The sequence below is a fragment of the Hordeum vulgare genome, chromosome 5H (genome assembly GCF_904849725.1).
Source record: "Hordeum vulgare subsp. vulgare chromosome 5H, MorexV3_pseudomolecules_assembly, whole genome shotgun sequence".
Taxonomy (NCBI): domain Eukaryota; kingdom Viridiplantae; phylum Streptophyta; class Magnoliopsida; order Poales; family Poaceae; genus Hordeum; species Hordeum vulgare.
Window position 1 is genome coordinate 532850107 of NC_058522.1, and position 71260 is coordinate 532921366.

Below are 71260 nucleotides of genomic sequence, written 5' to 3' on the forward strand. Positions count from 1 at the left end.
ATCTAGATAAATGCGTTTCTACAACACGTAATTTCAGGTAGAAGGACTACAAGATTAACATTTTTTGAAACATAGTGTTTTTTGTCTAGTTTCTTTTAAATATACTTTATATTTTTTTGCACACACCAGAAACAAATTTTATATACGTGTTCAACATTTTTTTTAAACGTGATTAACAATTTTGAAAATATTTTTATGCGTACTCTTTTCCATACTCATTGTACGTGTTTTCTATACATGGCAAACATTTTGTATACACACATTTGACATTTTTGAACTACATTATTAAAAAAAATTCTGAAAATTTGATGAAACATGTTTTTTGTAATATACTCCCTATGTTTCTAATTATAAAATATTTTACATTATTGCAATGTGGACTACATACGAATTAAAATGAGTAAGCATACACACTAAAACGTGTCTAGATGCATATGAATATGAGAAAGTAGAGCAAAATTAAAAATATATTTAGACAGAGGGAGTACTAATTATTAAAAATATTTGAAAGTTTTGAAACTAAACAAAAAAAGAACATGAAAAATAAATAGTGAAAAAGAGAGCTTTTCATGCCTGTGGCCTTCCGCGCGCTGTGTCGGCCCAGTCTGGTGCTTGCTCCAGGAGAGTCAACCATATATCTCGGTGGCGCGAGGTAATGTGCATTTTTGTTAACTGGCGGCTGTGGCGTTTGAATTGGACTGGCCATCTACGCGTTTGTGACATTTTTTAAAATTATACGAACTTATTTGAATATCTATGAACTTTTTTAAATGTCAATGAATACTTTCGATGAACTTTTTTGAATATTGATTAACTTTTTTGAAATTTGATGAACGTCTTTTTGAAAATGGATGAACTTTTTCAGTTCAATGATTTTTTTATAAAAAAAACATGAACTTTTTGAATTTTGATGGAATTTTTTCAAATTTATTGAACTTTTAAAAAATTTAATGACTTTTTCCTAAATTGGATGAACTTTGTTTCATTTTCAATGAACTTTTTTTCAAATTGATGAATGTTTTTCAAAATTGATGAACCTTTTTTAAAGATATGATTTTTTTTCCAATGGATGAACCTTATATAATTAAATCTGTAAACCTTTCTAAATTATATATTTTTTCGTAACAACAAAATCAAAAAATAAGCTGGACAGCACTCTAGTGGACTGGCCAATGCTAGCAGGGTTGCAGGCGCCGGATTGTTAACTGGGGACTGCAGCGCTGCATAGAAACTCCCATATATCTCGGGAGCTAGGAACTCCCATATATCTGGTGAGCTACTATGCAGCCCTGCTGGCGGTCGGTAATGGTCTGGTGCCTGTTGCGTTACTAGCATGGGCCGACCCATTAAAGTGATGTCTAGTTTTATTACTTTCCTTATTACGAAAATTTAAAAATATGAAATCAAAAAATATTTAAATATTTCAAGAAAAAATGTTCATACATTTGAAAAGAAATTCATATCTTTATAAAAAATCGTCAATTTTGGAAAAAGTTCATCATTTTTTTAAAAAGTTCACTGAAAATAAAAAAAAGTTCATCCAATTTAGGAACAGTTTATTAAATTTTGAAAAAGTTCAATTAATTTAATAAACAATTATAAATATTCACAAATAATCATGTATTTTAGAAAAACATTGAACTTAAGAAAAAGTTCATAAATCTCCAAAAGGTTCATCCATTTTCAAAAAGATGTTTATCAATATTAAAAAAATATATATTCAAAAAAGTTCATCGATCTTAGAAAATATTTGCTGAATTTAAAAAATGTTCATCAATATTAAAATATATACATACGATTTTCAAAAGAAAAGTCAAACCGACGGCCCATTTATGAACGCTACAGGCGTCAGTTAACAAAAATGCACGTTAACTGACGCCTGTGGCGCCAAATAGGAAATGCCATATATCTCGCTGTAAGCGAGACATAAGAGCATCTCCAACAGACGCCCAATATTAGCGTGGTGTCCAAAAAATCACAAGTTTAGCGTGCGCGGAGTTAAAAATTGCGCTCCAACAGACGTTGTATAATAGAGCACGCCGTAAAAAATGTTCAGCGTGCTGGGGAAAACTGAACCGGACGCAGTATATTTCGTGCGCGAGCTCGTGCGCGGTGAACTTTTCGTGCGCGCTCAAACTCCTCCTGCTGCCCGTCCCGTCCCGCGCCACCGCCCAGGACCTCGCCGTCCTCACCCGGCGCACCAACCCGGCGGCCACCAAGGCCTCAATCCCGTCGGCGTTGTCCGCTGCCACTCCACCCGGCGGCCACCAAGGCCCAGGACGCGCGAGGTCGCCCTGCTCCTCGAGCTGGTCGACGGCGGGTCGCGGCGGCGGGGAGGAGCAGGCCGCGGCGGCGGGGCAGGCCGCGACCATGGCGGGGCGGGAGGAGCAGGCCGCGGCGGCGGGGCAGGCCACGGCTATGGCGGGGCGGGGAGGAGCAGGTCACGGCCATGGCGGGGCAGGTTAATTTTTGGGCGTGTGCTGGAGATGATACGCGTGTTATATTTTTGAGCGTCTGTTGGAGATGTTCGGTCATCCGGCGCGGTAAAACGCTATTTTGACGCTGTAATTTTTTTTAGCGCGCGGCTTCGTAGCGCGTCTGTTGGAGATGCTCTAAGCGCGCCCGGATTTGGTGGTATTCAGTGTGGCTGGTCTAAATAGCTCCTATTGGGCCTTTTTAAAAGAAAGGGTGGGGATCGGGCCTAGTTTAGTGGAGGCCCATTCTACGCACCCCTTCGATTTGCTCTTCCTCTTACTGCTACTCTCTCCGTTTCATAATATAATTCTTTTTAGAGATTCCACACTATATACGGATGTATATAAACATACTTTAAAGTGTAGATTCATTCATTTTGCTCCGTATGTAATCCCTAGTGAAATCGCTTAAAAGAATTATACTCCCTCCGTTCCTAAATATAAGTCTTTATAGAGATTCCACTAGTAGACTACATACGGATTTATATAAACATATTTTAAAATGTAGATTCACTTATTTTGTTTTGTATGTAGACTTCTAATGAAATCTCTTAAAAGAACGGAGGGAGTACTTTCGAACACACGAGCTCGTCTCCACACGCTCGATTTCGAAATTCTATCGTCTCTCCGCCGGCAACCACCAGCGTCTCCGTCCTCCGATGGAGCGGCCGGGGTGGAGCCTCTCCGACTTCCAAATCGGCAAGTTCATCGGCGAGGGCAAGTTTGGCAAGGTCTATCTCGCCCGCGAGAAGCAGGTACGTCCCCGAAACCCTAGCCCCCCAAATGTTTCAACTCCGATGAGGCTGACGCGCCGGAAAACTGCGGCGATCCAGAGCGGCTACGTGGTGGCGCTCAAGGTGATATACAAGACGAAGCTGCAGAAGTACCGGTTCCACGCGCACCTGCGGCGGGAGATCGAGATCCAGCACGGCCTCGACCACCCCAACGTGCTCCGCCTCTTCGCCTGGTTCCACGACGACCAGCGGGTCGTCCTCGTCCTCGAGTACGCCGCCCGTGGAGAGCTCTACAAGCTCCTCCGCAGCGTCGGCCACTTCTCGGAGCGGACCGCCGCCACCGTGAGCCCTCCCCACCCTGTCACTTTGCTGCCGTGTTACTTTTCCCCAGCCGTGTGGCGTTTATTGATTGGATCACCCAGTTGTTATTCACTATCGTTTGTGGAATTAACTATCTGAAATCTCAAAATCTGCATTCCGAGCTCTGACTGTCCCATAGAAAAGGCCGCAAAATTCAATAGGGGGCATTTCCTAGCATTTCACTAATGAAGTATTACTTCTGACTGAGGTGGTGAGAGGGAGAAAGATAAGTTAAAAGACTACTGGATCCTAGTATCTTAGTATATTTATTAGTAGGCTTTCTGAAACAATATGTGTTTAGTCATGTTGGTTTGTCATGCATTGCTGAAAGTAGTGAACTGTCTGATTGTTAAGAATTTTGGTAGGAGCTATTCATTTCCATTGGGCTTAATGGATCTCCGTATCACACTGCAAGATGAAGAACTTCAGAACTCCAGAACATCTTTAGAAACACAAGGAAAAGCGTCACCCCTCTTTCATGAATGGGAGTGAAAACAAATCTAGCATTTTCAGTACGGGAAACCCATCTCAGGAGTGACACTTCCAGCTCAGCCTGAGATCTTGACCATCCAACCCAAAGATCCAAACACAATAACCAGATTTATATTTTCTGAACAATAATGGGTCAAACTGCACTCTGCTTAGCATGACATGTACACATTTTTTTATGTACAGCACATCAGGCTGTCAAACATGGTGGACCTACATTGCTTTTCTACCGACTTACCATTTCTGTGCTCGATTTTCTGTTAATCTAATTCATTTTATTTGGCTTTAGTATGTAGCAAGCCTTGCTGGTGCACTGGCATATTGTCACAAGAAGCAGGTAATTCACAGGGACATCAAGCCGGAAAATTTGCTCCTTGATATCGAGGTTGGTTCTTCTGCATGCAGTTGCTGCCTCTCTGTCGCTGTTATGTGTTATCATACCAAACTGCGTATTTTAAGAATTTATATGGGGCAATATTTTGATAAGTCAGTGAGTTAAATGCATTATTTTTTTTGGCCATCCATGTTTGCCAACAACATAAAATCCGAATACATCATTGTTGTAAATTATGCCTGCCCACAGATGGATTAAACAATAGCTGGACCTATGCATTGCTGCGGTAATTTTAGTAGCATTTTGTGCTCTAATGAAGCAATATATATGTTTCCGGGAAATGCATGTTGTGCGTTGTGATCGGTTACGCAACCTCTTTTTATAGATATGGCCGATATGTGAAAAATACTTGAGATAAAATAAAACAAACAATATATCCCATTTGCCTTTGTCTTGCTGAAGCATAATCTATCCAGATATCCTTGTAGCCTGAGCTTTTGTTAGGATACATGTGGAAAATTTCAGCAGCTATACATTGTGAATTGAAGCACTATGCATCTCAACTTATGACCGTTGGTGATCAATCCAACTGTACAGAAATTTTAGGTTATGCCGCACATAGCTTTTATGTTTAAATCGGTTTTATAGAGGGACGAAATACTAGTAGATAAGCAGTAGCTCACTCTATAATTATTTGTAAGTAAAATAGTGCAGTATAAATTTGACATCCCAAGGTTTATGATTTGAATGCAATGTTCAGCAATGTACATGGGCGTCCCATTTCTTTTCGAGTAATAGTACACGTTTTGCTGGTAAATACTGCTGGTCATACAGATTATGCCGACTTGCACTTGTGTACTATATATGGCTGTGAACACCTTGTTACTTTGTAGATGCATGTCCTGTATAACTTTCTCGAGATTCGTAAAGCAACACTTTTGTCACTATAGGGACTATCAAATACTGTCAGAGGCCTTATTAGTTGTGTTGTCCATATCCATATGAGTAAGAAACCAGTAAAGAACATCATTTGTTGTGCTGTCCACATTGTCAGAGCTGATTGCTGTCCACATTTTTAACTCTGTCTGTGCATAAGTTGCTGAGCCTTTTTTTATAGAACTATAGAAGTCACTCAACTTCCACTTTACAGGGCCGACTCAAAATTGCAGATTTTGGATGGGCGGTTCGATCAAATGCTAAACGTCACACACTTTGTGGCACAATAGATTACCTGGCACCAGAGATGGTCGAGAAAAAGGCTCATGATTACGCTGTTGACAACTGGACTTTAGGAATCCTGTGCTACGAGTTTTTGTATGGATCACCACCCTTTGAAGCTGAAGAACAGCAAGATACCCTGATGAGGTAAGAGGTACAATGTTTGTGTAGCTACAGTGTTTGTGTTTTGCACACTCTTCCTTTGATACACATTCTCTGCAACATGAATTTTGAGCAGGATAGTCAAAGTGGACTTGCTGTTTCCTAAAACTCGTGTCATATCTGCAGATGCCAAGGATCTCATTTGCAAGGTAAAATCTCAAAACATTATATATATCATTTATTTTTTAGATGAATGGGTTATATATCCTTTAAGGTGGTGAAGTTCAAAGTATGAATTTTGTATGCAGCTGCTAGTGAAGGATTCAAGCAAGAGGATTTCTCTGGACGATATTTTGAAGCATCCATGGATTGTTAAGAATGCAGAACCTTCAGGGAGTTGCATTGAGCAAAAATCTATTGCCTAATCTCCTTAGGAAGTCCATGTATGTGTTTGACTAAAAGGCTAACTGAACATGCATGTTATTTTACAATTGAAATACTAGTCAACCTGTTGTACTGAGAAATCTTAGCACAGTCCAATTGCTAATTGAGATAACTATGAGTTATAAATTTAACGTCTGGGATTTCTAGACAAATTTTCTTGTAGTGTTTTTAATTTTGATAGCGTAGAATATGTTTCGCTGTACAAGAATAATCACCTGGAAATGCAAACTCAAGAGTGTATTAGCAATTATGTCGCAATAAATTTCATATCCAGCTAGGTTATCCTGTCTGAATAACAGTTCAAACATGATTTTATCAATTTATATAACCTTCTTCAATGCCACCTTAAATTCATACTACTCCCTCCGTAAACTAATATAAGAGCATTTAGATCACTACTTTAGTAATCTAAACGCTCTTATATTAGTTTACAGAGGCAGTACTAGGGATTTCCTGATAACGGCTTGGAGCTGCATTGCTCCTGGGTAGTGGGTAGAATATGTCAATTAGTGTTACTTTGTGATCTTTTGCAGCTTCCTGTTATTTGTTGTTTGGATTCGAAAATCCAGTTAAACTACTGAGGAAATTGCAAGAAATGTGATTCTGTCCCTAGTTGGGCATGATTTTATCAATTTATATAACCTTCTTCAATGCCACCTTAAATTCATAGTAGGGATTTCCTGATAACGGCTTGGAGCTGCATTGCTCCTGGGTAGTGGGTAGAATATGTCAATTAGTGTTACTTTGTGATCTTTTGCAGCTTCCTGTTATTTGTTGTTTGGATTCGAAAATCCAGTTAAATTACTGAGGAAATTGCAAGAAATGTGATTCTGTCCCTAGTTGGGCAGGTAACCAACTCCCCAACAGTTTTCAAAATGGCAGTATTGTTTGTTGCACCAGCGGGAATTTAGCAGGGCCAAGGCGTATAATAAGCAGCAAAAAATTCCTTCATGATAAGCATGCTGCATACTCCCTCCGTTCCATAATATAAGTCTTTTTAGAGATTCCACTAAAGGACTACATACGGATGTATATAGACATACTTTAGAGTGTAGATTCACTCATTTTGCTTTGTATGTAGTCCCTTAGTGAAATCGCTTAAAAGACTTATATTTAGGAACGGAGGGAGTACTATCTTATGTAGTCAGGTTAGCAGCGTTGTGGGCATTTGTAGTCCTTCCTGTGTGCCAAAGGAGAGTCTTGGATTGGATTCTAAGAATCTAAGATTAACTCTATTTTGATTGTGAAGAATCAAACGGCATTTCTATTTTGCTAATCATTCCCAAATAATGTCTGAGAATTGAACTCCCAGATGCAATGTGTGACCATGAATGCTTAGCGAGTACTGTTATTACTAATGGTTTTGCCCCACTGTTGTTGATTGTCCTAATGAGGTGTAGTTGTTTTCTCCGCAGGGTATTTGCTGCCGTTGCGAGCCGGACCGCATTTTGGGCGAAGTGCTTGTTTGCCAACATGCCAAACATGCAAGTAAACAGTTAGCATCATCTGTACTACTACCTCTGTAAACTAATTAGTGATATAAAATGTCTTATATTAATTTACAGAGGGAGTATATTATAACCCGGCCTTTCTCTAGAGAGGTTTCTTAAGTTAACCTACGAGGCTACTACTAATACCCACTTGGGGGTGAACCGGTGCTCAGAGATTACTGTAAAAAAAAAAAAAACCGGTGTTCAGACATACTTCGGTGTATCTGTAGTGTGCCATCCAGTGCATCTGCTGCTACCACTCTTTCTGAGCTGCCAGATACGGAGTACCACTATATTTTGTTCTTTCAGTTCAAATATATTGCAAAATCGCAATCAAATTAGTAGTCGATCACCATCCCCGGTGCAAAACTGCCGACCCGAGTGGATTCATATTCAAAACCGACATGGTTTCCTCACCCTACCTAAAACAACAAAGGACGCCGATATACATCCCATGTTTCCTCGGCGGATAACCAGAGCGACGCTTTAGGATTCGTGTGTGAGATCTGGTGTTTGGATGAGAGCGTTCACTCGGAAGGGCAATAATTCTGTGAAAATCATATCCAACTGACGTTCGCTGAGAGGGGGATGACAAACAGACCCCTTTTAACGGTTATTTTAGTTTTCAGGCGAGATCAAACGGCGACAATTTTGAACGAGAATTCGCCTTCTCTAACAGAAACTGACATATCGCTGTGAAGAAACTGATATCCCTTGCAACTAAGAGCATCTCCAGCCCCCCCCCCCTCCCCCCAAACAGGCCCCTCGCCTAGCCATTGATTCCGTCCAGCCAAAGTAGAGGAAGATGACGGCGCTGATGGCAAGGCGTCCGGGCTTGACGAACGTCGAGTGGAAGGCCGGCGTTGATCGCCGGGCGGCGGTCACCACCGATCGTCAGAACAGGCTCAACATGAAGAGGGCCCGGGACGCGGCGGCAGAGCGGGAGGAGACGTCTTGCACGGGGATGGCGAACCTTTTGCCTCATTAATAGGCCGACTAGTACCCACAAGGCACATGGGGGGAGCCAACAGAGCGTCGCGTCATCGACCAACTTTTCGCCTCCATTGTGGGGGTACGCACCCTCGCCTGAGTACATCAACGACAACTCTCTTGGTGGCTTCAACCCAACACCACCTCCCCGCACGACCCCCCCCCCCCCGGTCTTCACCCTCGACCCGCGCGTGCACTCCCCCGCATTCACCGCCGACCTCAGTACCCAGTACAACTATTCGCTACCGACGTACTCAGTCTTTCATGCGCCCACTCTACGCTGTGGGGCCCTACCCTTCGCACATGGGTCAGCGCCACGGTTCAGCAGCACCGACGCTGACATGGACGAGATCATCATGAACGGCTCAATCACTGTCGCTTCGTGCTCCGGGTTCCGCACGCAAGTCGAAATGCTGGACACATCCGTGGACATGGAGGACGTCGAGCACGACGGTGTCGAGGAGGAGGTGGAGGAGGAAGAACCGACGGAGGTGGAGCCACAGACCAAAGGGAGAAAGAAGAAGAAGCGGTCGTCCAACGCCAGACCGAGCGAGCCTCGTGTCAAGTGGACGCCAAAGGAAGACGAGTGCCTCGCCGTCCCAACTCTTCGCCGTGTACTTCGCCGACACTTGTTCTTTGACTGTGCATATGGTTCGGATGTTCGACTTGTTTTGTGAGGACAACATCGACCAAGAGTTCAAGTTCCTTCATGTGTTCACGAGGATCGAGTCATGCGAGAAATGGACAGAGTGTCGGCTCGCTCTCGCCAGGCCAATGTGACATCCTCGACTTTTGCTAAAGTAATTATTGTAATTAAGCTACAATGACCACCCGCTAATGATGCCACGTCATCGAATTTCCATCTCAGACCCGCGTTGATTCGAGTCTGTCCGGATCCAAAAATTTGAAAACAAAAGAAAAGTATTTTATAAATTCATGTTAAGTATCAAAAGAATATATATGTAAAAAAGAAAGTATTAAAAAAATAATAATGATAAAAGAAAGAAAAGAAAATTGAAAGAAAGAAATAATAATAAAAAAAAAAGGGAAAACCAACCGGCCCAACTGGGCCAATAGGCCCAGCCGGCCACCCCCCATCCCGCAAACCCTAGCCCCCCTGGCGAGGGAGCCGCCGCCTCCTCCCACTCGCCTCCCACGCGCCGCCAGCCTCCCCCTCGTGGGGGGCCCCACCCCCACGACAGCGCCTCCCACACCCCCTCTCGGTCTCCCTTCCTCCCCCCACCGAGACTCCCCCACGCCAGATCCCCACGACCCTCCCCTCCCCTCCCGTCGCCCCTCTCCCCCACGCCAGATCCCCCACCGAGCCCCTCTCCCATCCCGCCGGCGGCCTCTCCTCCTCCCGCCGGCAGCCCTCCCCACGGCCTCCTCCTCCCCCGGCGGCCCCCCTCCCCACGGCCTCCTCCTCCCCCGGCGGCCTCCCCCCCTCACGGCCTCATCCTCCCGGCCGGCGAGCCCCTCCTCCTTCCCGCCGGCGAGCCGCCCCCCCTCAGCCTCCACCCCGCCGGCAGGGGCCCCGGCCTCCCCGAGGTCCCTCTTGCCGGCCTCATCCACTCCGGCCGGCTCCATCTCCGGGGGGCCCTCCTCACCGGGGCCCCTCTCGGCGAACCTCCTGTTGGAAATATGCCCTAGAGGCAATAATAAATTAGTTATTATTATATTTCTTAGTTCATGATAATCGTTTATTATCCATGCTATAATTGTATTGATTGGAAACACAATACTTGTGTGGATACATAGACAAAACACTGTCCCTAGTAAGCCTCTAGTTGACTAGTTCGTTGATCAAAGATGGTCAAGGTTTCCTGGCCATAGGAAAGTGTTGTCACTTGATAACGGGATCACATCATTAGGAGAATCATGTGATGGACTAGACCCAAACTAATAGACGTAGCATGTTGATCGTGTCATTTTGTTGCTACTATTTTCTGCGTGTCAAGTATTTGTTCCTATGACCATGAGATCATATAACTCACGGATACCGGAGGAATGCTTTGTGTGTATCAAACGTCGCAACGTAACTGGGTGACTATAAAGATGCTCTACAGGTATCTCCGAAGGTGTTCGTTGAGTTAGTATGGATCAAGACTGGGATTTGTCACTCCGTGTGACGGAGAGGTATCTCGGGGCCCACTCGGTAATACAACATCACACACAAGCCTTGCAAGCAATGTAACTTAGTGTAAGTTGCGGGATCTTGTATTACGGAACGAGTAAAGAGACTTGCCGGTAAACGAGATTGAAATAGGTATACGGATACTGACGATCGAATCTCGGGCAAGTAACATACCGAAGGACAAAGGGAATGACATACGGGATTATATGAATCCTTGGCACTGAGGTTCAAACGATAAGATCTTCGTAGAATATGTAGGATCCAATATGGGCATCCAGGTCCCGCTATTGGATATTGACCGAGGAGTCTCTCGGGTCATGTCTACATAGTTCTCGAACCCGCAGGGTCTGCACACTTAAGGTTCGACGTTGTTTTATGCGTATTTGAGTTATATGGTTGGTTACCGAATGTTGTTCGGAGTCCCGGATGAGATCACGGACGTCACGAGGGTTTCCGGAATGGTCCGGAAACGAAGATTGATATATAGGATGACCTCATTTGATTACCGAAAGGTTTTCAGAGTTACCGGGAATATACCGGGAATGACAAATGGGTTCCAGGAGTTCACCGGGGGGGCAACCCACCCCGGGGAAGCCCATAGGCCTTGGGGGAGACACACCAGCCCTTAGTGGGCTGGTGGGACAGCCCACAAGCGCCCTATGCTCCAAGGAGAAGAAAATCAAGAGAGAAAGAAAAAAAAAGGAGGAGGTGGAAGGAAGGGGGACTCCCTCCCACCAAACCTAGTCCAACTCGGTTTGGGGGGGGGGGGGAGAGCCCTCCCCCTTGGACTCGGCCGACCCCCTTGGGGCTCCTTGAGCCCCAAGGCAAGGCCCCCTCCCTCCCACCTATATATACGGAGGTTTTAGGGCTGATTTGAGACGACTTTTCCACGGCAGCCCGACCACATACCTCCACGGTTTTTCCTCTAGATCGCGTTTCTGCGGAACTCGGGCGGAGCCCTGCTGAGACAAGGTCATCACCAACCTCCGGAGCGCCGTCACGCTGCCGGAGAACTCTTCTACCTCTCCGTCTCTCTTGCTGGATCAAGAAGGCCGAGATCATCGTCGAGCTGTACGTGTGCTGAACGCGGAGGTGCCGTCCGTTCGGTACTAGATCGTGGGACTTATCGCGGGATTGTTCGCGGGGCGGATCGAGGGACGTGAGGACGTTCCACTACATCAACCGCGTTCTCTAACGCTTCTGCTGTACGATCTACAAGGGTACGTAGATCATTCATCCCCTCTCGTAGATGGACATCACCATGATAGGTCTTCGTGCGCGTAGGAAAATTTTTGTTTCCCATGCGACGTTCTCCTTCAGTGGCATCATGAGCTAGGTTCATGCGTAGATGTCTTCTCGAGTAGAACACAAAAGTTTTTATGGGCGGTGATGTGCGTTTTGCTGCCCTCCTTAGTCTTTTCTTGATTCCGCGGTATTGTTGGATTGAAGCGGCTTGGACCGACATTACTCGTACGCTTACGAGAGACTGGTTTCATCGTTACGAGTAACCCCCTTTGCTCAAAGATGACTGGCAAGTGACGGTTTCTCCAACTTTAGTTGAATCGGATTTGACCGAGGAGGTCCTTGGATGAGGTTAAATAGCAACTCATATATCTCCGTTGTGGTGTTTGCGTAAGTAAGATGCGATCCTACTAGATGCCCTTGGTCACCACGTAAAACATGCAACAACAAAATTAGAGGACGTCTAACTTGTTTTTGCAGGGTATGCTTGTGATGTGATATGGCCAACGATGTGATGTGATATATTGGATGTATGAGATGATCATGTTGTAATAGAAATATCGACTTGCACGTCGATGGTACGGCAACCGGCAGGAGCCATAGGGTTGTCTTTATACTAACGTTTGTGCTTGCAGATGCGTTTACTATTTTGCTAGGATGTAGCTTTAGTAGTAATAGCATAAGTAGCACGACAACCCCGATGGCAACACGTTGATGGATGATCATGGTGTGGCGCCGGTGACAAGAAGATCGTGCCGGTGCTTTGGTGATGGAGATCAAGAAGCACGTGATGATGGCCATATCATGTCACTTATGAATTGCATGTGATGTTAATCCTTTTATGCACCTTATTTTGCTTAGAACGACGGTAGCATTATGAGGTGATCTCTCACTAAAATTTCAAGACGAAATTGTGTTCTCCCCGACTGTGCACCGTTGCTACAGTTCGTCGTTTCGAGACACCACGTGATGATCGGGTGTGATAGACTCAACGTTCACATACAACGGGTGCAAAACAGTTGCGCACGCGGAACACTCGGGTTAAGCTTGACGAGCCTAGCATGTGCAGACATGGCCTCAGAACACATGAGACCGAAAGGTCGAGCATGAATCGTATAGTTGATATGATTAGCATAGAGATGCTTACCACTAAAACTATTCTCGACTCACGTGATGATCGGACTTGAGATAGTGGATTTGGATTATGTACCACTCAAATGACTAGAGAGATGTACTTTTTGAGTGGGAGTTCTTAAGTAATATGATTAATTGAACTAATTGTCATGAACATAGTCTAAATGGTCTTTGCGAATTACGATGTAGCTTGCGCTATAGCTCTACTGTTTTTATATGTTCCTAGAGAAAATTTAGTTGAAAGTTGATAGTAGCAAACTTTGCAGACTGAGTCTGTAAAACCGAGGATTGTCCTCGTTGCTGCACAGAAGGCTTATGTCCTTAATGCACCACTCGGTGTGCTGCACCTTGAGCGTCGTCTGTGGATGCTGTGAACATCCGACATACACGTTTCTGATGACTACACGATAGTTCAGTACAAAAATACTTAATGGCTTAGAAGCAAGGCGCCGAAAACGTTGTAAAACGTCACGGAACATAAATGATGTTCTAAAGAGATGAAATTGTGATTTCATGCTTGTGCCCTTGTTAAGAGGTACGAGACCTCCGACAAGATTCTTTGTCCACAAAGTAAAGGAGAAAGGCTCAATCGTTGAGCATGTGCTCAGATTGTCTGAGTACGACAATCGCTTGAATCAAGTGGGAGTTAATCTTCCAGATGAGATAGTGATAGTTCTCCAAAGTCACTGCCACCAAGCTGTGAGAGCTTCATGATGAACTATAACATATCAAGGATACGTACAATGATCCTTGAGCGATTCGCGATGTTTGACACTGCGAAAGTAGAAATCAAGAAGGAGCATCAATAGTTGATGGTTTGTAAAACCACTAAGTTTCAAGAAGGGCAAGGGCTAGAAGGGATACTTCGTGAAACGGCAAAACAGTTGCTGCACTAATGAAGAGACCCAAGATTAAACCCAAACCCGAGACTAAGTGCTTCTGTGATGAGGGGAACAGTCACTGAGGCGGAGCAACTCTAGATACTTGGTAGATAAGAAGGTTGGCAAAAGTCGAAAGAAGTGTATTTGATATACATGATGTTGATGTGTACTTTACTAGTACTCCTAATAGCACGAGGGTATTGGATACCGGTTCGGTTGCTAAGTGATTAGTAACACGAAATGTAAGCTACGGCATAAACGGAGACTAGCTAAAGGCGAGGTGACGATACGTGTTGGAAGTGTTTCCAAGGTTGATATGATCAAACGTCGCACGCTCCCTCTACCATCGGGATTGGTGTTAAACCTAAATAATTTTTATTTGGTGCTTGCGTTAAGCATGAACATGATTGGATCGAGTTTATTGCAATACGATTATTCATTTAAAGAGAATAATGGTTACTCTATTTTCTTGAATAATCACCTTCAATGGTTTATTGAATCTCGATCGTAGTGTTACACATGTTCATGATATTGGTGCCAAAAGATACGAGTTGATGATGATAGTACCACTTACTTGTGGCACTGCCGCTTGAGTCATGTTAGTATAAATTGCATGAAGAGGCTCCATGCTGATGGATCTTTGTACTCACCTGATTTCGAATCACTAGTGACATGCAAACCATACCACATGAGCAAGGCCTTGTTTTCATTGAGATGAAATAAGATAGTAACTTGTTGGAAGTGATACATTTTGATGTATGCAGTCCAATGGGTGCTGAGGCACGCAGTGGATATCATTATGTTCTTATTTCACTGACGATTTGAGTAGATACATGAGTATTTACTTAATGAATCACAAGTCTGAAATGTTGAAAAGTTCAATTCCGTTTCAGATTGAAGTTCGTCGTGACAAGAGGATAAACTGTCTACGATATGATCATGGAAATGAATATCTGAGTTACGAGTTTTGGTACACAGTTAAGACAATGTGGAAATTGTTTCGCAGTTCATGCCACCTGGAACATCATAGTGTGATGATGTGTCTGAACATCATAGCCACGCACTATTTGGTATGGTGCATACTATGATGTCTCTTATCGAATTACCACTATCATTTATGGGTTATGCATTAGAGACAACCGCACTCACTTTAAATAGGGCACCACGTATTTCCGTTGAGATGACACAGTATAGACTGAGGTTTAGAGAAATCTAAACTGTCGTTTCTTGAAAGTTTGGGGTTTCGACACTTATGTGAAAAAGTTTCAGTTTGATAAGCTCGAACCCAAAGCGGATAAATGCATCTTCATAGGATATCCAAAACAGTTGGGTACATCTCCTATCTCAGATCCGAAAGCAAAGTGTTTGTTTCTAGAAACGGATCCTTTCTCGAGGAAAGGTTTCTCTCGAAAGAATTGAGTGGGAGGGTAGTAGAACTTGATGAGGTTATTTGAACCATCACGTCAACCAGTGTGTAGCAGGGCGCAGGAAGTTGTTCATGTGGCGCCTACACCAATTGAAGTGGAAGCTGATGATGATGATCATTGAGCTTCGAATCAAGTTACTACAAACCTCGTAGGTCGACAAGGTCGCGTACTGCTGCAGAGTAGTACGGTAACCCTGTCTTGGAGGTCATGTTGTTGAGCAACAGTGAACCTACGAGTTATGAAGAAAGCGATGGTGGGCCCAGATTCCGACAAATGGCTGGAAGCCATGAAATCCGAGAGAGGATCCATGTGTGAAAACAAAGTGTAGACTTTGGTAGAACTACTTGATGATCATAGGACTGTTGAGTAAAGATGGATCTTTAAAAGGAAGACAGACAATGATGGTGATAAGTCACTATTAAGAAAAGCTCAACTTGTCGCAAAGATGTTTTCGACAAGATCAAACAATTGACTATGATGAGACTTTCTCACTCGTAGCGATGCTAAAGGATTGTTAGAATTATGTTAGTAGTTGCTGCATTATTTATGAAATATTGCATGTAGGATGTCAAAACATTGTTTCCTCGAAGGTTTCCTTGAGCAAACATTGTATGAGATACAATCATGAGGTTTTGTCGATCATAAAGATACTAGCAAGTATGCAAGCTCCAGCGATCCTTAAATGGACTCGTGCAAGCATCTCGGAGTTGGAATATACACTTTGATGAGATGATCAAAGATTTTGGGTTTGTACAAGGTTTATGAGAAACTTGTATTTCCAAAGAAGTGAGTGGGAGCACTATAGAATTTCTGATAGGTATATGTGGTTGACATATTGTGGATCAGAAGTAATGTAGAATTTCTGTAAAGCATACAAGGTTGTTTGAAAGAAGTTTTCAAAGGAGTACCTGGATTACGCTACTTGAACGTTGAGCATCAAAGATCTATGGAGATAGATCAAAAGCTCTTAATAGAAGTTTCAACAAGATGCATGCCTTGACAAGTTTTTGAAAGAGTTCAAAATAGATCAGCAAAGAAGGAGTTCTTGGTTGCGTTATGAGGTGTGAATTTGAGTAAGACTCAAAACCTGACCACGGCAGATTAAAGAGAATAGACGAAGGTCGTCTTCTATGCCTTAGCCGTAGAATCTAAAGTATGCCATGCTGTGCACCGCGCCTGATGTGTGCCTTGACTCAAAGTATGATTGAGAGGTACAGAGAGTGATCCATGATTGAATCACTAGCAGCGGTCGAAATTTATCCTTAGTAACTAATGGACTAAGGAATTTTTCTCGATTATGGAGGTGGTTAAAGAGTTTGTCGTAAAGGGTTACGTCAATGCAAGCTTTGACACTAATCCGAATAACTATGAGTAGTGAAACGGATTCGTATAGTAGAGTAGATATTTGGAGCATTTCCGAATAGCACGTAGTAGCAGCATCTATAAGATGACATAAAGATTTGTAAAGAATGCACGGATCTGAAAGTTTCAGAACCGTTGACTAAAACCTCTCTCACAAGCAAGACGTGATCAGACCCCATAACTATATGGGTGTTGGATTCGTTGGAATCACATGGTGATGTGAACTAGATTATTGACTCTAGTGCAAGTGGGAGACTGTTGGAAATATGCCCTAGAGGCAATAATAAATTAGTTATTATTATATTTCTTAGTTCATGATAATCGTTTATTATCCATGCTATAATTGTATTGATTGGAAACACAATACTTGTGTGGATACATAGACAAAACACTGTCCCTAGTAAGCCTCTAGTTGACTAGTTCGTTGATCAAAGATGGTCAAGGTTTCCTGGCCATAGGAAAGTGTTGTCACTTGATAACGGGATCACATCATTAGGAGAATCATGTGATGGACTAGACCCAAACTAATAGACGTAGCATGTTGATCGTGTTATTTTGTTGCTACTGTTTTCTACGTGTCAAGTATTTGTTCCTATGACCATGAGATCATATAACTCACGGATACCGGAGGAATGCTTTGTGTGTATCAAACGTCGCAACGTAACTGGGTGACTATAAAGATGCTCTACAGGTATCTCCGAAGGTGTTCGTTGAGTTAGTATGGATCAAGACTGGGATTTGTCACTCCGTGTGATGGAGAGGTATCTCGGGGCCCACTCGGTAATACAACATCACACACAAGCCTTGCAAGCAATGTAACTTAGTGTAAGTTGCGGGATCTTGTATTACGGAACAAGTAAAGAGACTTGCCGGTAAACGAGATTGAAATAGGTATACGGATACTGACGATCGAATCTCGGGCAAGTAACATACCGAAGGACAAAGGGAATGACATACGGGATTATATGAATCCTTGGCACTGAGGTTCAAACGATAAGATCTTCGTAGAATATGTAGGATCCAATATGGGCATCCAGGTCCCGCTATTGGATATTGACCGAGGAGTCTCTCGGGTCATGTCTACATAGTTCTCGAACCCGCAGGGTCTGCACACTTAAGGTTCGACGTTGTTTTATGCGTATTTGAGTTATATGGTTGGTTACCGAATGTTGTTCGGAGTCCCGGATGAGATCACGGACGTCACGAGGGTTTCCGGAATGGTCCGGAAACGAAGATTGATATATAGGATGACCTCATTTGATTACCGGAAGGTTTTCGGAGTTACCGGGAATGACGAATGGGTTCCGGGAGTTCACCGGGGGGGGGGGGCAACCCACCCCGGGGAAGCCCATAGGCCTTGGGGGAGACACACCAGCCCTTAGTGGGCTGGTGGGACAGACCACAAGTGCCCTATGCGCCAAGGAGAAGAAAATCAAGAGAGAAAGAAAAAAAAAGGAGGAGGTGGGAAGGAAGGGGTACTCCCTCCCACCAAACCTAGTCCAACTCGGTTTGGGGGGGGGGGAGAGTCCTCCCCCTTGGACTCGGCCGACCCCCTTGGGGCTCCTTGAGCCCCAAGGCAAGGCCCCCTCCCTCCCACCTATATATACGGAGGTTTTAGGGCTGATTTGAGACGACTTTTCCACGGCAGCCCGACCACATACCTCCACGGTTTTTCCTCTAGATCGCGTTTCTGCGGAACTCGGGCGGAGCCCTGCTGAGACAAGGTCATCACCAACCTCCGGAGCGCCGTCACGCTGCCGGAGAACTCTTCTACCTCTCCGTCTCTCTTGCTGGATCAAGAAGGCCGAGATCATCGTCGAGTTGTACGTGTGCTGAACGCGGAGGTGCCGTCCGTTCGGTACTAGATCGTGGGACTGATCGCGGGATTGTTCCCGGGGCGGATCGAGGGACGTGAGGACGTTCCACTACATCAACCGCGTTCTCTAACACTTCTGCTGTACGATCTACAAGGGTACGTAGATCATTCATCCCCTCTCGTAGATGGACATCACCATGATAGGTCTTCGTGCGCGTAGGAAATTTTTTGTTTCCCATGCGACGTTCTCCTTCACCTCCGGCCGGCTCCTCCTCGCCGTCACGTCCGTCTTCACCGGAACCGCGTCACCGTCATCACCTTCACCTTCGTGCGAACTTCGGCTTTATCGGGCCGTCTCGTCACCGTCGGTGAGCCCCTGCTCGGGCTCCTCCCACCATGTCGTTCTCCTCGCCGCCCCGGTTCCGTTCCGGCAAACGGGACCTCAATCCGTCAACCGTAGACACCGGTAGGAGGGATTGAAGTTTAGGTTCTTCTATGGAGTTAGCACAGAGTTGTTCTCTGTTTGTTAACAGAGAGAGAGAGATGAGTGTTGAGAGAGAAAACAAATAAAAAAAAACAAATGATGTATTAGATGCGTATGTATGTATGTATGTATGAGATGTGATGTATGTATTTGCGTATATGGATATTTAGAAGAATACGGTATTTACACGGTTAGGTATCTAATAAATAAAAAGATGAGTAAATAGCCTTAGGTCACTTACCGGTGGGGCCAATGCACCCGCTATCTATGACATGGAGGCCCCACGCGATAATTAAATATAAAAAATAAAAATAATGTTTTTATTAAATAAATAAATAGATATATTAGTTAAAATAATTAATTAACATAATTAGAGAATGACACGCGGGTCCCCCACTAAATTAATCTGATTAAATAATATTTAATCTTAAATAAAACTTGTGCCTATGACGTTCGGGACCCGCAGGTCAGTTGACCGGTCAAATGTTGATGTCAGCCTGACATCGCGATGATGTCATAATGGGATTTTATTAAATCATTTAAATCTGTTTTAATTCTTAAATAATTAATAAAACTTTGAAAATTAATATTAAATAATCCATAAGTCAGATCGAAATATTTTCAACATGAAAGTTGATCAGCAGATCGAGACGAACCCGGATACACGGCCCGTTCGTCTGTCACGCGTCCCTAGCATAGCAAACATGAAACTTTTCCATCGTTTCCAGTATAACCGGTAGTAGCCCGAGACCCGGGAAAATATCGTCAGATATTCTTCCGACCCGTCTATGACGGATGTTGCTGCGTTAGCTCATGTCTAGCCTGCATCTTTCCATGTCATGCTTTGTGTTGCATCGGTGCTATTATTTATTGTTTCTTCCCCCTCTTCTTACCGGTAGACCCCGAGACTGACGCTGCTGCCGGGTACATCTACGACCCTGCCGATCAGTCCTTTGCCGCAGAGCAGCAAGGCAAGCAAACCCCCCTTGATCATTCCTATATCGCCTATGTCTTTCTTTCTACTGCTTGCATTAGTATTTTGCTACTGTTGTAGTTAGCTCCTATATCTGATGCATAGCCTGTTTTTGATGAACTGCTACTTTCAGTCATGTACCTTTAATCTGCTTAGTATATGTGGAGCAGTCATCCCCTCTGACCCCGTAGATCAGTTGCCCCGCTTGTTTTCAAATCTCGATCTTTGATCGACGAGCCAGACCCGATACAGCACATTCACCCCCCTTCGTTGTACGACGCTACAGAGTTACTGTCGGGTACCGAGGGTGACACCTCACTAAGTACTCCTGATGATATCTCTGTAGTATAGTTAGTCGGTCGTGGTTATCGAGGGTGATTCCTCTTTCACCATTCCCGATGACGCCTCTGTCGTGCCACCCCGCGAGTGTGGGACCCCCGAGGGTGATTCCTCTAAGCCCACCTTGACGGGTACATCGTTCGGGATCCAACGAGGGTGATACCTCGGATTCCCCCCGATGTTACGACCACACAGTTACTCGACCATGTTACTGGGATCATTGGTGTTTAGTTGTAAGCCGGGTGGATTCCCGTGAGACTGTGTTGTTGGCCTAATTAAAATGCTAATGGATTTGGGTATTTGATCTGGGTAGGTCGGAGACCTTTTCGCACTAACCGGCTACGCGGGAAGAATTATGGGTACTCGGCGTCGCGGTATCAGCCGAAGCTTTTCAGTTGCCAGCAATGTAGCGGCGCGCGCCCGAGTGGTCCCGAGATGCATCGCGCTTGTGATTAAGGGATGCTAGGACTGACGTCGGCCGCCCACGCCACGTGCAGGAGCGTGAAGGGGAACTGGGCCCACGAACCCTTTGTGCTTAGGATTTAGACCGGCGGGCTGGCCTCTCTGATTAGTCTTAGGTGGGGCTGCGACGTGTCGATATTCCGAGGCCGGGCAGGACCCAGAAAAGTATGTCCGGCCAGAGTGTTATCGAGCGTGACGGGACATGTGGTGCACCCCTGCAGGGATGAAAATTAACTATTCGGATAGCCGTGTCCACGGTTACAGGACGACTTGGAGTTGTGCCCCGATCTTTTACAACTACAATTGTTACTTAACTGGAATTAGTTTGCCTCGGGATTGATTCCTCGCAGGGAGTCGAGGGAGGATCCTTAGGCGCGACCTCACTTTAATATTGCTGCAACAATATGACTATTATTGTGTTACCCCTGTTCTACTCTCGTCTATTGCTGCAAGACCCTGAAGATGCTAGTCTTCGATAGGACTAGGCCTTCTCTCTCTATTCTCGCATTGCTGCAGTCAGTCCACATATAACCCCCTTCTTTGATACTGGTGCATAATTAGAATAGTTCTGATGTAAGACTTGCGAGTACTTTGGATGAGTACTCACCGCTGCTTTGCTCCCCCCTTGTCCCCTTGATCCGTTTGCTGCGACCAGATGATGGAGCCCAGGAGATGGAGGTCCCCGCCGCCGACGACTGCTACCCCGACGGTGCCTACTACTACGTGGAGGCCGCTGATGATCAGGAGTAGTTAGGAGGTTCCCAGGCAGGAGGCCTCGCCTCGTTCGATCGTTGTTTCTTTTGTGCTAGCCTTCTCTAAGGCACCCCATGTTTTATGTCTGTACTCAGATATTTGTTGCTTCCGCTGACTCGTGTGTTTATTGAGCTTTCGTATTCTAGCCCTCGAGGCCCCTGGCTTGTAATATGAAGCTGATGTTATTTTATTTGTGTCTAGAGTTGTGTTGTGATATCTCCCCGTGAGTCCTTGGGTTTGATCGTACGCATTTGCGTGTATGATTAGCGTACGATTAAATCGAGGGCGTCACAGCCAAGGACGGTGTCTACAACCCGGATGCGCCTGCCTCGACAGCGGCAGAAAGGGCGTCTTGATGGCACCAAAAGAGCCAAGGCGATGAGGGACGCGACACCCGGTGCCGAATGGCTGCAATCATCGATAGAGCAGTGCATCGCCGATGCCAAGAGCAACGCCACCAAGAGGGAGGAGAAACCCGAGGCGAGGTGATCGACGTTGATGACGAAGCAGGATGTCAAGCTCGCCCTTCTCAAGACTTGGCATTCCTGATGGGAGCAGACATGTCGACGATGGACGAGCAGGCAAAGGCGTGGTACCTGGCGGAGCGCGACCTCATCTTGAATAAGATGTCGGGACCGACGGCGACCACTGCCCTACGACGAGCACTGAAGTTGTGCCCACAACGCCGTCGCCGACCTCTCCCAGCCCTTCAACAAAGGAGTGTGTCGTTTGAGTTCCATGTCTATGGTTCCCACCCTTTTGATTGCCGGACTTTAGCTATGTTCGAACGCCAACCCCGTGATATGATGATCGCTGACTTGTGGCATGATGAACGAACTCGTCTGATTTTTTGATAGCGGAAAAGACAACTTTATTTCTTTATGCGTTGGGGCCGAAACCTGAAGACGCGGCTGGAAACTTGATTCCCAAAGCCAAAAAACCCACCGACGCAAATGCCCAACGCACTTCGCGGGATGTGCTCCGGGCAAACGGTTAGAGAAGGCTCTAAAGCTGCTAGCAAAATCGTTTGCAAATGCTACCCCTCTTGACGAGTATATTGTAGATTTTAAAAACTAGATGACCAGATTATTAAAAACTCATAATCTACTCTACCCCAGCTAAAATCAGATTATGGATTACTAATGACCTACTGCCACCGCCACCGTCTTATTTTTATACAGGACAGACATATCATTGTACAATGTAAAACATGAATTATATAAACGTCTGACCTCTAAACATACCACCTGGATTATTTTTATAAACTAGATTATATAATCTATCTTTATAATTCAAATTATTATAATCTATTGTGGTTCCAAACAGGACTTAAGGGGGTCCTAAATTGTTGTCAGATTTTTAACATTTAGGATAACAAAACTGGCCGCACGCAAACGGTGAGGCGCCAGGAAGCCAAGCTTTAATCCAGTCCACTGGTCCCACGAGTCAGTCTCCTATCAAGCCTCTAACCACCCCCACGGGCGCCATAATAATAATATATCTGCAGAACCGTCCCCGCCTTCTTCCCCCCTCCGTCAAGAGATCCTCCTCCGGAGGGCTCGACCCGACCCGACACGACACCTACCTCTCGCCAAACCCCAATCCGTCCCTTCTCGAACCTTCTAGATCCTTCCCTCCGCGGCCATGGCCACGCCCTTCCCCCTCCTCCTCCTCCTCCTGCTCCTCCCGTCCCCCGCCCCCGCCGGCGCCGCCTCGCTCTCCCCGCTCCCGGCCACCTCCAACGCCTCGGCGCACGCCTACGCCTTCGCGGGCCGCGAGCAGGTCCCCGCCCCGGATCCCACCTTCTTCGACGACGTCATCGACGCCGTCGCCGACAAGTACGGCTGGGACCCCGACGCCGAGGTCCGGGTCTGGCCGCTCGACGCCGAGGGCGCGCTCGTCGGCGCCGTGCAGCGCTACGAGTTCCGCGCCCGCGCGGGGGGCGCCTTGTCCGCCCTGGCGCGGTCCTCCGACGAGGCCGTCGACTGGAGCCGCCCCGACGCCCCCGCGGTCGAGGAGGTGGTCGGGCCCGACGGGGTCGACTTCGTCGCCGGAGACGGCGCCATCGGGTTCGGCTCAGGCGTCAGGGACCTCGACCTCTCCGGGCCGTTCGAGCTGGTGGTCTCCGATGGCGCTGGCGGGGGCCTCGCAGAGCTCCAGTTGCCGTCGGTGAGCACCGCTGTTTGACTTTTAGCATTGCTGTTGCTTCAGATTTTGCTTCCGGTTGCTTGCTATGTTATGCTGGCGGTGGTATCGGTACGCAATTGAATCCGTGTCGCCTTTAAGATGAAGCGATTGCTCTAATTGGTGAATGCTCTAGCTGCCACTTTACTTACCCCTTTTAGTTTTGATTGTGACTTCAAATTGATTGCGGTTGTTGCAGCGTCTGAACCCTATTTGGTACAGATATATCTGGTTTAATTGTCGTTGTGTGCGCATTGTGTCAATTGGACCAATTTTCTCCTAGATTTGCAGGTAGAGATCTCTAGTGATATGCAACAAAATTGAACATCAAAACCTTCAGTTTAGTATATTACTCAACTGTCGAACGGTAATAAGCTAATGGAAGAGGATACAAGTATCGAGTGTGTAACTATGTACATTTAAATTTACTGTGTTTATCCATTTAAGTACATTAACTGACAAATGAGAATCCTTTACTAGGGGTGGCAAATCAATGCCCAACATGCGAGATATACCAAAACACTGGACTCTTCTCCTCAGTGGCTTCTACTTCTATGTAGTTGACTTAAATATAACTTCCTGAATGTTTAATTTCGAATTTGGCTCCAAACTATCAAAGACACGGTACAAACATTTTGTTCTAGCATGCCTGGGCAAGGGGTTGTTCTGGGTGGAAAAGGAATGGACACAAATAGGATCATCAGACGTATGCAATTTTGCTTTTATACTTAATTATAGTGTATAGCAGTCAAGTCTGCATATCTTTGATTGTTGTATGCTGGAGAACTGAGGTAAACTGCTCTTGGGTATCTTTGTTTGCAGGTCATGACTAAATTTGTTACCACTTTCATGGATTAGTTTATATAAACTTCCATCATAAGTTAAAGTCATTTGTTGTTGTCCTGTTTGTTTAATGCAATATTTGTTTCATCAATCAACTGCTGCAAAATCTTATGTTGTCCCTCATATGCAGTTGAATGCCACGTATACAGGGTTGAAGAGGGTACTTGTTGCTGCTGGTGTTGCATTAAAGATTACTGGTGCGCTGAGAGCATCCTTTTCCCATCCTCACAGTATAGGCCTTTTATCAAATGGAAGCTTGTTGGCTACTAACAGGGGACTAAGCCAAATATTGCCTCTCAGCCACTCAACCTGTGCTCCATTACTTCACATGAGGGTTGTAGGATCATCGGTTACAATAGTTGCACATGAAACCAATGTCTCTGGGGGCCACATGAAGCCCTTGTTGACTTCTGATGACGCGATCGAGTTACTATCAGACCAGGCTGAAGTGAACGAGATGTCAGATCGGTTGATCTCAGCATGTGCGTTCTGCTCAATTAGTCCAAAACTGCCGAGGCTTGAAGAACTCCTAAAGACTTGGTTCAACGAGAAGAATGAATTCAACAGGACAATGAACTTCTTCGAAGCTAGAGTGACGTCAATGACCCTGGTAAAATTCCGTTTGGAGCTCGAGAGGGACATCACCGAAGAGGACGACATCTGGGACGATGTTCCAGAGTGGAAAACCTTGCCTGTGGTCCAGCGAATCACACTTGACGTCATCGCAAGGGTTGAGGAAGAGGGAAGGCTCAAGGCTATATCGGTGAAGAAGGTGAGGAAATCTTTAGAGATAGCGGACGCTACTTCTTGGAGCAGCCTGACTTCGAACGTCTCCTTCGCAGACTTCACGTCGTTGGTTCTGCCGCCTGATCCGTTGTCACTGGATGTAAAATGGTAACAGTTTCTCCTTGTCTATTTACTTCTGATACTGTTAGGGGCTGATAGGAAATTGCACATATACATCAATTTCGTGTATGATTGTCTGGGCCAGAAGTGTACCTGCAAATGTGGTTTGTCTGTAACGCAAGGTTGAGGTTTTGTATTGTTCCTGACTAAGTTACCGACTCTCATCTGGACCACGGTGGAGTAAATCAAATTATCAAAGCATTGTACACCTGTATCTGTATTTGTGTCGACCAAATGACACTCATTTTTTTTTTCTAATTTTCAAACGAAGGAACATTACATTCACATCTTAGAAGAGAAAATTAGACAGGTGACAATGCACAGTTTACAATTTCTGAGATATAAAAAGGGTAAAACCTCGTAGATCTTTTAGCAAGGATCCAAATTTAGGGCTTCTATTTCTTTAGAACAATTTTCACAAATACAAGAATTATTTAAATACGTTTTCAAAAGATGCTTTCTTCTCCCTCTTTTGGAGTTCCCTCTGTTTCTATCAATCCATCTCTTCTTGAAAAAATCTAACCATTCGTCATTCGAAAACACTGGGTATTTCATGTCATTTCCAGGTTGCTGACACCACTACACAGTTTCCAGTTATGAGAATGAAAAAAGAAAAAAAGAGAATCCTCATGGTCACATATCTCTTATCTCTGCAGGCAAGGATGAGAACAGGTTACATAGTAGAAGCTGTACAGTCACAGATTTCTCATTTCTTAAGGACAAATTCACAGCAGCAAGATTCCGACGAATACAAATATAACAATTCACAACCTCAGGGCACACAAGAGAACCATAATATTCCCACGAATACAAATATAACAATTCAAGACCTCAGGGCACACAAGAGAACCATAATACTCAATAAGGAGCATGATGAACCATGCCTTTGGTTTCTTCAGCAATATTATTCAAATAACTGGGTGGAGAACGCAGCGCGCCTCACATAAGTGAATTTACGAACAGGGAGCCCAGGTGCCCAACAAGTGAACTATTTCCTCCTCCGAGATTGTTGCTTTCCTTCTATAGCCTGAAACGTGTGTACATCATTGACCTGAAACAGGTCAATCACCTCTCCTTGTGCCGAAACATAACAAAAGAGAAAAGGCTCTTTGAATACGAGATCAAAATCAACAGCACAGAAGCACACATTTATCACTCGTTTGGTTCGCTGTCAGGTGTATTGCCAAACAAGTACCCTGCCCAGGTGGCCATCATACCAGCAGCTGACAAGTCTCAACATCTCATTTCTTACGAACAACTCACAATTACAAGACAACCACAGCTACATATCACAATCAACAACATCGAAGCATACAGTGCCAAAACGTCGTCTTGAGACAAGACACGTTCCAAAATTTCCCATGGTTTACTTCATCAAACAAACATGTAGGATTCAAAGGGGAACGAAAACTCTCCACAAGGAACAGGATGAACAATATACCATGCTTTCTGCTTCTTATACATTATATGATCTGGAACAGATCAACAGACTCTCCTTTTGCCAAACATAACAAAATTTCCATGCGCTGTCATGGATGCTCATTTGACAGACGAGCCAGACCTTTGGTTACAGTACAAGAATTGTTGCCTCTAAACAAGCATCTGCTGTTACGGCAGGGAAAAACTGAGAGTCAGCCAGGCATTACGTGCAAGGCGACATCAATCAAATAAATAGCTAGAGGAGAAGAAAAAATGCAGCAGAGAACATCGGTGATGCTCTGCCAATAAAAAATGGGGCGGTTTGAAATTGCCGCACCAACTGCGTGTCTCAGGAGATGCCTGCAATTGCCATGTCATGAACCACATCATGGTCATAGATCGTATCTGTTATTTTCGATGGTGGCCAGTATCGAAGCACAGATCTCCCAAGAATGTTCTTCACGGAAAGCGGTCCCCTGCAATGGCAAAACATAGCACTGTGAGCTTACATGTCCTGGGAATTAGTCTTGAGAACTCAAGCAGGTATCCTCTATAAATGTTTAGCATACCAGTTATGGGAATCGAAGCTGTTGTTTCTGTTGTCCCCCAGCACAAACACATAGCCTTCAGGCACACTCTGGAAAAAGAAAATAACAAGTGATCAATATGTATACCCCAGTGTAAACTCGTTTCAGAAAATGGAGGTACTTGCTTTATGATCAGAGTCATACTTCTGAACCACCAATATTATCAACTTAAAAAACACAACCAATTTAACATTTTAAGCATCAAATATTTCAGCGCATTTACATCCGATATAACAGGTTCACATTTCAATCATAGAAACTTGATATGATCAAACTTGTGATTATGTCAAATTACAACATTTGGTCAATAGTGCCGAGGCAGGAAGCAAAGATGGCGTACCACTGGATCCATTTCATAATCGGGTGGCTCAAGCACAAAGTCCTCATCTTGGACTACTCCGTTAACTAATAATTGACCATCAGTCACCTATTCAGAAAAAGGAGAATACAAATGGTTAGAACGCATGCCAACAAAAAGAAAGAAATAAGAGGGGGAATGAGAACAAATAGAAGCCACTACCCTTCGGATAAAAGCTTACTTCAACGATGTCCCCGCCCTTGGCCACAATTCTCTTGATGAACACATCACTTGAGCTGTAGCCCAATGCCTGCAAAAAAGTTCTTCAAATTATAACAAATTCCATCATGGACCAAAGGTTAATAATTGGACAAACTGGCTGTCATACCTGAAGGACTAGAGGTGCACGGAAGATCACAATGTCCAAAACTTGAGGCTCCCGGAAAATATATGAAACCTGCAATTGCAAGTGTGCACCATCAGCAGACATACATCACAGGAAAGTGCTACTCATCAAAGGCTGGGAGTTAACTATACCCTCTCGGCGAGAATCCGGTCACCAACATCAAATGTTGGATACATTGATTTCGAAGGGATGGACCTCGGCTCAGCTAGATAGGATTTGTGGAGCAGAGGTACAGTCACAGCAGCAAGGACGGTCTTTGCATCATCCGAGCAGGAATTCACCCACCTCGACAGCCAGCTAGTCCTCTTGCTCGACCCTAAACCAGCACCAAGAGCAGCACTACTCTGTCTCACCACCCCAGCAGCACCAGGGGCTACTCCACTAGTACCAACTAATGGCGCCACCACGCTGCCCACCTGGGTAGGGGCAGCCACCGCGCCGCTACTACCAAACAATGCCTTGACGCCCATCTTGGCGGGGGCAGCCGCCGCACCGCTGCTACCAAGCAACGCCATCACGCCTGCCTTCGAAGGGGCAGCCACTGCAGGGGAGGGCACAGGCGAAGGCGAAGGGCGACGGGAAGGCACATGTGCAGGCGCCGTCGACACCTCTGCAGGGCGTACCGACCTGCGGGACGACGCACCGGTGATGATATCGCTACACGGAAGCCACTTTGTGGCCTGCAAGAACGGGAGCAGCGCCGCGGGGTTCAACCCGGACGATATCGACGGCGACGCCGACAGCGAGGACACGCCGGCGATGCCGGGGCCGGAACCCACCCCGGAGGCGAGCACCGACAGCAACCCCACGGCCAGCGACGCGGGCGGGTCATCCGCCTTCGTGGAGCCGGACGGCGAGACGAACAGCGAGTAGCTGCCCCCATCGGCGGGGACGAGCTTGGTCAGCTGCCTGCCTCCGGCTGCGACGGGGACAGCCTTGGCGGAGCGGCCGGCACCGGCAGCGGCGGCGGGCGGGAGAGGCTTGGGCCTGGGCTTGGGCTTGGGGTGGTTGTGGTCCTCGGCGTCATTGTGCTGCTCGACGCGGCGGGAGGAGGCGAAGAGGCAGAAGGGGCGGGAGAGCGCGTCCTGGAGGACGCGGCAGCCGGCGCCTGGCGCGGCCCCGGAGCCCGCGGCGGCGGCGGTGGTGCAGCGCAGGCCGAAGGAGGAGGCCAGGCTCTGCGCCACGTAGCCGGAGTAGGAGACGGTCATGCGGATCGCCATGGCGCCGCGTGACGGTCAAAGCTCGAGTCTTTGGCGGCCGGATCTCACGGGGCGCGGCGGAGCATTTCCTCCGGGGAGATCGGGACGGCGCCCCTCCGGAAGGGGCGCGCGATCGGGCGCCCAGGGGATCTAGGGTTCCCAGGATCAGCGAAGTCGGATGGTAACACGGCGCGCTGGGGCGAGGAGCGGGGTTCAGGTTGAGACGGAGCGGGTGTGTAGGGGGCGGGTATCCGGCGGCAGGGGGCCTCGTCGGCGGCGGTGGCCGACGAGGTCAGCGGCGGAGGGGGCGAGGAGGAGGGGATGGATGGAAGGGGGGAGGGAGGGTGAGCGGCGGCTTCTTTATGTTGTGTTGCGATGCGCGATGCGTGGAAGCGTGCGGGCCGCCAGGATTTTGGAGATCTTTTTCCGATCGCGGTTGGCCCCAGCCACAGTCCCAACTAGGCCGGGCCAGAGTGCGATGGGCGGATAGGTTTTGAAAATATTTTGAAAAAGAAGCGGTGAATCTCCTGTTATTTGGGTTGCCAACTTGTTTGTTACCCGTGTTGGATTTGGTTGTAGCTTCACCTGCGGTTGTGATTCTTCTGATTTCTTTTGTCTCTTCACAAGAAAGTTTTTTTGACAATCACTGTGCTGAACAAATACGGAAAAGAATAAATCGAATTTTCTGAATGCACGACTCAATTATTACACGAAGAATACAGTTTTGGCAAAACCATGATCTAGGTGCAAAAACAGATGATAGCCGAATTGTTATATCCACTTGGTAAGGCACTATTTCGAGGGGAGGAGTTTGCTCCCGTCAACTCATGTACAGTTTCTTCACAATTTTCATCCCTATATATCTATCTGATCATACAGTAATCACATCTACGATCAACTAAAAACTCTGTGCACGGTTCAAAGACCGAAAAATCCAGGTATAGATGCCCCCCCCCCCCCCCCCCCCCCCCCCCAAAAAAGAAAAAACAGAGAATCCCAGGCTGGGAACCAAAGAACGTGGCGAACCGGGGTGCCTCCTGTCATGTGGCAGCGGCCACTAGCCGGGAAACCTGTACGACCGGACTGAATGGTGCCACATCTGAATCGGGGACAACGACCTGAAGCACGCATATTCGCACTAGAATACAGCAAGTGCCACCGTCTCCTCCTCCTAAAAGCCAAGCAATCTAAAGTTGACCCACCGTTCCCAACTGGTTGCTTCTCCGCAGCTTCCTTCCCCATCCAGTCGCAGTCGAGGTCACCGATTACGCACACCATCCATCCATTTGCCGCCCACGAGCGACCTACACAAAGGCCAATTCAAGGAGCACAGTTGTTAGATCCACCACCCATCTTGAGCCACAACACGCCACCAGGGTTTGCAATACAAAAATTGGACAGATATAGTAGAAAGATTCAGACTGAAATCCACCCATCGTGATGGCGTTGTAGGCTGGTTAGTTATTCATTATTAATAGATAAATCCAGAGATGGTCGTTGGCTAAGGGTGGGTCAATGACATGTATGGCTCTGCTTTGCTACATACGACCAGATACTGAAACCGTCAAGCAGCAACAAGTCAAGCCGGCTAAAAGTTCAGATTATTTTGGGGGTGTATGACATGCCAACAGCCGTCAGCGCTTACGTTCGTTCCCTCCGGCCGACGAGGCAATATTGTTGCATATATAACGAATGAGGAAATGGCAAGGAAAGAGGGCAGCTATAGACTGGGAAAACCACCAGAATTTGTTAATGGAATATGACAACGTGCCATAACCAAGTAAGGTGTAAGGACCCTCCAACACAACATATCTATGTGGCTACTAGTGTGCACTTCTCAACAAAGCCATAGATACCGTACCATTAATAAAAAAAAAAACAGAAGCATGTAATTTGGCACTTTGGAAGCACTGACGAGCTGTAGCTTCTAGTAGTAAACAAAAAAGCAAATATCACATGGAGGGGATATAATGGTTTCTTCCACAAAAGCGAAAAAAGGGAAGCATCAAATGCCTCATGCATGCCAAAAGTCATGTACACGGCAAACAGAATGTGGCCCTAGACATTCTCAACTACCCCCTCTGTAACTTAATAGAAGACGTTTTTTGACACTGACATAGACTCTAGAAACGTCTTATAAGAAGTTACAGAGGTAGTACTACTGTTTTACCGAAGTCCTTGCTGTGTAGAGAATTTCACCCAAGTACTAATACAAAACATACAGTGAGAAGCCTCGACATCAATCACCTTCAAGTCCTAAATTTTGTTTGACGGAAAACACATTCAACGTTCGTCCGGTGGGATTTATAATCAGAAAGCCTGGCAGTTTCCACAACCATATGGAATTTCATTTTATTTCGTCAGACAAATCTTGTATCCAATTCCCAAGTCACAACCTAAATGCTTAACAGCTAACCAATGCTTCAAGTGCAAAGCTCCATGACAAGATATTTTATACTCCCTCCGTCTCAAAATTCTTGTCTTAGGTTTGTCTAAAAATAAATGTACCTAAATACTAAAACATGACTAGATACATTTATGTTTAGACAAATTTAAGACAAGAATTTTGGGACGGAAGGAGTATGTGAAATGGATTATCACAGTCAATACATTAATAATTAGCTTTGGTCAAAGAAGATTCTAATCTAGTAACTTCAAAAGGGCTATTACTTTCTAAGTTGTTGGAATACTCAAAAAGGTTCCATCGGTGAATGATTTACAGAAAACGATGTCGGTGTTTTGAACTTTAAATGGGCTAACCTGCTCGCGCAATTTTAGCTTTGCCACATAAAGAAGGATAACTGAGGTGGCCATAGCCATCTACTCCCTCCGTAAAGAAATATAAGAGCGTTTAGATTACTAAAGTAGTGATCTAAACGTTCTTATACTTGTTTACAAAGGTAGTACTTACAAATTGAGTCCTACAGATTTTTAGAGGAAAAGAGTCATTAGCAGCTAGAGTCAGACAACTCTACTACAGTTGCTCGTTAAACAAGTTAATCACAAGCAGCCGTAAAACAAAAACAAAAAAAGAGGGAAGAGGGATGGAGACAAAAAGACATACATGACAAAGGACTCATTTGAAGCTGATTCAATTACACATCTGGTGCCTGCTTCGGGTGTCGTCATTCTGTGTGAAATACACATGAGAATGACAATAAATGTAAATTAGAAAACCAATCAAGGATAGGATGGGAACCAAAAGTTCAACATGACCCACCTGATATGTTAACTAGTTTTGAGAACTGCTACATAAAATTCAATGTATACTAACCTGACTATATGAGATGCTATTCATGAGAACTGCTACACAAAATGGACTGTATGAGATGTTATTTGTGAGAACTGCTACACAAAAGGTTTACTTACAGTTACAGGCAATGTTGGATGGACTATTCTGGCAGCAGCTTCTTGTTTCGCTGCCTCTTTTCTATCTGCTTCTGCAAATGGATCATTCCAGTTACCACTGTTTCGCAGATCATTAAGATATTGAGTTCTTATTGTTTCCGCATGTTGATGAAGATTTTCCACCTGGACAGAACAAAAATGTCAGACAAGCTCCATTCTCGGTGAAAGCATCAAACTATAGTTGCCAAACAAGGATATTGTGTGCAAGGTATATTACCTTAGAAGCAACATAGATAAAATAGTCATGAACATTTGATATAACTTTTGGCAGAGATCCCAAAGTAGCTGGATGGGTTTTATCATTCTTCGTTTGAACAAGCTGCTCTAGCTCTCCAATCAATTTGCAACATTCTTCAAGCTGCTTCTCAAATCTTTCAACAATGTGTTGCATAAAGAGAGAAGGCCGATATACAGAATCATAGCAGTTACGAAAGGTTCGGGCCATTGTCGAGTGCCGGCTGAAATCAGTAGGAGCGCATGAAGATTCACCGTCAAAAGATCCAGCAGAATATGCGAGTCCAGCACCTCCGCTGACTAAACTTCGTCTCACTTTTGCATATGCACATATAGCAAAATCCACATGCGACATTATTTCTCTGACATCAGCCATTAAGCTCTGAATGAGAGCCTTCTCCCTGTCCATGATGGCGGAGATTAACCCAATCTCCTGTTACAGGAAGAAAAAATTGCTCCTGTCAAAAACAATTGTTCAAGTTAAAGGTGCTTTTAGGCAAGCTGGGTTCATGCATTATTTCAAAAAGTTGCCCTGGTAGTCCCGAGAGTCTTTTCAATTTGAGGTTTAAGTCCCAGAAATTCGCCAATTTAAATCATAGCTGAAGAGATAACTCTCCAAGTAAGATATGTATCTTTGCTTTTGCATCATATAGACATCTTGAAGGTGTACCCTCCATGCATACAACATGCCACACCAGCTATTTGATGCTAAAATACTTCCCTGTGCCTACTTGACCTCACAAAAAATATCTATATCTTGTGGAGAACATTGCAATGGTAGCATTTCAGGCCTTTGAATGAAGTAAGAAGGGCTCTACCAATAGATTTGTATACAAAGTACAACTCAATTATCAAACATAAGAAAGTAAATGCAGTACTATCTAGCACAATCGTGCGGCAATTCAGCTAAGCAAGGGCGCTTAATATTGGCTGGTACCGGGCAATCCGTGAAGAATGAAACTCACAAAGCAATAACCAAACGAGCAATGCAGATAACTTGACAACGCTTAACATAATAATATGTTACTGCATTTACTTTCTTCCTCTTTTCTGCAACGGTTAATTAGGGCACTGCACTAATCCGTGAAGGCTGAAACGTTGTTCAAACATGTTGTGCAACTGCAAAATTAAGGACAAACCACCCACAGAATCAAACCAAACCTGGGTAATCTGACGAGCATCCAGTTCAAAACAGTTTTTGGAGACTGACGGGTCACTGAGGCGCCTGCATTGTTCCACCTGCTCACACGCATGCCTCTCATCCCTTATCTTGTCCCTGCCAAATCACAGATGAGCCAGGTGATGATCAGAGAGCAATGAGGCAAATCATTCTAAACACAAGGCAATGTACAGAACCAATCAAAGGAGACGCAATTCAATACACAAATTGAACAGAGAGATAAACTCCTCTGATCCCCAATACCTGCAGTCTGCATAATCCACCACCACGACACGATATGTTTTCGAAACGCCAGAACGTCACAGTGGCGGAAGCTAGTAAACCACGGGCACCAAACTCTACAAGAAAGACGGGCACGAGATGGGATTATGACCAGGAACCTACTCGATTTGCAGGAGAAGGTGCTGCGACACCGGATGGAGCTCCTCCCACTTGGTCCTGTACCCCGCCGGGCCCCCTTCCGCCGTGTACAGCCTCGCCTGCTGCTGCTCCGGCTGCGGCTGCGCCCACGCCTGATGCGACCACGGTGAACAACCCTGCCCCAATTGCGCCCACGCCCCCACCCCCGCCTGCTGCAGCTGCGGCTGCGCGACCGCCCACGGCTGCGCCATCACCCACGACTGCTGCTGCTGCAGCCCCGCCTGACGCCTCCGCTCCCATCCCTCGTACGCGGCCACAAACGCCTGCTGCTGCTGCGCCGCCACCGACGCCTGCTGCAGCCCGGCCTGGCGTTGCTGCTCCAAGTGCCCCAGCGCGGCCGCGACCGCCTGCTGCGTCTCGAGCGGCGACGTCGACGTCGACGCCGACGCCGCGGGAGGCGCGGGGGGCGCCTGCGTGTGCGGTGCGGACGGCGGCGCCTCCGTGTAGACCGTGAACCTCCCGCGCGTCGTCGCGCGAGGCGTGGACGAGGGCGTCGTCGCCCCCGCCGATGCCTGCTGCTCCCCTGGGTCCTCGGCGATCGGCGGGAGGGCCGGCTGCCTCCGTGGCGACCGGGGCGGGAGCTGCCCCGGGGAGGCGGAGGAGAAGCTGAGGCGCCTGGCGACGCCGTCCAGGTCGGTGTTGCCGTCCAGCCGCGACATGGATGGGATGGCGGTTCGAACCGGAGGGAGGGGCTCCGGTCCGCGGCGGGCGGGTGGACGGGTTTGCCCCTCTGGGAGGCCGTCAACTGCGAGAGGGCCAGGCAGCCGGTGGTCGATGTCACGGGGGTCCGGATGGTTTTGACGCGAGGGTATTTATGGGTTTGGGCTTTGGGGCTGGTTTGGCTTCCGAACCACGCCTACTCCTCCAATGGAAAAGTGATTTATTTATTTTTCACTTCAAAAGGGTACTTCAGTCCCCGTTGAAATGGGAAATCCCACAATGAAAGAGAAAAGCAGAAGTGAGTCTTGTTCCGCTTAATTAAAAAGGGCACTTCACCTAGTGTTCCAGTTGAAAACGGGAAATCCTCCAATGGAAAAGAAAAGCCTAAGAGCATACTTGCCTTTGTCAAAACACAGACACCGACACCGATGAGCGATAATTCATGGCCATGTGTTGAGATTTGGATACCTTTTCACTCTTGCAATAAAATGAAGTCCATACAACCCAATACTTCATTAGGCCTCCTTTGATTCATCGGGTAGGAAAACAATAGGAATATGAAAGTCACAGGGAATGAGATGCATGTATCGCAAATTCTTTAAATAGGATTAGGCAAGAAGATGCTCTTTAATTCACATTATAGGATTTTTTTCATTGAGTCTAGGCTGATGTTTATTTTTCTATGAAATGTGAAGGATAGGAAGAATTCCTTCATAGTAACAGAATTCTATTCCTAACAACAAAAGGGCTCTGAAGGATTTTTTTTCTATAGAAATCATATCCTAATAAATTCCTACAAGATTCCTCCAAATCAAAGGAGGCCTTAATGCGTGCACATATGTACATCGATTTTCTATTGTGGCTCCGTCATGGTTGCCATGGATCATCAACCTAGCCATTAATCAAAGTATGTGATTCTACTTGATCCTCGAGAAGATGGTGTGGGCTAGTAGCGGCGCCAAGTCTGTCACCCCTCATATCCAGCCAAATATAGGGAGGCTCGGATGCGTCCGTACGCCTTCGCCACATCAGCCCGGACCCATCATGTACGGCCCACACCAACCCCCCTTCGCCCCACTAAATTCCCCACCCACAGCAAACCTTAGTTCCACTTCACTCCCGCTCAACACTTTATTGCTTCCCCTCCACTCCCCATCCGTTCTCACCCCATCTCCGTCCCAATGTCAAGCACTAACAACGACAAAGGCGACATATCCGGCCACGAGGATAACTGGAACACCTTTGTCTGCGAGGTGAAGGGTGACGAGGAGGAGCTGGCCCTCCACATCGTGTTGCATCGCTTGGGGTTAACACGAGAGGTAACTCTAGGTATGCTCCGTCCCTTGTCATCAGTCGCCGCAGCGCAAACGAGAGTACAAGTCTGTCCCGCATCGCACACAACTCCACGCGCTCGGCCTGCTTCGCGTCGCTTGCCCACCGCCCTCCTAACCCTCCTGCCCTCCTCAAGGGCATCGACGAGTGCTCAGCCCGCCCTACCGGTGCCATGGAGGCGTGTGCCACCCGCCTTGAGAAGTAGTGGGCTAGGAAGTTGACGACATCGGAGCCGACCGAACAGTCCTCCTGCCACCGCCTCAGATTGCCGACGGTGCCCGATGAGGGGGAACTCCTTGCAGTTGTCTATCGCCGCTCACCAACGACGGTAGAGACAGACGCCTGGCGACTCCTTTGGTAGAATGCAAAGGCACACCGGGCCTCCGGTTCGTTCTCGAGCAGTTAGCAAGCGATGCGGTGAAGAGAGCGACGATGGATGTGAGAGCAGTGAAGCTCGTGAGGCAAAGGAACCACACCGTTCGAATGATGGACAGCTACATCGACTCCTCCTCCTCCAACGGCTTCGACGACCAACCCTCATGTCGATGTCGCCTACACGGACGACTAGCCACACTGGTAACCGAAAGGACAAAGGACCATCGAGGAAGTGGTGAACAAGCTTGACCCTTTCTCCTTCTTTATTTCCTACTTAATTTAGTACCAAGTCGATCGGCTAAACCTTTGGTGCTCTTTTGGTCCACGTTTGGATTATGTGAATTTCTATGTCCGGATAATGCCGATTTCTATGTCTATTTTATTCAACGTCGGTTTCTTTCGTTGTGATGTACGTAGTTTGTTTCCAACTACATGTGTAGTACGGATCAAAGGTACCAAATATGCGAAATGCAAAAAAAACACAAAAATTTGAAAATAATAATATAAATTTAAAATTAAAATGATTAAAGCATAACCTAACATAATTATACAACTTTGAATATTTATTATTTTGCACAATATTTAAAAATATAGGTGAGAACTTGATCAACTAGCCAATCGAATTGATAAACTGATGTACATGCACAAACGATGAAAAGGAAACAAATTAATATAATTATTCAATCAGCGATTGACGATTTTTTAATATATTGTTTTCCAATATAATTACTTAAACTGAGAATTAGATGGGGTTAGAATTAACCTAGATGGAGATGATTACTTGGTGAATTGGTGTTCTCATGGATTAATGGTGATTTGGCTGACCCTGATCAGGGATTGTGGCCTTGTGGGTGCCTTGCGTCCTTGCATACTTGGCGGTTGGTGCTGCTGTATCCATAAACCGTGCCGTGTGTACCTCGAGCCTGCCACTGATCTATGCTAGGCGATTAACAAGCGACGAGTTTTTTTTATGCGAATTAAGCGAGGAGTAGCTGTGTGCAGTGTACATGCGAGATTAGCAGTCGACTGGACAGCGTCCAAAAACACAACGAACGAATTGGACTGGACTATTTGTTTTTGTTTTTTGAACTGGGCCTTGTAGATAGCACGGATGCAAGCTTCAGCTTCAGCTAGGGCGGTAAGAAAAGCTCGAGGCTCGTGAGCCGCTCGAGATCGACTCGTGTTTTGGCTCGACTCGAAAACGAACGAGTTGAGTATGAACATTTTTTGTAGCTCGATCGAGAAACGAGCCGATCTTGAGCCAATATTCGCTCGCTCGATTTTAGCTCGATAGCTCGGCTAAACATTATTATGTTAAGTGATCCTGTCATATATTAAATGGAAATAGAATAATTTATTACCATATATAGTATCCATGATTTTTTCCATTTTATTTATTAGCAAATATGAAAGTTTAATTAAGTGTAGAGAAAGTTTAGGCCATATAATGGTACATGATCGTTGAGTTAATATCGTGTTGTTTTTTGCCAGAATACCCAAACATATGCTTTTTCGTTTTGTCTTTCTTCCACGAACACCATCATGTGCTGCAAGCTTGCAAGATGAGCTCTCCAGAGAACGACGAGATGGTTGTACAACCGATCAAAGTAAGCCCCTTTTCTAAGATCTGAGTATACATTCACATGTAAAATACTCTTGCGTTATTCAGAGTACAGCCAAAGTGACCATGCCTCCATAGTTTCAGAGTACAATCTCATCTACTGTCCAACACACGTCTAACACAGATTCAGTGTACAACCTCATCCATCTGTCCAACACAGGTCCGCCTTCAGCCCTTCGCCTTGTTCTCCACCATGACCATGCCTCGCCATCGACCGGCGGCGTGAACTTGCGACCTCTTCTTTGCCCCATGACCGGTAGTCCGGCACTCCGTGCGCCGGCGCCCGAGGATGCTCCTCGTTTCTTGGTGGCTGGAGCAGAAGCTTGCACACCGCCACATCCACGCGGCACTTCCACACTGCCATGCCGGCAGCCCGACACGCCACACCCGATGTTGTCGCCCTGGTCGCTGGATGGCCGGATTCCTGCTTTTGGTTAGGTGTGTGTATGCACTGTCAGCTGCTGGTTGAATCTCTCTGATTATGCGTGGGTTTTCAAGCAGGTCTGTTGGTTGTGACGCGATTGTTGTTCATCTATTGTTTGACGTACTGCAGATTTTCCAATATGTCCAATAATTTAGATGTTCTTCTAATCTTCTGGTAATTTAGATGTCCATCCAATCGCTTAATTTATACTTACTAGAAAATGCAATCTGTTTTTAAAAGAATAGGGGATGAGGAAATTGCTGAATGTCCATTAGCTCCTGATTTTGATTCCCAGTTACGCGTGAACTTAGTGTGACTATTGTGTTTGTGTTAACAATATATGCGACATATGTTATACCGATACTTTGCACCTTAATGTTTGTTCACATATGTTTAATACCTCTGAATCTTAGGTCTGACATATGTGATATGTTATACTGATACTTTGCATTTGAATATTTGTTCACATATGTTTAATACCTCTGAATCGTAGGTCCTTTGTGAGAATGAAGCCAAGGAGGCCAAGGAAGTTGTGATGGTTGAGGATGATGAATTGCCAAAATCATCGGGAAAAAGGAAATACTCGGATGTATGGGAGCACTTTGAGGAGGTTGAGGTGCTTTCAAAGAAGAAAAAGGAGAAATGGAGAGAAAGGTTAAGTGCAAGTCTTGCAGCAAACTGTACATGTACCCAAAGACTGGAACTACAACAACAATGAAGAGGCATCTGGATGGCTGCTTTGCACATTAGGGTGAGAAGAACATCAAGAAAGGTCAAGGCACTCTGAATTTTGATGCGGCTGATGCGTGTGATATTGATCTTCCAGTAGTCAATTTCTCTGGTGGCTATGATCATGGAAAAATTCGTGAGCTTATAGCTACAATGATAATTGTCCATGAGTACCCTTTCCGCATGGTGGAGCATTTTTGGTTCAATGTGCTGATGAAGACTTTGAATCCTTCTTATCAAAAGACATCAAGAGCCACCATCAGAAATGATTGTCTGCAGATTTTTAAGTCCCGAAAGGAAACACTGAAGAAAGAACTTAAGAATATTCGCAAAATTAGCCTCACGTGTGATTTGTGGACCTCGAACCAAAGTCTCTGTTATATGAGCTTGGTGGCACACTATATTGATTCAGACTGGAATATGCAGTACCGTGTGATTAGTTTTCTTGAACTGGAGCCACCACACATAAGTATTGTGATATCTCAGGCTATATTTGAGTGCCTTTCTCATTGGAAGATTGAAGACAAAATTGCAACTATAACTCTTGATAATGCTTCTTCCAATGACGTGGCTGCTCGTCAACTCATGTCCAAGTTTAAGGCGAGAGGAAGTGTGTTTTTCCATGGTAAATTTTTTCATGTCAGATGCTCTGCTCATATACTCAACCTTTTGGTATCAGATGGCCTAAAAGCTATAGAACCACTCATTGAGAACATCAGGCAGACTGTTAAGTATTTGAAGAAGTCGCCATCTCGGCTCTACAAATTTACTGAGATTGTCAAGTCACTTAACATGTCAACCAAGATGGGGTTGTGTCTTGATGTTCCAACTAGATGGGGATCCACATACAAGATGCTTGAGCGTGCCTTTGCTTTCAAAAATGCATTCTTACATTATGCAGATTTGGATGCCAATTATAAGTGGGAGCCTTCTAGTGAAGAGTGGAGGTTGTATGCTAAAATAAGGGATATTTTAGCAGTGTTGAGCATGGCAACCACTGTGTTTTCTGGATCAACCTATCCTACAGCTAATGAGTTATTTCTTCTCATTGTGAATGTTAAGAAGGTCCTCGATGATGCATTTATCTCTACCGATAAATTCTTGCATGATATGGGAAATGCTATGCTTCAGAAATTTGAGAAGTATTGGAAAGAGTGTAGTACTTTGCTGGCAATAGCATCAATTTTGGATCCAAGATACAAGATGGATCTAATTAATTTTTGTTTTCCCAAGATATATGTTGCTAGTGACATTGAACACAACATTGACTCAGTAAGTTTGGCACTCAAGGAGTTGTATGAAGTTTATGAGAGTGACCACACAACCAATTTGGTTGCAGCAGAAAAGGAAGTGGATAATCAGGTCCTGGTTTCAGAAAATGGGACATCAAGCAATAGTCTTATGGCAATTTCAACTCAGTTTCGTACCTTCATGAAAGCTACTGCTAAAAAGGTTTCCAAGTCAGATCTAGTTGCGTACTTGGATGAGGCTGCACTTACTGATCATTCAGAAGTCTTTGATGTGCTACTTTGGTGGAAGCAAAATTCATCAAGATATCCAATACTATCCAAGGTTGCGAAGGATATACTTACTGTGCCAGTCAGTATTTTTTCTTCGGAATCATCATTCAGTACTGGAGGTAGAGTGCTTGATAATTTTTGAAGCGCTTTACTCCCAAATACTGTTGAGGCTTTGGTGTGTTCAGCTAGTTGGATTAGAGGTCCCAAAAGAAGAAAAAAGCTAACAATGTGAGTTCCTGAATACTCTGTTTATGCCATATATTTCAAATAGTCTAACATGTACATAAGTACATCTTACGATTTTGTTATGCACAAATACTCTCAGGATAAAGAACACCAGGATGACTTACTTGAAGTTCCTTTTCTGGATAAAGATCCTTCAATCGTTTCTACAGACTAGTAAGAAACGAATATAATATGATGAACACTCATTTAAATTGTTACATTGGTTGTATTATCTTGCAAACTAATAAATTGTAATATGCAGGCCAGTTGCGCTTCTTCTTATGTTGATGGAGAATTACTTCAAGTCCTACGAACTCCAAGATCATCTACGGCTTACACTATACAACAACTTTTTATGATCTTCGACGAATTATTTATTTTTCCAATTATATATTGGTCATGAATTATCATCTTATGTTGATGCTAGACTGTTGGTTATTAGAGAATAAGTCGAACTACTTTGAATAAGCTACATTATCATCGTATTGATTGGAATAATATTTGTAGTGCTTTCTTATGTCGTGATGTGCCTTATCTAATTGGAATCATCCTCCAAGATTTATATATTTTACTGTCTCATTTAGCTCGAAACTAACTCGAGACCGACTCGAGAGCGTTACAAGCTGAGTATGAATCGTGTTTTACAGCTCGACATTGAGCTTCACTCAGTTTGAGCTCGCTCGAATTTTAATATGAGCTGAACTGAGCCAAGTACAACTCGCTCGAACTCGACTCGTTTGCAGCCTGAAGCTGAAGCTTGCATCCGTGCTATCTACAAGGCCCGGTTCAAAAAACAAAAACAATTAGTTCGGTCCAATTCGTTCGTTGTGTTTTTGGACGTTGTCCAGTCGACTGCTAATCTCGCATGTACACTGCACACAGCTACTCCTCGCTTAATTCGCATAAAAGAAACTCGTCGCTTGTTAATCGCCTAGCATAGATCAGTGACAGGCTCGAAGTACACACACGGCACGGTTTATGGATACAACAGCACCAACCGCCAAGTATGCAAGGGCGCAAGGCACCCACAAGGCCACAATCCCTGATCAGGGTCAGCCAAATCACCATTAATCCATGAGAACACCAGTTCACCAAGTAATCATCTCCATCTAGGTTAATTCTAACCCCATCTAATTCTCAGTTTAAGTAATTATATTGGAAAACAATATATTAAAAAAAATCGTCAATCGCTGATTGAATAATTATATTTTCTAGTACTTTGACTGACTACAAATATTATTCCAATCAATCAATCGTTGACGTGATGTAGCCTTCCCGCAGCAGTGACCGCGACATCCCCTTCATGATCCCTGACAATGTAGCCCCATCCTCTTGTCAAAGTATCCTTACTGTAACTCCCGTCAGAGTTTATTTTCAGAATGCCAACTTCAGGTTTTGTCCATCCTGTGGCCGCTCTTTCCTGGCTCTGTTTCCTCCCACCAAAGAACTCCATGTACCCGTTAGTTGTATGTCGTGTCTGCCAGCCCAACGCTTGTGTATTGATCTGTGTCTTCTCCACTCTGAATTTGTTTCGGGCATTCCACCAGGTCCATAGCAGTGCGATGATGGTCGTCGTTTGTGCAGGGGAACCAGCTAGGTACCACCTCCTTCGGATCATGTAATAACATGCATGCTCGTCTTACTTCCTCTAACCCGAGGTTCCGCCACAGCTGCTTAGAGCCCTTACACTGGAAGAATAAGTGACTCCCGTCTTCATCGCGTCGCTGGCATACTGGGCAGCGGGTATCTACCTCGATGCCCCTTCTTTGTAGATTGACTCTTACCGGTAGGCTGTTAGTAGCGATTCTCCAAAGGAACTGTTGGATTTTCAGCGGGCATGGTGTTCTCCAGATCGCTACCCAGTTGAAACCGTCGCCATCCAGCTCAATGCTGCCCATCTCTCCTGCATCTACCTCTTGCATTTTCTTGCAGAATTTGTAGGCCGATTTGACCGAAAAAACGCCTCGGTGGTCAGGGTGCCAAGCCCAAAAGTCCTGCATGTCCTCCTTAACAGGGATCGTCAGGATCAGTTGCGCATCGGGGCCTAGAAGATGGAGGTAACAAGCTGCTCATCCCAGATGGACGTATACGGATCCATTAGCTCTGCTGCTGTTGAGATGATAGTATGGCCCCGTGGGGTGAATGGGCGCCTATCACAATTGCGTGGAATCCATGGATCCTCCCAGATTTTGACCGTAGTGCCGTCGCCAACTCGTTTGATCAGCCCCTTCTTAAGCACCTCCACTCCTTGCAGTATACTGCACCATGCATATGATATCCCTTCTTTGGCTTCGGCGTTGAGGATGTCCGTAGCTGGGTAATATCGTGCTTTCATTACATGTGCACATAGCGATTCGGGGTTTTCCAACAGGCGCCAAGCTTGCTTAGCTAGCATTGCTAGGTTGAAAGTGTGCAAATCTTTGAAACCCAAGCCTCCCTCCTTCTTTGATCTCGTCAGTTTTTCTGCAGAAAGCCAATGAATCTTCTGGCCATCCTCCTGCTGTGCCAAAAAAAAACAACAAATCATTGACGTCATTTGCTCGCATAGACCCTTTGTGAGATCAAAGACCGACATTGCAAAGACTGGAATAGCCTGGGCACAAGCTTTAATCAGGATCCCCTTTCCTGCTTTCGTCAGCAATTTTTCCAGCCAACCCTGAATGCATTGCCACATGCTGTCTTTTAGGTATGCAAACGCTTTGGTCCTCGACTGGCCAACAAACACAGGCAGCCCCAAGTATCTCTCATTCCACGTTTCTCTTTTAATCCCAACAGGTCCAACAGCTTCCTCCGGGTATCCCGCTTGGTATTCTTACTGAACATTATGGCCGATTTATCAACATTTATAGTTTGTCCCGAGCATTCCTCATACAGTTTCAGGATGTTTTGCAAATGAAGTATAGCATCTTCTGTAGCCTTCAGAAGAATCAACGAGTCATCTGCAAACAGTAAGTGATTAAAGCTCGGAGCATTGCGGCAAATTTTAACTCCCTCAAGTCTCCCGTCTTGTTCAGCGTTGTTGAGTAGAGATGAGAAGGCTTCCGCGCAGAACAGAAATAAGTAAGGTGATATTGGATCCCCCTGTCGTAGCCCCCTCCCCGACTCAAGCTTCTCCGTGACAATATCATTGAATCTGAAGGTGTACTTTATTGTAGTGCATCACTTCATAACTAGCTGTACCCATGCATCCGCAAAGCCCATTTTGTGCATCATCGCTTTCAGAAAATCCCATTCAACTCTATCATATGTTTGCTCATATCGATTTTTAGAGCCGCATACCCCACATCTCCAGATCTTTTATTCTGCATAAAATGGGTGACTTCATAGGCGAGTAAGATATTATCCGTGATCAAACGGCCTGGGATAAAGGCAGTCTGATTTGGAGCTATCACCTCCGGCAGGATCTGTTTTAGCCTGTTTGCAACAACCTTCGAAATAAGCTTGTAGATCACGTTACACAAACTGATAGGTCGTAGATCCTTCATCCTTTCAGGGTTGGGTACTTTAGGGATCAATACCACACATGTGTCATTCCATGCTTCCGGCATCGCTCCTCCATGCAGTACTCTCAGAACCTCCTCCACTACTTTCTCCCCAATTGTCTCCCAATATTTTTTATAAAAGATTGCCGGCATACCATCGAGACCAGGTGCTTTAAGATCGCCGATACTCTGTAGTGCAGCCCGAACTTCTTCAGCAGTGTAGTTTTTTGTGAGCATCTCATTCATAGCCGGAGTGATTCTTGGTATCACATGCACGAGCAGTTCCTCCATCCTGGTAGTGGTCGTCGGGGTGAACAGCTTCCCAAAATATTCCATGATCACCACCTTCTTTTCTTCTTCCTCTTCCGCACACCCTCCATCCTCTCTCATCAACCTCTTTATTCTGTTCTTCTTTCTACGAGCCGAAGCGAACCTCTGGAAGTATGCCGTGTTGCGATCTCCTTTCTGTAACCATGTAACATGTGCACGTTGCTTATAATACATCTCCCTCTGGTCCTCGAGTCGTTCCAACTTGTATCTCAGTATCCTTTCCCTGCTCACCGTGTCCTGTGTGAGAGCGCGTAGCCTGCAGACCTCCACCTCTTTCTTCAGTTTTGCGATCCTTCTCTCCATGTCCCCAAGTGATGTGTGATTCCAATGCTGAAGGTCACCTGCCACACCTTGTAGTGACCGGACTATTTGTTGTGCACCTGTGCAAAGTGGGCTGCAGTGAACAAAACGAGAGCCTAGTTACAAAGATGGGTCAAATCAGGGCCTCCATCCCTATGCGACAGTACAGTTTGCACATGGCCTTGGACAACCCTGTTAATACGTATGTATATATGAACACTTGAATCTGTATTGTGTTAAAAATAATAATACCTAATATAAGAATGTGAATAAGATGACTCGAGAATTGATTGGTTGTTTTATTTGACGCGTATTTAGTATGCATGACGTAGACTCTATGCTGCCTATCCCTGTAGCACACGGGAACCATAATTTCCTGAAGTTAATTAAATGTTCTTTTTTTGAATTATCTCATTTGGTGACGACAAACCTCGAGAACGAAATTCAAACCGAGTTGTGGTGGGACGCTCGATGAATGCATTTTGGACGCCAGGCCTAGCCTCAACATCGGTGGGATGGGTCGATTTCTCCTCCCTAAAATACTAACAGAAAAGAAAAGAGTAAAATTCATCAACAGTCACTAAAATCATTCGTCGCGTGCAAAAAAGTCACTCAATTCAGAAACTGTATTGTTTGTGTTGACAAACTTGTTCCACATCTGCACATACGGTCACCACAGACGTTTTCATACGTATTTTGCTTGCGTGGCACCGTACGCTGCCATGTCATCGTTTTAAGGACCGCAAAAACGAAATTTTGGAACTGGAGGGGGGTTTGTGAGATATTTCGTTTTAAGGACCCACCTCGGCTCGTTTCATCTGAATAAGAAAAAAAAACCACCTCGGCTCCGTTGGCTGATCGAAACCGGTCGGTTGCCGTCGCGACGTTGATCGCCTAGGGTTGATCTCCCTCCTTGGCGGCACGCCCTCCCTCCTTGGCGGCGCCGTCGATTCAAAGCATGGCGCCGCGGCTGCGACCTGACGGAGAGCCACCCCCTGTCTATGGTTAGTGATCGCCCCCTGTTCCTGTCTGTCTGACGGCTGACGGCTGCGACCTGTCGATTCAAAGCATGGCGCCGCTGCGGCCACTCCTGTCTTCATGTGTTCCTCATCCGCCCCACCTTCATCGCTCCTATTCCTATGTTCCTCATCGTGCCCCACCTTCATGGTTCATGTGTTCCTCTGTTCCTGTGTTTCTCTGTAGATGAATTGCTTGTAGATGAATTGCTTGTAATCCCTTGTGCTCCGGTACAGAAAGTAGGGTTTTTGAGGGGGGTTAGGCCCAGCTTTGTTCTCGAGTAGCGACGAAAGTAAGGTTTTTCAGGGGGTATAAATGAATTTGTGAGCATTATGTGCTAACTGAATGTATGCCCTGTTCTCGTGTACTGATGGTAGACAAATTCGTGCATAACTGAATTTGTGAGCATTATGTGCTAACTGAATTTATTAGCTAACTGTGTAACTGAATATATGAGCTAAGTGCATAACTGAATTTGTGAGAGTTTTAATTATGTGCTAACTGAATTTATTAGCTAACTACATGACTGAATTTATGAGCTTTATAATTATGTGCATATGTAGGTGCTGATCATAAGGATATATTCACTGTGGCTGTGAATTATGATGGGTTTTTCATTGGAGAAGGCACAAACAGGTCTTACATCAATGGACGAATGGCATGGTTTGATTACTGTGATAGAGGATATTGGTGCTTAAGCAGTATTCAAGACATGCTATGGAATTTGGGCTTTCATATTTCTGGAACTGCAAGGGTCTTTTGGTGCTTGCCCGGATTTGAGATGATGCACCTTGGCCTGACAGAAATTAGATCATGTGAAGATACAGATGACATGTCAAATGCAGTAGCACTTGGCAATAAGTTATTATGCCTTTATGTTGATACTGACAACAACATTGAGCAGAGCCAGCAAGTTGGTTTGTTTGAAGATGATGTACTTAGGTTCCCTAGGGCTGAGCTGCCACCTATCATCAGTCCAATGAAACCAGACTTACACAGCTCAGACAGTATTGCAGATATGTCCAAAAGACACGAAAAGAAGTCACCATTTCATAAAGATTATGCCACAGATTCAGAGTCAGATGATGAGGACTATGTTCCAGAGCTTGTGGATAGTGACTACCATATATCAGAAGATGATGATGATTTGTATGATGATTCTGTTGCAGGTGCACATGGTATCAAAGGGAAGAAAATTGCAGAACCTGATGAGGAATTAGAACAAGAGGACTTGGAGTTGCCTGATTCAGATGATGAAAAATTAAGGTTGAAGTTCAAAACATTTGCACCAGAGGACATGTTGAATCCAAGACTCAGTTAATTTGCCGAGAAGGGCTATCAAAGAGTATAGCTGCAAAAATAGTGTGTCTTTGCACATGCCAACAAATGACCAGCAAAGACTTGCTGCTAGGTGTGAGGAAGACTGCCCTTGGTACTTGTGGGCATCTTATGACAATATAAGCAAGTGCTTCGTGATAAAGAGACTAGTTGATGTGCACACTTGTGCAAAGAAGTGGAAAATCAGGGGTTTCAGTTACAAATTTATTGCAGAGAAGTACATTGAGACTGTTAGAGCAGATGAGAACATCAGTTTAAAAAATTTAGGAAGGCTAGTGCAGAAGGATTGGTGCATGAAAGTCTCTAGATCAAAGCTGGGAAGAGCAAGGAAATTAGCTCAGAACTTAATATATGGAGATGAAGATGCACAATACAACAAGCTCTGGGACTTTGCAAGTGAGCTTAGGAGAGCAAATCCAGGAAGTACTTTCTATCTTGGTGTCAATGGCCAGGGTAGGTTTGAGCATTGCTATTTCATCTTCGATGCAGTCAAAAGGGGATTCATGAAAGGGTGCAGGCCAGTGATTTGTCTGGATGGATGCCACCTGAAGACCAATAGTGGGGGTATTTTGTTAACTGCTGTTGGAGTTGACCCAAATGACTGCATCTTCCCATTTGCATTTGCTGTTGTGGGCATTGAAGATACAAACAGTTGAGACTGGTTTATGAGTACTATGAAGAAAGATCTGGGAATACATGACACTTCTTTGTGGACTTTTATGTCAGACAAACAGAAGGTAACTTGCTTATGTGCATCTTTAGTGGATTTCTTGCAGTTTTATAGAATTATATGCATGTTCACTGACCTTTGCAAGTGTTTACATGTGTAGGGCTTGATCAAAGTTGTACAAAAGATTTTTCCTTATTCAGAGCATAGATTCTGTGTGAGACATCTATGGCAGAACTTTAACAAAGAATTCAGAGGAGAAGTTCTAAAAAATCAACTATGGAAAATAGCAATATGCACAACCACTGAGAGGTTTGATGAGGCAATGGAAGAGATGAAGATCATAAACTTTGAAGCATACAAATGGCTGGAAGAATTAGCCCCAAACCAATGGGTGAAAGCTTTTCAAAGGGACTGGCCCAAATGTGACCTGCTGCTGAACAACATTTTTGAGGTTTTTAATAAGTAAGCCTCATTAACCATGCTCCATATAGTTGTACTTAAATTCCAAAATCTAACACATGAGCATGCCACTATGTAGGTACATTCTTGAGGCAAGGGAACTACCGATTCTAGCAATGATTAAGAGAATTTTTAACCAGCTCACAACAAGGATGTGCAACAAAAGAGATGAAGCATTGTTGTTCACGGGACCCATATGTCCAAAAATTCAAAAGAAACTCGACAAGTACATTGACCTGTCCAACAATTGTTATCCATTAGAAGCAGGAGATGGTGTCTATTCTGTTGCTAGCATGGGTAGGGACTACATTGTGGAGTTGCACAACTGGGCATGTAGCTGTCAAAGGTGGAATTTAACTGGCATTCCATGCCATCATGCAGTTGCATGTATGAGAGAAGTAGGACTTAATCCAGTGGATTTTGTTAATTCTTGCTATTCAGTTGAGAGTTATAAAAGGGCTTATGCTACATGTTGATGCCACTCACAGACATGACAGAGTGGAACCGGATTGTCAACTGCCCTAACATTGACCCTCCAAAGTATGAAAAGAAAGTTGGAAGGAAAAAAGAAGAACCGAAGAAAACAACCTGAAGAAAAACCAAGCAAGAGGGGAGGGGTCAAATTGTCAAAGCATGGAGTCATTATTCATTGTAGCCACTGTGGTCTTGCAGGGCACAACAAAGGTGGATGCAAATCTTATACATCTGGTATGCCACCAAAGAAGCAACCCAGGAAGAGGGGCAGAACAGTAGTAGCTGAGTCAGATGAGAAGAGAGAACATGTGATTACTCAGGTACAATGAAGTACTTTCAGTTTGTCTGTTAATTATAATTTTGTTGCCTTTTATGTGCACTAACTGTAAATATTGTTAGGATCAGACAATTCATGGTGATAAGGAGTATATGCTGCAAGGACAACATGAGGAGAGAGCCACATACACAAACTTGGAGGAGATCATGATGAAAGAGATGATGGACACTGTACGTTCCCAATACTCAGGCAATTATGTAGTTAGAGTACTCTTTTTATTAGTACCGCAAGAGAAAGAAATTATGCCACTACTAAATTATGCCATGACTAAATTGTTGCAGCTCCCACCTCCTAGTCAACCAAGAACTCACCCAAGGCCATTACCAGAAAGTACTTTCATTAGTGCTGCAAGAGAATCTGTTTGTTCTGGTCCATCAGTTGGAAGCAGCATTGCCCAGAAAGCACAACAACTGAAGCAAGAGAAACTAAGGCAATTTGAAGAGAGGAAAGAAGCAGAAGTCATGAAGAAGCTACAAGAGGCAGAGAAGAAAGCACAAGAGAAGAAGGCTAAAGCTGCAGAGAAAGTACAAAGAAAGAAAGAAGTTGCAGAACAGAAGAAGCTTGAAACACAACAGAGAAAGACACAAGCAGCAGAGGAGAAAAGGAAGGCACATGAGGAGAAGAAGCAAGCTCAAGCAGCAGCAAAGGCAGCTGCTGCAAAAGAAAAGAGAATTGAGCAAGAAAATAAAAAGAAAGTTGAGAGGAGAAGCACTATAAATGGTTCAAGCTGGACTGGTGGCTACCCAACGAGCAGAACATCCATGTTTGACATCTTCATGGATTGATCCTTGTTTGCTTACTCTGATTTCCATCTGAGAGTTTTGGGTGCTTGTAATGCATTAGTTCGTACTTGTAATGCATTGGATCATATGGTACTCTTTCTCTTTTCATCATGCTTCTCAGAGATCATAAGATAGTTGATGTGGACACATTCTCACATATTGTCGAAGGTTCTGTTCTTGCTTTCTTTCACTTAAGTTTTGGGTTTCAGATGCTCAATCCCTTGCTCCAGCCTAATGCATGCCTATTTTCACCACTTGTCATGTTACCATTTTTTCTGATAGCCGGCTGCACCTGCAAGCATGTCAGGTTTAGTTCCGGTGGCCGGCTGCACCTGCAAGCACGACAGGTTCTGGTTGCCATTTTTTCTGGTGGCCGACTGAACATTGCCTGTAGAACTGGCCACACAAAAGTAGGGAGCCTGAATGTTTTCGAGTTCAGGTTCAGGTGCCCGACTGAACATTGCCTGTAGAACTGAACTGGCCACACAAAAGAGAACCTGTAGCCTGTCGACAGGTTCAGGTTCAGTTCAGATAGGTTTAGGTTCAGGTTCAGTTTTCGACAGGTTCAGGTTCAGGCGGTCCTTAAAACGATGACATGGCAGCGTACGGTGCCACGCAAGAAAAATACGTATGAAAACGTCTGTGGTGACCGTATGTGCAGATGCGGAACAAGTTTGTCAACACAAACAATACAGTTTCTGAATTGAGTGACCTTTTTGCACGCGACGAACGATTTTAGTGACTGTTGGTGAATTTTACTCGAAAAGAAAAACTAGAGTTTGTCATCAACCAAAAAAGGAAAAGCAAGAAGAAAAGAAGCCCCAGGGACCCCGGACCCCTGGCCGTGCTAGGCTGAATTGACGGGTTTGCCCCCAGGGAGCAGGTGAATTGCGAGGCAGGCGCCCGTCAATTCCGCCCAAATCCGGTGAAAAGTGGGGGTGATTCGGGGATTAGATGGATTGTTTCGTGCTTTGGCTCCCAAACACCCACCGAATGAAGCTGGTCACGCGAGACACTGCCAAGCGTCCCCCCCTTCTTCATTGGTCCCGGACTCCAAAGCCCAAAACCCAAACCGCTGCTTGCTCTTTCGTTCTCCTCCTCCCCTCCGAGTCTTCGACGAGAGCGCATTCCGGCCTCGCGCCCTAGCCGCAACCCCCAGGTGTAGGCGGCGGCGCTCGTCTACCTCTGCACCCCGTCCGCGCGGCGCCGTCCGCCATGCCAGGTAAGGAAACCCGACCCCCGCGCTCGCTCCACCAAACGAGTCCGACGACACTGCAGGCTGCACCCTTCTCTTCGAACGCGGATCTGTTTTTATTTGGGGTAAAATCGCGGATTCGCTTGCTAGCGTGAACATGGGGACGGCGTGTGGCTCTTGTGGCCGGGTCCGAGGCGGGGAGGTTCTCTTTGGTTGCTAGTTCCTCCACGCCGTACATCACCTCCACGAGAGACGACGGGGCTGGGGTGAGGGTGCGCGGCATTCAGTGCTGGGCATGCTGGGTACCAATTGTACCAACAGGATGTATCCACTTGCTTTTGCTCAAATTAGCTTTGCTAGATGTTACTGATGATGCGTTTGCTTCTTTCGTGTGTCAAATTTGTTAATAGCAGCACTGGAGATCTGATGTAAGAGACTGGACTGCATTCCACGGGTGAAGTACTACTACGATTGAAGCTGTGAGAGGTAGGGATTCGGATCAGTAGGAATACTTCCGGCTCTTAGCACAATAGTATGTTTGTTAGTACGTGTTCTAAAACACTATGTGCATAGTCATGTTGGTTTCTCGTGCATTGGTGAAAGTAGGAAAGTGTCTGATCGTTAACAATTATAGCAAAGTGTCTGATCTCTGTATCTAACTGCAACATGCATGGATGGCTTCTTAAGCACTCTAGAGCATCTTTACAAAGCAAGGCAAAAGCCTCACCCCACTTTCATATAGGAGGATGAAAAACAAAATTTAACATTTTCAGTACACAAAATCCACCTCAAGACTCAAGAGTGATGCAATAACTCACATTTCACTGTTCTGAACAGGAATGGGTCAAACAATAGTCTGCTTTAGCATAACATGTACTCAGTTTGCGATATACTGCAATATAGGCCAATAACTCATGCATACTTAGTCCTTAATTACCACACCAGGCCGAGAAAAGTGATGGGCATATGTGTTGCCTTTAATCTGATTTACCATTTGTTGTGCTGAATTTTTATTGATTCGATTCATTCTCCTTTGTTCCAGTGGATTGCAAGTTCGCTGGTGCTCTGGCATACTGTCACAAGAAGCAGGTAATTCACACGGACATCAAGCCGGAAAGTTTGCCTACTGATTTCGAGGTTAGTTCTGCATGCAGCAACAAAACCTCTGCTAATGTTCTGTTACTCTACGAAAATGCTTATTTTTAGCAATATGTGGGGGCAAATACCTTGATATGCAAGTAAATTAAATGTACTGCTTCTTTGTATTGCTTTCTATCTTCCTTTTTCTGTTAACATGGAATCTGACAAAATCAATGCTCCCCCCATAAACAACAACAGCAACATCATTGCTGTAAGTTATGCCTGCCCATACATGGATTAAACAATAGTTGGACCTGTGCATCGCTGCAGACTGCAGTAATTTTAATCTAGAGCCATTTTGTGCTGTAGTGGAGTAATATATATGTTTTGTTAGAAATGTACGTTGTGGGTTACGGTCAGTTACCTAATATATTTTTATTATTATCGATACGACCAATGTGAAATTACTTGTTATATAAAATAAAAGAGACAATATATCTTATGTGCCTTGATCTTGCTGCAAGCATAAACTATCAAGATCCTTTTGGATTGAGCAGTTATGACGATGTGTGGAAGATTCTGAAGTGAAGCCAAGCCACTATACATTGTGTGTGTTTGAAACCTATGACCATTATTGGTGATCAATACACCAGTACAACTTTCTTAGATTATAGCTCTCAGAACTTGATCTTTTTGCAATAGCTTTTGTACCACTGTTTTGATTGATACAAAACATCTTAATTTTCATGTCAGAAGGAGCTTCAAGATCTCTTCGTAACAGCTGATGTAAGCGTTTGGACTGCATTCCACTGGTGAAGTTCACTTAAATTGAAGTTGTGGGAGGTATGGAGATCATTACAGACACTACTTGCCCTCAGTACCTTATTAGGATAGGTATTAGTGGGTGTTCTAAAACTGATTGGACTGCGTTCCACTGGTGAAGTTTACTTAAATTGAAGTTGTGGGAGGTATGGAGATCATTACAGACACTACTTGCTCTCAGTACCTTATTAGGATAGGTATTAGTGGGTGTTCTAAAACTGTACGTATCTACTCATGTTTGCATTGTTGAAAGTAGTAAAATTTCTGATCGTTAACAATTCTAGTATATGATATTCGTTCCATTTGATGGATCTTTATATCTCACTGCAGCATGAAGAACCTGTTAAGCACTCACACCTTTAGAAACACAAAGGAAAAAGCCTCACACCCCCCATACCCCTTCTCATAAACAAGGGTGAAAAAAATGCTAGCATTGTCAGTAAACAAAATCCACCTCAACAGTGACACAATAAACCAAGACCCATTGTCAGTTTACACATGACTCATTGTCGATCTATGTTTCGAGGTACAGTCAGTATGCACCTGTTGGAATTATGCCCTAGAGGCAATAATAAATATAGTTATTATTATAATTCTGTATCAAGATAATCGTTTATTATCCATGCTATAATTGTATTGAATGAAGACTCATTTACACGTGTGGATACATAGACAAAACACCGTCCCTAGCAAGCCTCTAGTTGGCTAGCCAGTTGATCATAGATAGTCAGTGTCTTCTGATTATGAACAAGGTGTTGTTGCTTGATAACTGGATCACGTCATTAGGAGAATCACGTGATGGACTAGACCCAAACTAATAGACGTAGCATGTTGATCGTGTCATTTTGTTGCTACTGTTTTCTGCGTGTCAAGTATTTATTCCTATGACCATGAGATCATATAACTCACTGACACCGGAGGAATGCTTTGTGTGTATCAAACGTCGCAACGTAACTGGGTGACTATAAAGATGCTCTACAGGTATCTCCGAAGGTGTTAGTTGAGTTAGTATGGATCGAGACTGGGATTTGTCACTCCGTGTGACGGAGAGGTATCTCGGGGCCCACTCGGTAATACAACATCACACACAAGCCTTGCAAGCAATGTAACTTAGTGTAAGTTGCGGGATCTTGTATTACGAAACGAGTAAAGAGACTTGCCGGTAAACGAGATTGAAATAGGTATACGGATACTGACATCGAATCTCGGGCAAGTAACATACCGAAGGACAAAGGGAATGACATACGGGATTATATGAATCCTTGGCACTGAGGTTCAAACGATAAGATCTTCGTAGAATATGTAGGATCCAATATGGGCATCCAGGTCCCGCTATTGGATATTGACCGAGGAGTCTCTCGGGTCATGTCTACATAGTTCTCGAACCCGCAGGGTCTGCACACTTAAGGTTCGACGTTGTTTTATGCGTATTTGAGTTATATGGTTGGTTACCGAATGTTGTTCGGAGTCCCAGATGAGATCACGGACGTCACGAGGGTTTTCGGAATGGTCCGGAAATGAAGATTGATATATAGGATGACCTCATTTGATTACCGGAAGGTTTTCGGAGTTACCGGGAATGACGAATGGGTTCCGGGAGTTCACCGGGGGGGGGGGGGGGCAACCCACCCCGGGGAAGCCCATAGGCCTTGAGGGTGGCACACCAACCCTTAGTGGGCTGGTGGGACAGCCCAAAAGGGCCCTATTCGCCAAGAAGAAAAAATCAAGAGAGAAAAAAAAGGAGGAGGTGGGAAGGAAGGGGGACTCCCTCCCACCAAACCAAGTCCAACTCGGTTTGGGGGGGGGAGTCCTCCCCCCTTGGACTCGGCCGACCCCCTTGGGGCTCCTTGAGCCCCAAGGCAAGGTCCCCTCCCTCCCACCTATATATACGGAGGTTTTAGGGCTGATTTGAGACGACTTTTCCACGGCAGCCCGACCACATACCTCCACAGTTTTTCCTCTAGATCGCGTTTCTGTGGAGCTCGGGCGGAGCCCTGCTGAGACAAGGTCATCACCAACCTCTGGAGCGCCGTCACGCTGCCGGAGAACTCTTCTACCTCTCCGTCTCTCTTGCTGGATCAAGAAGGCCGAGATCATCGTCGAGCTGTACGTGTGCTGAACGCGGAGGTGCCGTCCGTTCGGTACTAGATCGTGGGACTGATCGCGGGATTGTTCGCGGGGCGGATCGAGGGACGTGAGGACGTTCCACTACATCAACCACGTTCACTAAAGCTTCTGCTGTACGATCTACAAGGGTACGTAGATCACTCATCCCCTCTCGTAGATGGACATCACCATGATAGGTCTTCGTGCGCGTAGGAAATTTTTTGTTTCCCATGCGACGTTCCCCAACAGTGGCATCATGAGCTAGGTTCATGCGTAGATGTCTTCTCGAGTAGAACACAAAAGTTTTTGCGGGCGGTGATGTGCGTTTTGCTGCCCTCCTTAGTCTTTTCTTGATTCCGCGGTATTGTTGGATTGAAGCGGCTTGGACCGACATTACTCGTACGCTTACGAGAGACTGGTTTCATCGTTACGAGTAACTCCGTTGCTCAAAGATGACTGGCAAGTGTCGGTTTCTCCAACTTTAGTTGAATCGGATTTGACCGAGGAGGTCCTTGGATGAGGTTAAATAGCAACTCATATATCTCCGTTGTGGTGTTTGCGTAAGTAAGATGCGATCCTACTAGATACCCATGGTCACCACGTAAAACATGCAACAACAAAATTAGAGGACGTCTAACTTGTTTTTGCAGGGTATGCTTGTGATGTGATATGGCCAATGATGTGATGTGATATATTGGATGTATGAGATGATCATGTTGTAATAGAAATATCGGCTTGCACGTCGATGGTACGGCAACCGGCAGGAGCCATAGGGTTGTCTTTATACTAACGTGTGTGCTTGCAGATGCGTTTACTATTTTGATAGGATGTAGCTTTAGTAGTAATAGCATGAGTAGCACGACAACCCCGATGGCAACACGTGACAAGAAGATCGTGCCGGTGCTTTGGTGATGGAGATCAAGAAGCACGTGATGATGGCCATATCATGTCACTTATGAATTGCATGTGATGTTAATCCTTTTATGCACCTTGTTTTGCTTAGAACGACGGTAGCATTATGAGGTGATCTCTCACTAAAATTTCAAGACGAAATTGTGTTCTCCCCGACTGTGCACCGTTGCTACAGTTCGTCGTTTCGAGACACCACGTGATGATCGGGTGTGATAGACTCAACGTTCACATACAACGGGTGCAAAACAGTTGCGCACGCGGAACACTCGGGTTAAGCTTGACGAGCCTAGCATGTGCAGACATGGCCTCGGAACACATGAGACCGAAAGGTCGATCATGAATCATATAGATGATATGATTAGCATAGAGATGCTTACCACTGAAACTATACTCAACTCACGCGATGATCGGACTTGAGCTAGTGTAAGTGGATCATGAACCACTCAAATGACTAGAGAGATGTACTTTTTGAGTGGGAGTTTAGCGAATAATTTGATTAAGTTAAACTCTAATTATCTTGAACATAGTCTAAGTCCACTTTGAATATATTTGTGTTGTAGATCATGGCTCACGCGACAGTCATCCTGAATTTTAATACGTTCCTAGAGAAAGCTAAGTTGAAAGATGATGGAAGCAACTTTGTAGAGTGGGCTCGTAATCTTAAGCTAATCTTACAAGCTGGGAAGAAGGATTATGTTCTTAATGCTGCGTTAGGAGATGAACCACCCGCTATGGCTGATCAGGATGTTAAGAACGCTTGGTTAGCACGTAAGGAGGACTACTCAATAGTTCAATGTGCAATTTTTGTATGGCTTAGAACCGGGACTTCAACGTCGCTTTGAGCGTCATGGAGCATTTGAGATGTTCCAGGAGTTGGAGTTTATCTTTCAGAAGAATGCCCGTATCGAGAGGTATGAGACCTCCGATAAATTTTATGCTTGCAAGATGGAGGAAAACTCATCTGTCAGTGAACATGTGCTCAAAATGTCTGGGTACTCAAACCGTCTAGCTGAGCTGGGGATTGAACTCCCGCAAGAAGCTATCACTGATAGAATCCTTCAATCACTACCGCCAAGCTATAAAGGCTTTGTGTTGAACTACAACATGCAAGGGATGAACAAGTCTCCCGGCGAGTTGTTTGCGATGCTGAAAGTCGCAGAGTCTGAACTCCGTGAAGAGCATCAAGTGTTGATGGTGAATAAGACCACTAGTTTCAAGAGAAACGGCAAAGGCAAGAAGGGCAATTCGAAGAAGAGCGGCAAGCCTGTTGCCAATCCGACGAAGAAACCCAAAGCTGGACCTAAGCCGGAAACGGAGTGTTACTATTGCAAGGGTATGGGTCACTGGAAGCGCAATTGCCCCAAGTATCTGGCAGATAAGAAGGCGGGCAAAGAAAAATCAGGTATATTTGATATACATGTTATTGATGTGTACTTAACCGGCTCTCGTAGTAGTGCCTGGGTATTCGATACCGGTTCTGTTGCTCATATTTGCAACTCGAAACAGGAACTGCGGAATAGGCGAAGGCTAGCGAAAGATGAAGTGACGATGCGCGTAGGAAATGGTTCCAAGGTTGATGCAGTCGCCGTCGGCATAGTGTCACTTCAGTTACCGTCAGGATTAGTGATGAACTTAAATCATTGTTATTTAGTGCCTGCGTTGAGCATGAACATTATATCTGGATCTTGTTTATTGCGAGACGGTTACTCTTTTAAGTCAGAGAATAATGGTTGTTCTATTTCTTTGAGTAACATCTTTTATGGTCATGCACCGAATGTGAGAGGATTGTTCATATTGAATCTTGATAGCGATACGCATATACATAACACTGAGACCAAAAGAGTTAGAGTTAACAATGATAGCGCCATATTTTTGTGGCACTGCCGCTTAGGTCATATTGGTGTAAAGCGCATGAAGAAACTCCGTGCTGATGGACTTTTGGAGTCACTTGACTTTGATTCACTTGACACGTGCGAACCATGCCTCATGGGCAAGATGACTAAGACTCCGTTCTCCAGAACAATGGAGCGTGCAAGTGACTTGTTGGAAATCATACATACCGATGTGTGTGGTCCGATGAGCGTGGAGGCACGCGGCGGATATCGTTATTTTCTCACCTTCACTGACGATTTAAGTAGATATGGTTATGTCTACTTGATGAAACACAAGTCTGAAACATTTGAAAAGTTCAAGCAATTTTAGAGTGAAGTGGAAAATCATCGTAACAAGAAGATCAAATTCCTACGGTCTGATCGTGGGGGTGAATATCTGAGTTTCGAGTTTGGTACTCACTTAAGACAATGTGGAATTGCTTCACACTTAACACCGCCTGGAACACCACAGCGTAATGGTGTGTCCGAACGTCGTAATCGTACTCTATTAGAGATGGTGCGATCTATGATGTCTCTTACTGATTTGCCGTTATCATTTTGGGGCTATGCATTAGAAACAGCTGCATTCACTTTAAATAGGGCACCATCAAAATCCGTTGAGACGACACCATACGAACTGTGGTATGGCAAAAGGCCAAAGTTGTCGTTTCTTAAAGTTTGGGGATGTGATGCTTATGTCAAAAAGCTTCAGCCTGAAAAGCTGGAACCCAAAGCGGAAAGGTGCGTCTTCATGGGTTACCCAAAAGAGACAGTTGGGTACACCTTCTATCTCAAATCCGAGGGCAAAGTGTTTGTTGCTAAAAATGGAGCTTTTCTCGAGAAGGAGTTTCTCTCGAGAGAATTGAGTGGGAGGAAGATAGAACTTGACGAGGTTGTCGAACCTCTCATCCCTCTGGATGGTGGTGCAGGGCAAGGGGAAACCTCTGTCATTGTGACGCCGGTTGAGGAGGAAGTTAATGATGATGATCATGAAACTCCAGTTCAAGTTTCTGTCGAACCACGCAGGTCGACGAGACCACGTGCTGCTCCAGAGTGGTACGGTAATCCCATCTTATCAATCATGTTGTTAGACAACAATGAACCTGCGAATTATGAAGAAGCAATGGTGGGCCCAGATTCGAACAAATGGCTAGAAGCCATGAAATCCGAGATAGGATCCATGTATGAGAACAAAGTGTGGACTTTGGAGGTACTACCTGAGGGTCGCAAAGCTATTCAGAACAAATGGATCTTTAAGAGGAAGACGGACGCTGACGGCAATGTGACCGTTTATAAAGCTCGACTTGTGGCAAAGGGTTTTTCACAAGTTCAAGGAATTGACTACGATGAGACATTCTCACCCGTAGCGATGCTTAAGTCCGTCAGAATCATGTTAGCAATAGCTGCATTTTTCGATTATGAAATCTGGCAGATGGATGTCAAAACGGCGTTCCTTAACGGTTTCCTTAAGGAAGAGTTGTATATGATACAACCCGAAGGTTTTGTCGATACTAAGAATGCTAACAAGGTGTGCAAGCTCCAGCGATCCATTTATGGACTGGTGCAAGCATCTCGGAGTTGGAACAAACGCTTTGATGAGGTGATCAAAGCATTTGGGTTTATACAAGTGGTTGGAGAATCTTGTATTTACAAGAAAGTGAGTGGGAGCTCTGTGGCGTTTCTAATATTATATGTGGATGACATATTACTGATTGGAAACAACATGGAGTTTTTAGAGAGCATAAAGGATTACTTGAATAAAAGTTTCTCTATGAAGGACCTAGGAGAAGCTGCTTACATTCTAGGCATTAAGATCTATAGGGATAGATCAAAACGCCTGATAGGACTTTCACAAAGCACATACCTTGATAAAGTTTTGAAGAGGTTCAAAATGGAACAGTCCAAGAAAGGGTTCTTACCAGTTCTACAAGGTACGAGATTGAGTAAGACTCAGTGCCCAGCAACTGATGTAGATAGAGAGCATATGCGCTCCGTCCCCTATGCTTCAGCCATAGGTTCTATCATGTATGCAATGCTGTGCACTAGACCGGATGTTAGCCTGGCCATAAGTATGGCAGGTAGGTTCCAGAGTAATCCAGGAGTGGATCACTGGACAGCGGTCAAGAATATCCTGAAGTACCTGAAAAGGACTAAGGAGATGTTCCTCGTGTATGGAGGTGACGAAGAGCTCGCCGTAAAAGGTTACGTCGATGCAAGCTTTGACACAGATTCGGACGACTCTAAGTCACAAACCGGATACGTATTTATTCTTAATGGGGGTGCGGTAAGCTGGTGCAGTTCCAAGCAAAGCGTCGTAGCAGATTCTACATGTGAAGCGGAGTACATGGCTGCCTCGGAGGCGGCTAAGGAGAGTGTCTGGATGAAGCAGTTCATGACGGATCTTGGAGTGGTGCCGAGCGCACTGAATCAAATAACCTTGTTCTGTGATAACACGGGTGCCATTGCCTTAGCAAAGGAACCACGGTTTCACAAGAAGACCAGACACATCAAACGACGCTTCAACCTCATCCGCGACTACGTCGAGGGAGAGGACGTAAATATATGCAAGGTGCACACGTATCTAAATGTAGCAGACCCGCTGACTAAACCTCTTCCACGGCCAAAGCATGATCAACACCAGAACTGTATGGGTGTTAGATTTATTACAATGTAATTCACATGATGATGTGAGGGCTAGATTATTGACTCTAGTGCAAGTGGGAGACTGTTGGAATTATGCCCTAGAGGCAATAATAAATATAGTTATTATTATAATTCCTGTATCAAGATAATCGTTTATTATCCATGCTATAATTGTATTGAATGAAGACTCATTTACACGTGTGGATACATAGACAAAACACCGTCCCTAGCAAGCCTCTAGTTGGCTAGCCAGTTGATCATAGATAGTCAGTGTCTTCTGATTATGAACAAGGTGTTGTTGCTTGATAACTGGATCACATCATTAGGAGAATCACGTGATGGACTAGACCCAAACTAATAGACGTAGCATGTTGATCGTGTCATTTTGTTGCTACTGTTTTCTGCGTGTCAAGTATTTATTCCTATGACCATGAGATCATATAACTCACTGACACCGGAGGAATGCTTTGTGTGTATCAAACGTCGCAACGTAACTGGGTGACTATAAAGATGCTCTACAGGTATCTCCGAAGGTGTTAGTTGAGTTAGTATGGATCGAGACTGGGATTTGTCACTCCGTGTGACGGAGAGGTATCTCGGGGCCCACTCGGTAATACAACATCACACACAAGCCTTGCAAGCAATGTAACTTAATGTAAGTTGCGGGATCTTGTATTACGGAACGAGTAAAGAGACTTGCCGGTAAACGAGATTGAAATAGGTATACGGATACTGACGATCGAATCTCGGGCAAGTAACATACCGAAGGACAAAGGGAATGACATACGGGATTATATGAATCCTTGGCACTGAGGTTCAAACGATAAGATCTTCGTAGAATATGTAGGATCCAATATGGGCATCCAGGTCCCGCTATTGGATATTGACCGAGGAGTCTCTCGGGTCATGTCTACATAGTTCTCGAACCCGCAGGGTCTGCACACTTAAGGTTCGACGTTGTTTTATGCGTATTTGAGTTATATGGTTGGTTACCGAATGTTGTTCGGAGTCCCGGATGAGATTGTTGGAAATATGCCCTAGAGGCAATAATAAATTAGTTATTATTATATTTCTTTGTTCATGATAATCGTTTATTATCCATGCTATAATTGTATTGATTGGAAACACAATACTTGTGTGGATACATAGACAAAACACTGTCCCTAGTAAGCCTCTAGTTGACTAGCTCGTTGATCAAAGATGGTCAAGGTTTCCTGGCCATAGGCAAGTGTTGTCACTTGATAACGGGATCACATCATTAGGAGAATCATGTGATGGACTAGACCCAAACTAATAGACGTAGCATGTTGATCGTGTCATTTTGTTGCTACTGTTTTCTGCGTGTCAAGTATTTGTTCCTATGACCATGAGATCATATAACTCACGGACACCGGAGGAATGCTTTGTGTGTATCAAACGTCGCAACGTAACTGGGTGACTATAAAGATGCTCTACAGGTATCTCCGAAGGTGTTCGTTGAGTTAGTATAGATCGAGACTGGGATTTGTCACTCCGTGTGACGGAGAGGTATCTCGGGGCCCACTCGGTAATACAACATCACACACAAGCCTTGCAAGCAATGTAACTTAATGTAAGTTGCGGGATCTTGTATTACGGAACGAGTAAAGAGACTTGCCGGTAAACGAGATTGAAATAGGTATGCGGATACTAACGATCGAATCTCGGGCAAGTAACATACCGAAGGACAAAGGGAATGACATACGGGATTATATGAATCCTTGGCACTGAGGTTCAAACGATAAGATCTTCGTAGAATATGTAGGATCCAATATGGGCATCCAGGTCCCTCTATTGGATATTGACCGAGGAGTCTCTCGGGTCATGTCTACATAGTTCTCGAACCCGCAGGGTCTGCACACTTAAGGTTCGACGTTGTTTTATGCGTATTTGAGTTATATGGTTGGTTACCGAATGTTGTTCGGAGTCCCGGATGAGATCACGGACGTCACGAGGGTTTCCGGAATGGTCCGGAAACGAAGATTGATATATAGGATGACCTCATTTGGTTACCGGAAGGTTTTCGTGCATTACCGGAAAAGTTTCGGGCTCATCGGTAGTGTACCGGGAGTGCCGGGAGGGGTGCCGGGGACCATCGGGAGGGGTGTCAGGCCCCAAGGGGTCTCATGGGCTATGGGAAGAGATAAACCAGCCCCTAGTGGGCTGGAATAAGTTCCCACTAAGGCCCATAAGGTTTGAGAAGGAAAAAAAACACAAGGTGGAAAGAGTTTCCAAGTGGGAAGGTGGAATCCTACTCCAAGTAGGATTGGAGTAGGACTCCTCCACCTCCAATTTCGGCCAAACCTTTAGGTGTTGAGGCTGCCTCCTCCCCTCCCTCCCACCTATATATACGGAGGTTTTAGGGCTGATTTGAGACGACTTTTCCACGGCAGCCCGACCACATACCTCCACGGTTTTTCCTCTAGATCACGTTTCTGCGGAGCTCGGGCGGAGCCCTGCTGAGACAAGGTCATCACCAACCTCCGGAGCGCCGTCACGCTGCCGGAGAACTCTTCTACCTCTCCGTCTCTCTTGCTGGATCAAGAATGCCGAGATCATCGTCGAGCTGTACGTGTGCTGAATGCGGAGGTGCCGTCCGTTCGGTACTAGATCGTGGGACTGATCGCGGGATTGTTCGCGGGGCGGATCGAGGGACGTGAGGACGTTCCACTACATCAACCGCGTTCACTAACGCTTCTGCTGTACGATCTACAAGGGTACGTAGATCACTCATCCCCTCTCGTAGATGGACATCACCATGATAGGTCTTCGTGCGCGTAGGAAATTTTTTGTTTCCCATGCGACGTTCCCCAACAGTGGCATCATGAGCTAGGTTCATGCGTAGATGTCTTCTCGAGTAGAACACAAAAGTTTTTGTGGGCGGTGATGTGCGTTTTGCTGCCCTCCTTAGTCTTTTCTTGATTCCGCGGTATTGTTGGATTGAAGCGGCTTGGACCGACATTACTCGTACGCTTACAAGAGACTAGTTTCATCGCTACGAGTAACCCCGTTGCTCAAAGATGACTGGCAAGTGTCGGTTTCTCCAACTTTAGTTGAATCGGATTTGACCGAGGAGGTCCTTGGATGAGGTTAAATAGCAACTCATATATCTCCGTTGTGGTGTTTGCGTAAGTAAGATGCGATCCTACTAGATACCCATGGTCACCACGTAAAACATGCAACAACAAAATTAGAGGACGTCTAACTTGTTTTTGCAGGGTATGCTTGTGATGTGATATGGCCAACGATGTGATGTGATATATTGGATGTATGAGATGATCATGTTGTAATAGATAATATCGACTTGCACGTCGATGGTACGGCAACCGGTAGGAGCCATAGGGTTGTCTTTATAACTAACGTTTGTGCTTGCAGATGCGTTTACTATTTTGCTAGGACATAGCTTTAGTAGTAATAGCATGAGTAGCACGACAACCTCGATGGCGACACGTTGATGGAGATCATGGTGTGACGCCGGTGACAAGAAGATCGTGCCGGTGCTTTGGTGATGGAGATCAAGAAGCACGTGATGATGGCCATATCATGTCACTTATAAATTGCATGTGATGTTAATCCTTTTATGCACCTTATTTTGCTTAGAACGACGGTAGCATTATGAGGTGATCTCTCACTAAAATTCAAGACGAAATTGTGTTCTCCCCGACTGTGCACCGTTGCTACAGTTCGTCGTTTCGAGACACCACGTGATGATCGGGTGTGATAGACTCAACGTTCACATACAACGGGTGCAAAACAGTTGCGCACGCGGAACACTCGGGTTAAGCTTGACGAGCCTAGCATGTGCAGACATGGCCTCGGAACACATGAGACCGAAAGGTCGAGCATGAATCGTATAGTTGATATGATTAGCATAGAGATGCTTACCACTGAAACTATTCTCGACTCACGTGATGATCGGACTTGAGATAGTGGATTTGGATCATGTACCACTCAAATGACTAGAGAGATGTACTTTTTGAGTGGGAGTTCTTAAGTAATATGATTAATTGAACTAATTGTCATGAACATAGTCTAATGGTCTTTGCGAATTACGATGTAGCTTGCGCTATAGCTCTACTGTTTTATATGTTCCTAGAGAAAATTTAGTTGAAAGTTGATAGTAGCAAACTTTGCAGACTGAGTCTGTAAAACCGAGGATTGTCCTCGTTGCTGCACAGAAGGCTTATGTCCTTAATGCACCACTCGGTGTGCTGCACCTCGAGCGTCGTCTGTGGATGCTGTGAACATCCGACATACACGTTTCTGATGACTACACGATAGTTCAGTACAAAAATACTTAATGGCTTAGAAGCAAGGCGCCGAAAACGTTGTAAAACGTCACGGAACATAAGTGATGTTCTAAAGAGATGAAATTGTGATTTCATGCTTGTGCCCTTGTTAAGAGGTATGAGACCTCCGACAAGATTCTTTGTCCACAAAGCACAGGAGAAAAGGCTCAATCGTTGAGCATGTGCTCAGATTGTCTGAGTACGACAATCGCTTGAATCAAGTGGGAGTTAATCTTCCAGATGAGATAGTGATAGTTCTCCAAAGTCACTGCCACCAAGCTGTGAGAGCTTCGTGATGAACTATAACATATCAAGGATACATACAATGATCCTTGAGCGATTCACGATGTTTGACACTGCGAAAGTAGAAATCAAGAAGGAGCATCAATAGTTGATGGTTTGTAAAACCACTAAGTTTCAAGAAAGGCAAGGGCTAGAAGGGATACTTCGTGAAACGGCAAAACAGTTGCTGCACTAATGAAGAGACCCAAGATTAAACCCAAACCCGAGACTAAGTGCTTCTGTAATGAGGGGAACAGCCACTGAAGCAGAGCAACTCTAGATACTTGGTAGATAAGAAGGCTGGCAAAAGTCGAAAGAAGTATATTTGATATACATGATGTTGATGTGTACTTTACTAGTACTCCTAGTAGCATGAGGGTATTGGATACCGGTTCGGTTGCTAAGTGATTAGTAACACGAAATGAAAGCTACGACATAAACGGAGACTAGCTAAAGGCGAGGTGACGATACGTGTTGGAAGTGTTTCCAAGGTTGATATGATCAAACGTCGCACGCTCCCTCTACCATCGGGATTGGTGTTAAACATAAATAATTGTTATTTGGTGCTTGAGTTAAGCATGAACATGATTGGATCGTGTTTATTGCAATACGATTATTCATTTAAAGAGAATAATGGTTACTCTTTTTTCTTGAATAATCACCTTCAATGGTTTATTGAATCTCGATCGTAGTGTTACACATGTTCATAATATTGGTGCCAAAAGATACGAGTTAATGATGATAGTACCACTTACTTGTGGCACTGCCGCTTGAGTCATGTTAGTATAAATTGCATGAAGAGGCTCCATGCTGATGGATCTTTGTACTCACCTGATTTCGAATCACTAGTGACATGCAAATCATACCACATGAGCAAGGCCTTGTTTTCATTGAGATGAAATAAGATAGTAACTTGTTGGAAGTGATACATTTTGATGTATGCAGTCCAATGGGTGCTGAGGCACGCAGTGGATATCATTATGTTCTTACTTCACTGACGATTTGAGTAGATACAGGAGTATTTGCTTAATGAATCACAAGTCTGAAATGTTGAAAAGTTCAATTCCGTTTCAGAGTGAAGTTCGTCGTAACAAGAGGATAAACTGTCTATGATATGATCATAGAAATGAATATCTGAGTTACGAGTTTTGGTACGCAGTTAAGACAATGTGGAAATTGTTTCGCAGTTCATGCCACCTGGAACATCATAGTGTGATGATGTGTCTGAACGTCATAGCCACGCACTATTTGGTATGGTGCATGCTATGATGTCTCTTATCGAATTACCACTATCGTTTATGGGTTATGCATTAGAGACAACCGCATTCACTTTAAATAGGGCACCACGTATTTCCGTTGAGATGACACAGTATAGACTGAGGTTTAGAGAAATCTAAACTGTCGTTTCTTGAAAGTTTGGGGCTTCGACACTTATGTGAAAAAGTTTCAGTCTGATAAGCTCGAACCCAAAGCGGATAAATGCATCTTCATAGGATATCCAAAACAGTTGGGTACATCTCCTATCTCAGATCCGAAAGCAAAGTGTTTGTTTCTAGAAACGGATCCTTTCTCGAGGAAAGGTTTCTCTCGAAAGAATTGAGTGGGAGGGTAGTAGAACTTGATGAGGTTATTGAACCATCACTTCAACCAGTGTGTAGCAGGGCGCAGGAAGTTGTTCCCGTGGCGCCTACACCAATTGAAGTGCAAGCTGATGATGGTGATCATCGAGCATCAGGATCAAGTTACTACAAGCCTCGTAGGTTGACAAGGTCGCGTACTACTGCAGAGTGGTACGGTAACCCTGTCTTGGAGGTCATGTTGTTAAGCAACAATGAACCTACGAGTTATGGAGAAAGCGATGGTGGGCCCAGATTCCGACAAATGGCTGGAAGCCATGAAATCCGAGAGAGGATCCATGTGTGAAAACAAAGTGTAGACTTTGGTAGAACTACTTGATGGTCATATGACTATTGAGTAAAAATGGATCTTTAAAAGAAGACAGACGATGATGGTGATAAGTCACTATTAAGAAAAGCTCGACTTGTCGCAAAGATGTTTTCGATAAGATCAAACAGTTGACTATGATGAGACTTTCTCACTCGTAGCGATGCTAAAAGTTTGTTAGAGTTATGTTAGTTGTTGATGCATTATTTATGAAATATTGCACGTAGGATGTCAAAACATTGTTTTCTCGACGGTTTCCTTGAGCAAACATTGTATGTGATACAACCAGAAGGTTTTGTCGATCCTAAAGATACTAGCAAGTATGCAAGCTCCAGTGATCCTTCAATGCACTGGTGCAAGCATCTCGGAGTTGGAATATACACTTTGATGAGATGATCAAAGATTTTGAGTTTGTACATGGTTTATGAGAAACTTGTATTTCCAAAGAAGTGAGTGGGAGCACTATAGAATTTCTGATAGGTATATGTGGTTGACATATTGTGGATCAGAAGTAATGTAGAATTTCTGTAAAGCATACAAGGTTGTTTGAAAGAAGTTTTCAAAGGAGTACCTGGATTACGCTACTTGAACGTTGAGCATCAAAGATCTATGGAGATAGATCGAAAGCGCTTAATAGAAGTTTCAACAAGATGCATGCCTTGACAAGTTTTTGAAAGAGTTCAAAATAGACCAACAAAGAAGGAGTTCTTGGTTGCGTTGTGAGGTGTGAATTTGAGTAAGACTCAAAACCCGACCACGGCAGAATAAATAGAATAGACGAAGGTCGTCTTCTATGCCTTAGCCGTAGAATCTAAAGTATGCCATGCTGTGTACCGCACCTGAAGTGTGCCTTGACTCAAAGTATGTTGAGAGGTACAGAGAGTGATCCATGATTGAATCACTAGCAGCGGTCGAAATTTATCCTTAGTAACTAATGGACTAAGGAATTTTTCTCGATTATGGAGGTGGTTAAAGAGTTTGTCGTAAAGGGTTATGTCAATGCAAGCTTTGACACTAATCCGGATAACTATGAGTAGTGAAACGGATTCGTATAGTAGAGTGGATATTTGGAGCATTTCCGAATAGCACGTAGTAGCAGCATCTATAAGATGACATAAACATTTGTAAAGAACGCACGAATCTGAAAGTTTCAGAACCGTTGACTAAAACCTCTCTCACGAGCAAGACGTGATCAGACCCCATAACTATATGGGTGTTGGATTCGTTGGAATCACATGGTGATGTGAACTAGATTATTGACTCTAGTGCAAGTGGGAGACTGTTGGAAATATGCCCTAGAGGCAATAATAAATTAGTTATTATTATATTTCTTTGTTCATGATAATCGTTTATTATCCATGCTATAATTGTATTGATTGGAAACACAATACTTGTGTGGATACATAGACAAAACACTGTCCCTAGTAAGCCTCTAGTTGACTAGCTCGTTGATCAAAGATGGTCAAGGTTTCCTGGCCATAGGCAAGTGTTGTCACTTGATAACGGGATCACATCATTAGGAGAATCATGTGATGGACTAGACCCAAACTAATAGACGTAGCATGTTGATCGTGTCATTTTGTTGCTACTGTTTTCTGCGTGTCAAGTATTTGTTCCTATGACCATGAGATCATATAACTCACGGACACCGGAGGAATGCTTTGTGTGTATCAAACGTCGCAACGTAACTGGGTGACTATAAAGATGCTCTACAGGTATCTCCGAAGGTGTTCGTTGAGTTAGTATAGATCGAGACTGGGATTTGTCACTCCGTGTGACGGAGAGGTATCTCGGGGCCCACTCGGTAATACAACATCACACACAAGCCTTGCAAGCAATGTAACTTAATGTAAGTTGCGGGATCTTGTATTACGGAACGAGTAAAGAGACTTGCCGGTAAACGAGATTGAAATAGGTATGCGGATACTAACGATCGAATCTCGGGCAAGTAACATACCGAAGGACAAAGGGAATGACATACGGGATTATATGAATCCTTGGCACTGAGGTTCAAACGATAAGATCTTCGTAGAATATGTAGGATCCAATATGGGCATCCAGGTCCCTCTATTGGATATTGACCGAGGAGTCTCTCGGGTCATGTCTACATAGTTCTCGAACCCGCAGGGTCTGCACACTTAAGGTTCGACGTTGTTTTATGCGTATTTGAGTTATATGGTTGGTTACCGAATGTTGTTCGGAGTCCCGGATGAGATCACGAACGTCACGAGGGTTTCCGGAATGGTCCGGAAACGAAGATTGATATATAGGATGACCTCATTTGGTTACCGGAAGGTTTTCGTGCATTATCGGAAAAGCTTTGGGCTCATCGGTAGTGTACCGGGAGTGCCGGGAGGGGTGCCGGGGACCATCGGGAGGGGTGTCACGCCCCAAGGGGTCTCATGGGCTATGGGAAGAGATAAACCAGCCCCTAGTGGGCTGGAATAAGTTCCCACTAAGGCCCATAAGGTTTGAGAAGGAAAAAAACACAAGGTGGAAAGAGTTTCCAAGTGGGAAGGTGGAATCCTACTCCAAGTAGGATTGGAGTAGGACTCCTCCACCTCCAATTTCGGCCAAACCTTTAGGTTTTGAGGCTGCCTCCTCCCCTCCCTCCCACCTATATATACGGAGGTTTTAGGGCTGATTTGAGACGACTTTTCCACGGCAGCCCGACCACATACCTCCACGGTTTTTCCTCTAGATCACGTTTCTGCGGAGCTCGGGCGGAGCCCTGCTGAGACAAGGTCATCACCAACCTCCGGAGCGTCGTCACGCTGCTGGAGAACTCTTCTACCTCTCCGTCTCTCTTGCTGGATCAAGAAGGCCGAGATCATCGTCGAGCTGTACGTGTGCTGAACGCGGAGGTGCCGTCCGTTCGGTACTAGATCGTGGGACTGATCGCGGGATTGTTCGCGGGGCGGATCGAGGGACGTGAGGACGTTCCACTACATCAACCGCGTTCACTAACGCTTCTGCTGTACGATCTACAAGGGTACGTAGATCACTCATCCCCTCTCGTAGATGGACATCACCATGATAGGTCTTCGTGCGCGTAGGAAATTTTTTGTTTCCCATGCGACGTTCCCCAACAGAGATCACGGACGTCACGAGGGTTTCCGGAATGGTCTGGAAACGAAGATTGATATATAGGATGACCTCATTTGATTAGCGGAAGGTTTTCGGAGTTACCGGGAATGACGAATGGGTTCCGGGAGTTCACCGGGGGGGGGGGGGGGCAACCCACCCCGGGGAAGCCCATAGGCCTTGAGGGTGGCACACCAGCCCTTAGTGGGCTGG

General features: G+C 45.0%; 4 protein-coding genes and 1 long non-coding RNA gene across 7 annotated transcripts; 3 read left to right on the forward strand and 2 right to left on the reverse strand.

Moving 5' to 3' along the window:
• The first annotated feature begins 3049 nt into the window (after positions 1-3049).
• LOC123452381 (serine/threonine-protein kinase Aurora-3-like) lies at positions 3050-7717 on the forward strand. Its single transcript, XM_045129029.1, has 7 exons — positions 3050-3229; positions 3308-3550; positions 4347-4442; positions 5542-5756; positions 5848-5920; positions 6020-6154; positions 7571-7717. Exons 1-6 carry the CDS (start codon positions 3134-3136, stop codon positions 6134-6136), a joined length of 840 nt encoding a protein of 279 aa, XP_044984964.1. The 5' UTR covers positions 3050-3133; the 3' UTR covers positions 6137-6154; positions 7571-7717.
• Positions 7718-23146: 15429 nt separating this feature from the next.
• LOC123452383 lies at positions 23147-25789 on the forward strand. Its single transcript, XM_045129032.1, has 2 exons — positions 23147-23811; positions 24800-25789. Exons 1-2 carry the CDS (start codon positions 23287-23289, stop codon positions 25565-25567), a joined length of 1293 nt encoding a protein of 430 aa, XP_044984967.1. The 5' UTR covers positions 23147-23286; the 3' UTR covers positions 25568-25789.
• Positions 25790-27004: 1215 nt separating this feature from the next.
• On the reverse strand, positions 27005-29863 carry LOC123452382 (probable thylakoidal processing peptidase 2, chloroplastic). Of its 2 annotated transcripts, XM_045129031.1 has the most exons (6): positions 28417-29863; positions 28268-28336; positions 28121-28189; positions 27922-28008; positions 27564-27631; positions 27005-27470 (listed from the first exon to the last, which is right to left on the reverse strand). In XM_045129031.1, the coding sequence occupies exons 1-6, from the start codon at positions 29503-29505 to the stop codon at positions 27344-27346; spliced, it is 1509 nt and encodes a 502-aa protein (XP_044984966.1). In that variant the 5' UTR covers positions 29506-29863; the 3' UTR covers positions 27005-27343. The 2 variants fall into 2 exon arrangements, 1 of the variants encoding a protein (XP_044984966.1); XR_006632592.1 differs by lacking the exon at positions 27005-27470 and having other exon boundaries at positions 27619-27631; positions 28102-28189.
• Positions 29864-30452: 589 nt separating this feature from the next.
• On the reverse strand, positions 30453-35385 carry LOC123397168 (nuclear pore complex protein NUP58-like). Its single transcript, XM_045091820.1, has 6 exons — positions 34691-35385; positions 34288-34402; positions 33110-33559; positions 32854-33015; positions 32549-32614; positions 30453-30788 (listed from the first exon to the last, which is right to left on the reverse strand). Exons 1-5 carry the CDS (start codon positions 35383-35385, stop codon positions 32576-32578), a joined length of 1461 nt encoding a protein of 486 aa, XP_044947755.1. The 3' UTR covers positions 30453-30788; positions 32549-32575.
• A 16500-nt stretch (positions 35386-51885) lies between these two features.
• On the forward strand, positions 51886-54173 carry LOC123398942. 2 transcript variants are annotated; one of them, XR_006610289.1, is made up of 4 exons: positions 51886-52023; positions 52407-52482; positions 53039-53133; positions 53830-54173. It is a non-coding gene; the product is annotated as an uncharacterized LOC123398942 (long non-coding RNA). The 2 variants fall into 2 exon arrangements; XR_006610290.1 differs by having other exon boundaries at positions 52410-52482.
• The last annotated feature ends 17087 nt before the right edge of the window (positions 54174-71260 follow it).

Coding starts and splice junctions, on each gene's coding strand:
- LOC123452382 (XM_045129031.1), bottom strand. CDS start 29,505: ATGGCGATCCGCATGACCGTCTCCTACTCCGGCTACGTGGCGCAGAGC. Junction 28,337..28,416: donor ACCGGATTCTCGCCGAGAGG/GTATAGTTAACT, acceptor TTGCAATTGCAG/GTTTCATATATTTTCCGGGA. Junction 28,190..28,267: donor GTGCACCTCTAGTCCTTCAG/GTATGACAGCCA, acceptor ACTTTTTTGCAG/GCATTGGGCTACAGCTCAAG.
- LOC123452381 (XM_045129029.1), top strand. CDS start 3,134: ATGGAGCGGCCGGGGTGGAGCCTCTCCGACTTCCAAATCGGCAAGTTC. Junction 3,551..4,346: donor CGGAGCGGACCGCCGCCACC/GTGAGCCCTCCC, acceptor ATTTGGCTTTAG/TATGTAGCAAGCCTTGCTGG. Junction 4,443..5,541: donor ATTTGCTCCTTGATATCGAG/GTTGGTTCTTCT, acceptor TCCACTTTACAG/GGCCGACTCAAAATTGCAGA.
- LOC123452383 (XM_045129032.1), top strand. CDS start 23,287: ATGGCCACGCCCTTCCCCCTCCTCCTCCTCCTCCTGCTCCTCCCGTCC. Junction 23,812..24,799: donor CAGAGCTCCAGTTGCCGTCG/GTGAGCACCGCT, acceptor CCTCATATGCAG/TTGAATGCCACGTATACAGG.
- LOC123397168 (XM_045091820.1), bottom strand. CDS start 35,385: ATGTCGCGGCTGGACGGCAACACCGACCTGGACGGCGTCGCCAGGCGC. Junction 33,560..34,287: donor ATGCTCGTCAGATTACCCAG/GTTTGGTTTGAT, acceptor TTCCTGTAACAG/GAGATTGGGTTAATCTCCGC. Junction 33,016..33,109: donor TTATCTATGTTGCTTCTAAG/GTAATATACCTT, acceptor TGTTCTGTCCAG/GTGGAAAATCTTCATCAACA.